The sequence below is a fragment of the Myotis daubentonii genome, chromosome 1, assembly GCF_963259705.1.
Source record: "Myotis daubentonii chromosome 1, mMyoDau2.1, whole genome shotgun sequence".
Lineage (NCBI taxonomy): Eukaryota > Metazoa > Chordata > Mammalia > Chiroptera > Vespertilionidae > Myotis > Myotis daubentonii.
In genome coordinates this window covers 8736456-8800298 of record NC_081840.1, presented here as the reverse complement: position 1 = coordinate 8800298, position 63843 = coordinate 8736456, and the positions used below count along the sequence as shown (strand labels likewise).

Genomic DNA, 63843 nt, shown 5'->3' with positions numbered 1-63843 from the left:
CTCCGTGAAGCTGCTTATTGGAGAAGCTAGCAGGAGCAGCTGGCCCGGAGCTTGATCATCATCATCATCATCATCATCATCATCATCATCCTTCAGGCACCTGGTGGGGAGCGAGGGTGGGAAGCAGAAATGAGGTGAAGAAGTCAGGGGAAGGATAATCCCAAATCCTATTCATTTGACTAGAAAACTAGCAAGTCCTCTGTTCTGAGGATTAGTTCCAGGGACTCTTCCAGAACAGGAATCTATTCAAGTCCCTTTAAATCAGGGGCCCTCACCCTTGACTGCTTGGGAGAACAAGAAGGGAGCTTTTAAGAAAAAAACTGACTTCCTGGGCAGCACTCTCAGAGGTTCTGATTAAGTTGGGCTGAGGCAGGGCCCAGGCATGGGGAATCTTAAAAACTCTAATAAGCGGTCGGAGTTGAGAGCACATGGTTAGAAACCCTGTAAAGAGAGGGAGACAAAGGTGGCCCCAGTCCCGGCCTCCTTGCCCTCAACGTCTTTTTCAGTTCCTTGTAGGGTTCATCATCCTTGTCCTGATCGAGGCTCTGCATTTCCTCCAAGCGTCAGACCCCAGGCAGAGGCAGAGAGTCGGCAGTGCCCGTCCCCGGTTAGGGAACAGGTGGGGCCGCTGCCCTGGTGTCCCACCTGCAAGCTGGCCTCAGCTTCAGAGGAGGAGGTGCACTCCCCGGTGGCCGAGGTTGCCTCTAGAGCAGCGGTTCTCAACCTGTGGGTCGCGACCCCTTTGGGGGTTGAACGACCCTTTCACAGGGGTCACCTAAGACCATCGGAAAACACATATATAATTACATACTGTTTTTGTGATGAATCACTATGCTTTCATGATGTTCAATTTGTAACAATGAAATTGGGGGTCACCACAACACGAGGAACTGCATTAAAGGGTCGCGGCATTAGGAAGGCTGAGAACCACTGCGCTAGAGGGTGGACCTGTGGATACTCCCGTTCTACCCATTAGGATATATTTATTAAACCCCACTGCATGCCGGGAACTGGGCCCTGGGTTCTTAGGGTTGAGAGGGGTTTCGTAGAGCCTTAGAGCTGGTTCTTCAGTGGAAGGAATGGCCTGTTGGGCCTCCTTACCCAGAGAGCATTTCTCATTTCTCACACCTAGCTTTGTTTTATTCTCCAAATCAAATCCCATCCGAACCGTTTCCCACTGTGCTCCCTCAGCAGGTTCAGGTGATGTTAACAATAACATTCACAGCAAATGGCTCAGCACGCCCGTTCCTCAGCTGAAGAGAGCGGACGGTTTCCTGCAGACTTGCCGGCTCAGGGGCCCCGCTTAGCTCTCCGCTGAGCAAAGACCAGAAGGGGGCCCTGAGCCGGGGCTGCGCTTGCCCGCTGGGTCGGAGGCTGAGGCCTCCGGAGTGGGCGTGGAGTCAGGGCTGCTGAAGGTTGATGTGAGCTCTGCATGGAGCAGCTCTGAATTACCGGTCCAGGTTCAACCCCGCACACGGGTAAGGCTGCCTTGAACTTCTGGAAGAGAGGGAAGGGAAGCTTTGTCCTGGTTTCAGAGGTGCCACACTGGGAACTAGGCCCGAGTCTCTAGTCCAGAGCTTGCATTTTATTTGTGCGAAAAGGTGGCTTCCTGCTCCTAAGGGGAAAAAGAGCCCAGAGACTCATAGAAGCCGGCTCCTCGGGCCCCAGGTCGCTCTTTCCCAGCGTGACCTGATGAATTCAGTGCCAGTGAATCAGAAGCGTGTGGGACCCATTTACCTTAAAATACACTTGGGCCTAAAATTCAAGGGGGAAACACTCGGGGGCGAAACATGTACCAGAAGCGAAGCAGCTCCAGAGGCTCCCAGAACCCGAAAGGCTGTTTACTTTGCAGCCCTCTCCCCTCGAGAAGAGACAGGTGTTACTCTTTTTGCAAGATTGCGGCTAAGCCTGCCCTTTGAATCACACAGCATCCTGCGCCCTCCACCAGAGTCGGTGCGGCTGGCTGTTCGATGGACGCTTGAAATATCTGGGCATTCGGCACCTGTCCCTTCTCAGCTGGGCGAGGGCTTGTCCTAGACCCCGGCTCCGTGCTGCTCCAGCAGGTCCTGCAGGGTGAAGGGGTCTGTGGTGGAAGGGGCGCCGGATTAAGAGCGGGGACATCTGCAAACGTCCTTGTGTGACTGTCTCATCCGGGTTCACTAAGGACCCAAACTTCCACTCAGTGGCCTCTGATTCTCAAGTTTTGTGATTCCTTGAAATGTGCTCTGGGGACGACAGCCAGCATTTCCTTTAAACAGCCCCTGGAGAGTTTCACGGGGGTTTGCCAACCGTAGCACTTTCTGATTGGTGTGGGAGCTGCACACCTGTGGCCTCTCCGGCCTGGGTTAAGTTTTCCGAGGTAACTGGCTTGGCCCTTGCGACGTTGTTTTCCCAGGTGGTGGAAACTTTTCAATAGGTGGGACGACTTCATTTTCAGTGGTGTCAATGTATTTTTGTGGGCTGAATGTTTATTGCAAGGTGCACAAGTTCTTCCTGAACCGAGAGAGAGAGAGAGAGAGAGAGAGAGAGAGAGAGAGAGAGAGAGCGCGATAGAGAGAACATTACAAAGGAGCAACTATTCTTTACTCCCCTCTCAGCTCATGCAATCCTGTTGTTAAAGGTTTCTGTCCTGAGGGGAGAACACGCCTTGGTTGAACGCCCTCCCACCCACCCAACTTTGGCTGAGCCAGTTTCTGGATTCAGAGAAATAACCAAGATGGCTTCCAGTTCATGGATAAGAACATGTATCCAGGGTTTATCAGCCAGTGAGACCAAACTAGGAGACAGTGTGATAGGAGCATTTTAGCAGCGCGAAGAAATGATTTGGGTTAGATTTTAATAGTCATTGGCATTGATTTCACACTACAAAATCCTTATGAACCTCCACAGACACATCTTTAAAATTTAGAATGAGCGGCCTCTTGCTTAGAACTATTACATGCATTGAAGGGAAACACAAAATCAACGTGAGGTGAAAAGTTTCATTCTTTTTGATACAGTTTGTATGTACTGTAATGCAGTCTTTTCTAGAAAAAGAAAAAAAGAGTCAACATTTTAAAAACTCTTCATTATTTTGGAATTGGCCGGTGCTCATCACCTACAAACAAATATACAAATCGTTCCTTCTTGTTGATATTTTTGTTTTCATATCTTTGTATCTTTACTCAGCAGATGACTATCTGCATTAGAACTCCAGAAAACTAAAATATGTTTAAAAAATAACAAAGAGGCTTCAGGACAAAGGGAATGAATGCATAGAAGCGAGCTTTATCACTTGGGCAGCTTTTATTGCCATGACAGCCCTGAGTTAGAATCTTTGACTTGCTAATGCTTTCTAATAATGAATCTTCCCGAGTAGCCATCAGTGAAGTATGCATTAGGGAGAGAAAAGAGTTGTCAACCTAGGAATGATCTGTTAATTTGTCATTGACGTGTTCTCTCACAGTGGTGGTGACATGTATATTACATGGTGATTATAGGCAGTGACAAACAGGCCGTGACAAACTGTCATTCAGGAATTTGGAATATTCAGGAACAATAATGTAAGATAAAGGCAGGGTAAATTGTACGTCTATATAAACACCAAGGTCATGAGGATACTCATTTATCAAGGTCTGGTAGATTATTAATTAACACCGATTTAGGGCCAAAGAGTCACTGGATAGCTTGATGCCACTGAAGTGTAGGTTTTGTTTGGGGAGAATTGTTCTGGTTTCAACCTAGCCTTTTTTTCAAATTCTTACCATCTGCCCTTCTTTGTGAAAGGCATTCGACGTTGCAGAACTGGCTTGTATCACACGGTAGTGACTGTCCCTTAAAACAGGTGCCGTGGGTTCTTCTGAGGTTTTTTCTTTCTTTTTAAATTAAATTTGTTGGGCCCGGCCAGTGTGGCTCAGTGGTTGAGTATCGACCTATGAAGCAGGAGGTCAGGGTTTGATTCCTGGTCAGGGCACATGCCTGGGTTGCGGGCTCGATCCTCAGTGTGGAGCGTGCAGGAGGCAGCTGATCCATGATTCTCTCTCATCATTGATGTTTCTCTCTCTCCCTCTCCCTTCCTCTCTGAAATCAATAAAAAACATTTTTAAAAAATTAATTACATTTGTTGGGGTGAGGTTGGTTAATAAGGTTATACAGGGTGAATCACGAGTTTCCTTCCAGCTGAGCACCTATGCACATTTAGGGAGAGCGAGTCCCCCTTGCCTCCTGCTTGTTTTCCTGTCGGAACACTGGAATTTACCGGGGCAACTGTAGAGAGCGGGCAGCACCTGGAGGAGCAGGAGTTGCTCCTTCCAGCTAATACTCAGCCGATACTCCGCTATGCCGCAGCTCATAAATACTCGGCTCTTCGCGCTCATTCCCTTCAACCCCGCGCTTCCATCTTGGGGGAATCCCCTCAACGCTGCCCTTCTTAGTTTTCACCAGATCTCACTCAGCCCCACGCCTCTCCTTTGCTGGTTCTTCAACAACCTGCGGAGGGCTGAGGAGGGAGGGGAGGGGGGAGGCTTGGGGCTGGAGCTGGTGCTCTTGTTGCCCGCCCCCCAACTCCCCCACCCCGCCAAGGTTGAACTCTGCTTCCTCACTCACTTCTGAGCAAGGTCGTGGGCTTGAGAGAATCCTTCACCCTCTCCTCTTCCTCTTCTCATGTCTTCCCTTTCTTCTCTCCTCTTGCCTCTTCCCTTCTCTGCACTGTCTCCCCAGCCCCACCTGATCTCCATCCCGAGAGTGGAAGCCGGTGGCAGGGATGGGACCCGGCCAGTGAAGGCGGAGCTGGGAGCTGGATCCGTGGGACAAAGTACAAGCTGTGGGTGAGCTTTGCCCACTTCTCCCTCCGGCTCCTCTTCTCTCCCAAGCACACGGAACCTCTCCCCGCTCGCCAGAACACCCCTTCCTCGGCAAAGCCAGGCCTTCCTTCTTCTCATTCCTCTCCTGTTGTCCCGGCTCAAAAAGAAAGCCTCTCTGTTCAGTCAGCTGACGCCGGGCCCTCCTTGTGGCTGTTCATGAGGCCTCTCTCAGGGCTCCTCCCGATCTCCTCTCTCCGTTCCAGGCCGGCTTCTATCATTCCAACACCCCGACTCCCCGGGCCAGGCCACCCCCGCTCATTCCCAAAATGCACTTTAAAAAAATCTGTCCAGCCCTCCCTTTGTCCCTCGTCCATCATGGTATCTAGTGGCTTGACGTGGTGTCGACATCCTTCTCGTAATCTGCATCAGTCAGGCTGCCCCTTTAAATACGGACAGTGTTCGGTCTCTAGAGACCAGACTCTCTTTGGCAGTAAATCCTTGCCCTTCTTTGTAAAATGTGGCCTTGCACGCTTCACAGATTACAGAGTTATTCATCCAAATGAGTCCCAGACAGTACGTGGACTGTAGCCTTCATTCAGCTTCACCTTTAGCTTTGCAGCTTCCACCCGTACCCTTGATATCTGGCTCTGATTTCAAGGATGATTAGGAATTCCTCAAGCATGGGGAGGGAAGGGCAGCGAGAAGGCCAGCGTGGTGGGGCAGAGGATGCAGGCGTGCGTATGGCAGGGAGGGACAGACGTCAAGGCCGGGTTTTAGGGGAGGGTCATCTAACAGTTGGGACTGTATTGCAGAGGCCGTCAGTTTACAGAACACCGGCCCCTGGAGATGCTGACCATGCTCCAAGGGCAAAGAGCTCACTTGCTTCATAGATTGGGGAATCTGAATTCGGAATCCCCTTTTTAAAAGATTCACAATTGACATTAGAAAAATGAAAGCCTCGGAGAAGTCCTGCAATGAAAAGGAAACCTGTTTAACTTTGAATAAATGTTCATCAAACTTATTTGCAAGGGAAATTACCCCTCCCCCTCCCTGCCCAAGAACAATCAAGTCCTTCAGGAACAGTTTTCTTCAGAGCCTGGGAATTGCTCCAGTCTACTCAGAGGAGTTATGGTAGGGTTGTTATTTTGTTGTGTTTTGTTTTTTAATTAAAGAAGAGACATGGCCTTATTTTTAGGAAGATCCCTTTGGAAGTGGTATATGAAAATGGGAGAGCCCTAACCAGTTTGGCTCAGTGGATAGAGCATCGGCCTGCGGGCTGAAAGGTCCCAGCTTCGATTCTGGTCAAGGGCATGTACCTTGGTTGCGGGCACATCCCCAGTAGTGGGTGTGCAGGAGGCAGCTGATTGATGTTTCTCTCTCATCGATGTTTCTAACTTTCTATCCCTCTCCCTTCCTCTCTGTAAAAAAAAAATCAAAAAAAAATCAATAACATATTTTTTTTTAAAGAAAGAAAATGGGAGAGATAGGAGTCAAGAAAAGTATTGCAGTTGTTCACATGAGAGATCATTATCTCTAAAGAGATAGCGTAAGGCTGACTAGCTCCCTGCTTAAAACTCTCCTAACATCCCCTCTGCCTACCGGTTAAGGTTCAAACTCCCAAACACGATTGACAAAGCTTCCATGGTCTGGTTCCTGTCTACTACTCCAGCCCCAGCTCCAACCCTTTCCCTCCTTTATAATGAATTCTCAAACAAACAAACAACTCTCCCAAACCTGGAAGGCTTATATATTCCCTTCAGGTGTTCTTGCTGGAGCTCTTCTCATTGGCAGTTCTTCTCTGTGCCCACTTGGCAAATGCCCATTCATCCGTCAGCATTCCCCCTTGGAGGGCAGCACCTCTGGGAGCCTTCCAGACCCACCCCTGACACCCTCCACCGCCTTGCCCACCCTGTTTCCCACTCCTGTGTACAGCGATGTGCTCCTTCTGTGGTACCTGTGCTTCTGTGGTTGTGGTGACCATGTGGAGTTCTGAAATGCTAACTCCTTCAAGACACTACATCTCTGTGGCTCATCACTGTAGACGTAAGGGCTAATACAGGGCCTGGCACAAAGGGCATGGTCATGTGAGCGACTGTGATGATGGGGAGTGACAAGAGAAAATGGAGAGAAGGGGAAAGAATCAAGAGAGCTGACAGAGATGGAATCAGCAGGTCTTGGGGATTTATAGGGCGTGGAGGCTTAGGGAGCTAAGGGACACCCTGACTTGAGCTGAAGAATACTTTAGATTACAGTGGTTCTCAATCTTCTGGCCCTTTAAATACAGTTCCTCATGTTGTGACCCAACCATAAAATTATTTTCGTTGCTACTTCATAACTGTAATGTTGCTACTGTTATGAATCGTAATGTAAATATCTGATATTCAGGATGGTCTTAGGCGACCCCTGTGAAAGGGTCGTTCGACCGCCAAAGGGGTCGCGACCCACAGGTTGAGAACAGCTGCTTTAGAAGGATGAGTTTTGGTAGTGGGGGAAGATGAATTTCTTTCTAAATGTGCATCTCTTAAGAAAACATTTTTGAGGTATAATTTACATGTAGTGAAATGCGTAGGTCTTCATCACACAGTTACATACTCTCGGGCAAATAGAATATCTGAATTGGAGTGACTGTGAGACATTGGGTGCAGGTAGTGGGGTTGGTCAGCAGCATGTGTTCAGTGGGAGAGTTTGGGGCCAGGGACTGAGCCCTGGGGATCCTTGTGAGAAGTGGTTCTGGGGAAGCAGATCGGGTGGCTTCTTGGGGCTGAGAAGCCGGAGGACGCAGTCTTTGATCTAAATGACCAAATGTACTCATGAGAGCTGCCCTCAGAGGGAGTCAGTAACTTGCTTCCTGAGTGACAGGGATCCTAGCCCCAGTGATTGTGATCAGCAAACACTACACATGAAGAAAAAATGCTAAGATAAACAAAAATGACTCAGAGCCTAATATGAAAACCAAAAATTGCATACTATCTATTAGCTTCCTGAAACAGCAAAGTCTTTTTCTAATTAACCCATTAGGCAAATAGATGTTCTTGGCTGGAGGTTAGCATTCATTCCCCTCCCAAGTCTACTGCGTTTACCTAAATGGATAGGAAAGTTTCTGATGGCCTTAGGAGGTATGGTGATACAGTGGGAAGATCTCTAGTCTGGGAGACCATGCATCTCTGGAAAAAGAGAGAGCTTTTTTCTCTCTTGACCTTGGGCGAGTGACTTGGCCTTGCTGAGCCTCGAGTCCTTCTTTTGTAACCTGAATCCGGTATTTACTCAACTCCTGAACAAGTGTTTTTCAAGTTTCTCCTCTGTTCCTGGCTCTGGGCTTGTTAAGAACCCCGGCTCTAACAATTCTTTGCTCTGGCCCTTGGCCAGGTAGCCATCACTCTCCATTCCAAAACATGCCCGTGTTCCCTGAGCTGGAGAACAGAAAAATGAGCTGCACACCCCCAGGTCCCTTACAGGAATTCTGTTCTGGCTCAGACAACGGGGGGTATTGGCGCCAATCTGGGGAGGCAGAGGGAACCTGGGTTTGGAGTTGATAGACCTGGATTTGGATCCCAATTCTGCCATTTACTAGTTTGTGACCTGGAATAAGTTGGTTAGGTCCTCTGAGCTCATTTTCCTCATCCATTAAATGGGATAAAGATACGTCTTCGTTGTTCTGAGAAATAAGATGTGTGTGGAAATGCTTTCCTCCCCTATTATCCTGGCAAGTAGCAATGGCCCCAGGCCTTCCTTAACCTCAAATGTTCCAAACAACAAAGCCATTCACCTGAGTCACAGCTCCATTTATAAATAGTTCCTGGAACTTGCAGGACCAAAGTGGCCCCACTTCCCTCAGCACATTCTCAGCAATTTCCTTCTCACTCCTTTTCATTTCATTGCGTTTGGTTTCACTGAGACTTGAAATTAGGTCATTTCCTCTCCACTTTCTACAAACTGGGAATGTGGTTCCTAGCAACATTTTCACTCTTCCCGCGAACTATGGATGTACCCGGGAGGTCACTGTGATGGAATTTTATTGATAATACCTCCATATAGACCATGACAGATCAAAGGATCTAGAAATTATGTCACAAGGTCCAATCACCTGTTTACAATGAGGAATCTGAGGCTGGGGACAGGGAGTGGACTAGCTGCAGGTCACCCGGTGGTAGACTGACATATAGGTTTCTTGATTCCTGGTCTAGCTCACTTTCCTCTAAACCACAGAATCTTTCCAGTCCTAAACCCTGTTAGCTGCTTGCGTCTCAAGTGGCCTGAGAGCTATTTGCTTAATCCTTGCCCTTTGGTGCCGAAGGACATTCCACCAATTTAGGCCACTTCCATGGGAGTTCAGTAAGGTCAACCCTGGCACTGTGCTGGACACCAGAAACCACTAAGAGGCCAGAAACCACAAAGTGGCAAGTCAAGTCAGAGTGGAGAGAGAATGTCCATCATTGGAAAAGGAAAGACTTCAGAGGCGTTAGGGGGAAATGAACTGCTGCCTGCAGTCTGAAGACCTGGGAGAGAAGCAGAAAGGGCTCCCACATGGTGCTCCAGTCTTGGAAGTTCATTAGGATCATGAGGAAGTACTCATAGGATGGACAGCTCTGGGTGACAGTGGGGGCAATTTTTGGTGACACTGCATGGGGTAGATACTGTTCACCCCACCCCTAGAATGCTCAGGGTATGGATTGTGGAGACTGAGAGGAATGTGTCCGTCTGTCAGTCAGTGGATGCTGCCTTGGACACTTTGGGGAGATACTAAAAGAGTACAAGAGGTCGTCCTACCCTTGAGGAACATTCCAGAAGACCACCCTTAGCTTTTCTTCTTTAAAAGCTTTCTTCGGGCTACCAATGAATGCATGAGTAAGTGGAACAGCTTATCTCTCTCCCTTCCTCTCCTTCTTTTCCTTCTTCTCTGTCTCTAAAATCAATTGAAAAACAGCAACAACAAAACTTTGTTCGTACCCTGGCCGGGTAGCTCAGTTGGTAAGAGCGTTGTCCCCATATGCCAAGGTTGTGACTTCTGTCTTTGGTTAGAGCACATACAAGAAGCAACCAATGAATGCATAAATAAGTGGAACAGCAAATCAATGTCTCTCTCTCTCTCTCTCTCTCTCTCTCTCTCTCTCTCTCTCTCTCTCTTCAATCAATAAAAAGAATTTAAAAAATTTAAAAGCCTTACTCGGCTTGTTTGGTCTTTCCCGTCTTCCAACAACAATCTCTTACATTCCAATCCTTCTCCCTCCTGGTATTTCCTCCTCTTCTATGTGTCTATAGGTACAGAGTTTTTAAACACTCTGCCACCTTATTTCTATTTTCTATGCTTGTAAACTCCTAAGACCTGGGGAGCAATACTGTTCTTTCCACCTTTTATAGGAAAAAAGCAAATCAAACCCAGAGATACATGGAATTGCTGAAGGCCACCTGCCCTTCAGGGGCAGAGCTTGCCCTAAACTGCAGGCACAGCCCTTCCTGCAAACCCAGGCCCTTTCTCGGCGGGGTTGGCAGCGTCAGCCCGTAGCCTGGAAAAATCCACCCCGTTTGGACTAGCCGTCCTGTCAGAGCTCGTGCTCTGACCACTTAAGTCCATTCCATGTAGATACATGTTGTGTTTTAGGACCCGATTTCGAGCCAGGTCTTAAATTGTTTACTAACTGGTTTGAAGAGCTCTGGACTTTTACTCTGGCCTCAGAGAAATGTTCTTACTAGGTTACACGACTATTTTGAAACTCAGTCCTTACTCTTTTTTTTTTTTTTTTTTTTTTTACTCAATAAAAGTTTGCGCAAACAATGCATCCCACAGGAGAAACTTGCACCAGATTCCAGATGTTTAACACGTTTGCTTCAGATATTGGAGTTCATGGCCTCTTGTGTTTCTTAGACCAAAAAATGTACGACCATAGAAATAATCTTTCATATTGAGGAGCGCTGCAAGGTCAGGCTGGATTCTGGGCACCTGTGGCATTTCAACAAGCTTCTTGATCACAGGGTTTTCCGTGTGTGTGTGTGTGTGTGTGTGTGTGTGTGTGGTGGTGTGTGTGTGTGTGTGTGTGTGTGGTGGTGGTGGTGTGTGTGTGTGTGTCTGTGTGTGGTGGTGGTGTGTGGGGTGTGTGAGGTGTGTCTGTGTGTGTGTGTAATTTTTAAAAATAGCCCAAACAGAGAGTTCAATGAGGGGGAGCATGAACTCTCTTGTTTTGCCTCAATTCCAGTTCATTTTGTTTGATCTATGCCAAATGCTCAGAAAGTTTCTTTTCTAATCCTGACGTTGACTCTCCTACCTGTCTTCACTCACCTGGGTCTGCCATCCCACCAACCAGTCAATTCTTGGTGAGTCTTGGGATTCAGAATGCCGTAACTCCGCTATGAGCCAGCATCTACTGGGAATAACTGTTTCTTTACATACGTTATACCATTGAACCTGTCACCTTCACTACCACCGCCTTGGTCCCAGCCACCCTCCTCTCTGCCTCCACTATGGGCAGTGGCAGTCTCTCTGCTCCACATTTGCAGTTTCTTCTCAATGCAACAGCTGAGCACCAATGTTTAATTGGTTCATGCCATTCCTCTACTCCGTACCCTCCAACGGCTTCTCAGCCTATTTGGAGTAAACGCAAATAACAATGGCCTACACTATCTCCTTCACCCTGACCCCCGTCCGGTGCCCTCTGTCCTCCATTTCTACCCCTCTCCCTCTCTTCCTTTTGCTCCCGTCATTCTGACCCTCTCACCATTTCTCAAGCGTGCCGGGCAGCCTGACCCACGTGGCTCAGTGGTTGAGCGTTGACCTATGAACCAGGAGGTCATGGTTTGATTCCCGGTCAGGGCACATGCGCTGGGTTGTGGGCTCGATCCCCAGTAGGTGGTGTGCCGGAGGCAGCCGACCAGTGATTCTCTCTCATCACTGATGTTTCTCTCTCTCTCTCTCTCTCTCTCTCTCTCTCTCTCTCTCTCTCTCTCTCTCTCTTTCTCTCTTTCCCTTCCTCTCTCTGAAATAAAGAAAAGCATTCAAAAACAAACATGACAGGCAGGTTTCTTCTGTAGGGTTTGCTGATCCGGCATAGATGTCAGCACACATGTTACATTATGTGTATTAAGGTAGGAAAGTGGGAGATATTTGTTTCAAACAATTGACAACAAATTAAGGATCTAAGGGGTGGGGTTAAAAAAAACCCAAAGCCTATGGATTCATTGTCTTCAACAATCTCTCTTGTAGGAAATTTGCCCAGAAACAGGTTTCCCTTATAAATGAAAAAACTCAAGGTTAGTGAGGCAAAGATAGCATGACAGAATATACTTATTATTGGGGGACTGCTCATTTTCACTTTTATAAAATGTTAAGGGTTGGGAATTTTTCCACTATGGGGATCTAGTACCTGCAATTAACTTACTGAACCATTGAATGGACAGCAATACCCCCAAATTAAGGCTCTCTTGAATAGTTGGAAAAAAAATGAATCATTTTGGAAAATGTGTTTCAGCTAATTAGGGATATACTTTTTGAAGCACTAAGCTTTAAAATAATTTTAGTCATTTTGATGGATATTAGAAATAAAGTATTGACCATTTTCCTGTCTTGAAAGCCAAACTACCATGTGTAGAGTTTTACACATGCCTTTTAAAAATATATATATTTTTATTGATTTCAGAGAAGAAAGGAGAGGGAGAGAGAGAATGAAATATCAATGATGAGAGAGAATCATTCATTGGCTGCCTCCTGCAAGCCTCCTACTGGGGATCAAGCCCACAATCTGGGCATGTGCTCTGACCAGGAATTGAACTGTGACCTCCTGGTTCATGGGTTTGATGCTCAGCCACTGAGCCACACCAGCAAGGCTAGTCAGATGCCTTTTCATGAACCAACCCACTCTGACTAGGGGAATAAAATTATGGGAAAATATCGCAGCCACAGATAGAAGTACAAATTTGGAGTGGAGAAAGCAGTGGTACTCATGATCTTCTTTCTCATGCTGTAAAGAGATGTCTACTTGGAAAATCCCTAAATTTAATATACAAAAATATCTCTTCAAGAAATATCCCACTCAATTTTTGGAAATTAAATATTTGCAGAAATCCATCAGAACACTTCTCTGTGTTTAAAGGAGTCAGCACAGTGCCAAAGGGAATGAGGAGAAATCCATGTAGAAAAGCTGAGGAGCCCTCATTACTTTTAGCCAGCCCAGGAAGTAAAGAAGGAAGGTGGACTTGGGAGATGGCCCAGAGCAGTGAAAACAAACCGGTAAAGGAGGGGGTGGGGGAGTCACTGTGACTAAGAAGACTAAGCACAGAATAGCATGACCACCATACAATGACATCGATTTTCAGGCCCGGCTATATCTTGGAGATATAAGGAGAAAAAAAGGAGGCAGAAACTCCTAGAATTAGAAAGGTTATTCATCTTCTGGTCTATTCCTTCTATTTTTCATATGAGTAGATAGATTGAAGAAGCCATCTTCCCAGACCATAAAGCCTTAATTATTTCATTGGCACAAATGGGAAAAATAATGACCCCAACCCTTGCCTATGTCAGGGGGTTATTCTTCCGAGGGAAATTGGAAGAAAGTCACCAGAAGTTGAACAGTGCGTTTTTCACTGAGAGGCTGACCTTTGCCAGATAGCAGGTATAGATACGCAGATGGCTGAGGAAGATGAGACAGATGATAAAAATAGGACAAGGGGATAAGGGAACGGTCCTGAGTCAATGGGTTATGAAGGCAGACTTTACCTCCTTCATGATCGATACAAAGTTAGATCCTGTACAGCTTACGCAGGACAGTCCCAATCTTGTGAATCTTCTCCTAATTATTAAATGCCAGGGCTGGTCACAGCCTGAGGGTTTTTCCATTCACCTGACTTTCTTTTCAAATGTCTTACACCGGTGAAGTGTCTTTTCCAATATCCATTCTATCCCATAAGCAGTAATATCGTTTGGTAAGTTAATTTCAACGTAAGGGTTAGTGAGGCCCAATTAGTCAAAACATGATCTAATCCTCTTTGCCAGTTATTTGTTCAAGAATAAGCCTGTGACCCAGTTCTGGCCAAAGAGATACGAGGAGAGGTGTGCCGGCTTCTGGAAAAGTTTCTCTCTTGAGAGTGGTCCAGGGGAATTCATTCTAACCCCTCACCTGAATTGAAAGAGGAAGTTCTGACGGCCCCTGGCCACCATTCTACAAACACAAGGCAACTAGATTTAGGACAAAGCTTACATAACCTGGGACAGGGCAAAAGGAAGGAAAACATTCCATGATAAAGTGGTTGACCTGCTGGATCAATGACTCTGGAGTCTGATCTACCTGGGACTTCCTTTTAGGCTAGTCATGTCAATTATCAGTTGCTGTATAACAAGCCTTCCCCAAAACTAGTAGCTTAAAACAACATGTTATCATTACTTAGTTCAGGAATCTGCAATATGGGCAGGACTCAGTGGGGAAGGCTTGTCTCTGTTGCACAAGGTGTCATCTGGGGGCTGGAGGATCCACTTCCCAGATGGCTCACCGCATAACGGGAAAGTTGGCACGGAAGGGCTCAGTCAGATCTGAGAGTCATAACCCTTGGTTCCTTTTCACGTGGGCCTCTCCACAGACTGCTTAGGCTTCCTCAAGGCATGGGGGCTGGATTCCAAGGGCAAGCATCCAGAGTTAACCGAGCAGAAATGGTATTGCTTTTTATGACCTGGCCTTGGATGTCATATTCCAATATTTCCACACTAGAAGCCCGGTGCATGGATTCGTGCACTGGTGGGGGGGGGGCGTGGCCTGAGGGTATCAGCCCTCTGTGGGAGCGCTGCTCATCCTGGTCAGCTGAGCTGCACTCCCACTGTAGGAGTGCACTGACCACCAGGGGGCAGCTCCTGCGTTAAGCATTTGCCCCCTGGTGGTCAGTGCACGTCATAGTGACTGGTCGACTAGTCGTTCGGTCGTGCCGCCGTTTGGTCGCTGGGCTTTTCTGCCATTTCCACAGCACTCTCCTGGTCAACCAGGCACTATGGTTAGCCTACATACAGGAGAGAGGACATCCCAGTCTTTGAAGAGAGGAAATTCCAAGAATTATGAACATGATTGAAACCACCACACTTGCTAATACATTTCCTTATTTTTATGACCGTTTGAGTTGGGCATTTTATTTGTGGCTGAAGACACCCTTATTGATGTAGTTAGTGTCATCTCGGCTGTGGGCAGCAGAATGTCATAAATTAACAGTTTTCAATACCAATGCCAATAGTAACAGGGTTGCTAGTAATTTCCTAGTGATTTAATATCAAGGTTTTGAAACTCTTTACTTTTTTTTCTCTTGAAAATTGAAACAGAATCAAGCTTGCCACTATCATAGCATACAAGTCATTTATCTTAATTCTAGTAGACTTCTCTAAATGGGTAATAAGGGATGGGATCAGAGCAAGAATATGGTGTCTAAAAATATTAGTCCAGATTAGGAACTTTTGGCCAGATGTCTCTTTCAGTAAGAGCTGGAGGGTACTTCAGAGTTCATGTGCTCAGGGTCAAATTCTTTTCCTTCTCCACATATACTCCAGTTAAGCCACTGAGTTTAAAGACTTGTGGGCCGCATGTGATATTCTCTTTATAGTTCTGCTGGTCTTTCTGTGGGCAAAGGAAAGAATCAAGAAAGTCTTCTTGATCATCTGCATTGTCCTGCTCCATGATGAACTCTGTGTAGTAAAACAAACCATTTGTAAATGTCCACTGTGTTCTTAGCACTCGGCTAAGCATTGCCGATATAATGACCTGAAGGTGTGGTTCTCTGGGAACCTAGAAAATAAATGAAATGCAGTTGAAGAGCAGTGGGGGCTACTTGAAATGAAGGGCTACCCGAGGTATATAAACCAGCCCTCTAGAGGAAAGGGGAGTGAATGAGAGCTGAGGATTTACTGAACTTCAAGGTGCTTCCCCACCCACAGGGACAGCAGCAGATCACTTGGTCCCCTCCTTCCCAGCTCCCTCTGTCTGGCCCAGGGTGGACTTAGGGGTGCCCAACCATAGACCAGCCAGCAACCTGTGCCTCTTGTGGTTCAGCTGAAAAATATAAGCTGAGCCCATCGGATTCTGCCCCCAGGAATCTGGAAAGTGACCGCAGTTATTACTCTTAGGTGGTGGGCCCTGAGCTCAAAGGTCCAGTAGATTTGCAGTAAAGGAAGTCATTGCAGAATTGGGGGCAGACTGCTGCTCTGAGGGACCAGAGACTCAGAGAAGCTGGTTGAGATGTGCAGGGTGTGCAGAGAAAAGTGGCCTCTCTGAGCTGAGAGGCTGGGAGGTGCCTGGGCTGCCCCAGGTGCTGCCCTTCCTAACGCCCACTTGTTCAGATTCCTGGATGTCCTGACTGTTTCCTCTCCCATGTCAGGGCTGGGATGAGAATGCCATGCTGTGCCTTTTACTTGAACTACTTTTGGTGGGTTTCTGTGACTTGTAACCATCAGAGTTCTGTTCAGAACAAGTCAAGAATTCACACGAGAGATGATGATTTCAATCAGCCTTGAGAAATGAATTGAGTTTATGTAGAAACAACTGCTGTGATTCAATGAAAGAAGCTTGACCTTTGGAGTCACACGCGGCCTTGGGTTCAAATCCTGGCTCCTCGATCGCTTCTTTGTGATCTTGGAAAAGTTACTCCTCTGTAAAGTTTAGATAATAATATCTACTAGGATTAAACTAAGTATGTATGTATGGACCATTAACACAGTGTTTGGCATGTGATAGGCCATTGAGGGATGAATGCTATTATCACACCAAGCAAGGAAGTAATTCTCAACCCTGTTCCCAGGAAAGTGAAATGGTTTTGATTGAGGCCTTTTGTATTTCTCAACACTTTAAAAGTGGCTTTGTATGTTTGGGGTATGGGGAGTGTGGGGGTGTGCGCATGCGTGTTGTTTGGCGAGGGTATTGTTTGCCTCTCCTTGTCCCCTTTCCTCTTGAAGCTGTATTCACTATGTTCTTGGACTCGCTGTTGTTATTAATCAGGCATTCAGTGTGAGATGAACAGGGGTGATGAGTTGGTCAGACTGCCAAGCAAGTTCATGTTTTGCAGGAAAAGCCAAATTGTTTCCTGAGGGGATGTTTTTCAGAAATGGAAGGGTGTGCTTCGCTGGCCCTCACAGACCGGGAGTGCTGTCACCTTGTAGGGTGACGCGATGGCTCATTCAGCGCCAGTGCATGGGGTACTGTGGAGTGGAGCTGGAAGTGTTGCATTGTTGTTGTTGGTTTGTTCTTCTCGTAAATGAAGCCCACATCAAGTAGGAAATGGATTGCAGACCTCCCACATTTCCTGAAAAAAAATATCCCAACATCATCAGTCCCTCGCAAACTGGAAGGGTCGGGGAAGCCGGTGAAAGGCAGGGGCGGTGGGGAAAGAAGGAATGTCTAAACAAATAGATTATACCATGTTTTGAGGACCCCCACCCCCAACAATGCTTCTAATTCATAGAAAGACCAATGCATACTTCAAACTAACAAATTAAGATACAATTGTCATTAAAATATGTCTTTGGACATTTGGTTCATCTGCCAACCACATTTATTCGTGACTTCTCCTTATGGGCTTGGAGCAGATTTGAAGAGAGGGGAAGAACGTCTTGGCATCCTAAGCTGCCTGGGGATTTTGTTGGGTGTATTAGTTTTCCTAAAACTCCGATAAAAGCAAAAATCACAAATGATAGATTTCAGATTTGTGTGTGTATGTTTTTTCAGATGGTGATTTAGAGTTGTATTTGCAAATGGCCCTTAATACTCAGAAGTAGCCTTCTGAAGAGGTTTTTTTAAAAATCTTTCTCTCCTCTGATGCAGCAATATTTAGATTTTACATTGAACTAAAAGGATAGGAAATGTCAAACAGAATTTGACTGAGGGCCCAAAGATGACCCTCTAGCTTCCCATCGGCCCAAACTGGTGCCTCCTAGTGATTTGGCGGGAGAATCCTGGGCATGCTGCCCTAGAACTCTGGGGCCACAATGGGGTAAGAGCACCTCTCCCATCATCCCAGAAAATCATAATTGGAGAGTATCTCAGGTAACTACCACTGTGTATCAAACAGTCCCAAAATACCATGGCATAAAACAATAATCAGCTATTCCTTCTCAGCTGTCTGCTGGTCAGCTGGGGTCACGCTGATCTAGTCTGGGCTTACCTGGGATGACTCTGCTCCATGCCCCTCATCCTTCTTGGGCCAGCTGGCTGGCCCAGGCAAACTCCTCTGATGGCGTTGGGAAAGCACAAGAGGGCAAGCAGAAATATGTGAGGCCTCCTCTGGCCTGATCTCAGAACTTTAACACTGTTACTTCTATCTCATTCTATTGGCCAAAGCAAGTCACATGTCTGAAGTCATAATCAAGGGGTAGAGGAATATATTCCACTCCTGGAGTGAAAGGAATTTCAAAGTCATGGCAAAGGGTATGGATACAGTAGGAGATGAAGCACTGGGCTAACACTGTAATCGACTACAGAGAAGGCCTATGGCTACGACTGTAGCCTTGATGAGTGGAGCCACACACTTGTCTACAGCTGTGACAGGCCAGTGTGTTCTGTGGGGTTGATATGTCTATCATAACTGGATGCTATTCATCACTCAGTATTCTTCTTCACTCTTCTAATTTTGGTAACATATCCCTCCTCAGCAACCTGATTATCATTTAGCTTCCTGTATGGCTATTTCTGCAAGTGCAGGGCTTTGACCATAAGAGACAACTGTCTGGGCCTGCAATAATTCTATTTCTCACGCTATATTAATAGGCCCTGTTAATAGGCCTTATTGTCTACTTCAGTGTCTAGTGAGCCTGACTGAGTCTTCGTCAATAGAGTTTAACCTAGTATGCTAAGTGGTGGTGGGTGGGGGGAGAAGCAAGTTTCTAAGCTTGAAAAGCTGAAAGTCAGTTTTCATTCTACAGTAAATTCACAGTAGGAAGCCACCCTCTCTTGGGGAGACCTCTGTCAAGTAGTACTTCTCCCTCAGATTTCTGTAGTTCTTACAGATAACCTTTTCCTTTAATAGTAGAAGGGAAGAGAGGTACAAGTCACATAGCCTTCCTTTTGGCATCCAAGCACATGCAAGGTGAATCGGAGGGCTTTGATCAGAGAAGATGGACCATTAGAGTAATACTGACATAAGAATGTAAAAACTGTGGTAGAAACTGGGGAAGTCAAGTCCTGGAAGTCGGACTGACGGACCAGAGAACAGTCACTAACCAGCTCCCATCAAGCCCTGGTAGATGGATCTACAGGGTCAGAACTTGGGATGAATCTAGGAAGCCGGGCACCTGGAGCTGCTAGAGTGGCATCCAGGAGAGCTGTGGGAAGTCTGTGGCTAGCTCACCGCTGTAGGTCTTCAGTCAGCTCAGGATGTAGGCCTGGTGGTCTAGTGCTCTGCCGGGCCAGCGATTAGGAGGAAGAGCTAAGGAGCAAGGACAAGCTAGAACCTGGCAGTGTCTCTGTGTTTGTACGCCACTGTGTGTAATTATGAGGATTTTCAGAGAGTAATAGCTCTGTTTCACGCCTACCTTCCAAGTCTTGTCCAAATTGCACTTTTTGGTCAATTCAACATAGAACCCCATAGGGAAAGAAATCTTAGGAAGGGTAGTTCCCGCTTAAGCAAGTTGACTCGTATTAAACTCTTGTAAAATGAGTCCAGAAAAACGCACTTGTTTATTTCAGATTTGAATCATTTCTTCCAATCCAGGAATTTAGATGTTTCTGTGCTTTATTCAATGAGTCTGGGGGCCTTTGTTCTAAAATCCTGAGACAGTTTTACACCACGTGCTCCATGTATGTCTCATCCTCTTTGGACCAGCTTCCTAGCCTGGAGGAGTTGATTTTGTATTTGGTAGAAAACTTTCTTTCTTTTCTTTCTTCCTTTCTTTCTTCCTTTCTTTCTTTCTTTCTTTCTTTCTTTCTTTCTTTCTTTCTTTCTTTCTTTCTTTCTTTCTTTCTTTCTTTCTTTCTTTCTCTCTTTCTTTCTTTCTTTTTTTCTTTCTTTCTTTCTTTCTTTCTTTCTTTCTTTCTTTCTTTCTTTCTTTCTTTCTTTCTTCCTTCCTTCCTTCCTTCCTTCCTTCCTTCCTTCCTTCCTTCCTTCCTTTCTTTCTTTCTTTCTTTTTTTCTGGATTCGCTCTTCCTCCTTTTCCTCCTTTACAACCTTCCTTTGATGCCACTGGTGCTATTGTCTCCTGTCCTAAGGGCTGAATGTTTTCCGTTTAGATAGATATCCAGGAAGCTATCAGCCGTTTGGTGTTATGAAATTTCATTGATTAATGGGGTTTGGAGCAGGGAAGGTATTGTGGGGTGAGGGCATTGAGAAAAGAGGCCCTTGGTGAAGTATCTATAACCAACCATTTTCCCATTGTTACCTTAGCTTTAGTGGGTACTAGTCACTTAGGAAAGAATATGATGAAGAAGGGGGGCGGGGAGAGAAAAAACTCATCCCACCACAAATAGTCTCTAGTTTATTCAACTTCTGTGTCCTGTAGATTAATATATAAACTTCTTAGCAAGACATTCAAGAACCTATAGGGCCTCTCTTCTCACTCCTAACACTTTAGTTTTGTGCCCAGAAAGAGGAATCAAGGTTTGGTGAGCATTCATGATTCTGCTGAAATGTCACTTTCGCTCTGAAGCAAGTGCTTAGGACTGTACCTGGTATACTATGGACACTCAGAAATGTTTGTTGAACAAGTAAATGAATGAATGAATAAATACCTATGCATAAGTTTGTGATGCTGTTTTCCTAAGACAGAAAATGGGAAGGGGATCATTTGAGGGGACTCTGTCTCTCCCCCAATCCCTGCATTGTATTCACGTAAACATTTATATTTGCGAAATTATCCCCATATTACAAGTACTCTAGGAATTCATATCCTTTTTCCTTCATTCAACAAATATTTTAGTGGTTTCTATGTGTTAGGTGCTAAGCTATGTGTCCAGGAAACAGGTGGAAATTTTGATTCCTGTGTATTGGTAACTCTCATGGAATGAGTTTAGTAGCAAGAGGAGAAAGAAGGCAATCACCACTGTTATTGTACAGGTGGCGTGATTGAGATACGGAGGGGTTGTGGCGGGAACACTGAGAAGGACACTTAATTCACCCTGGGATGAGTGTTGTGGAGATTCATCTTCAGAAGAGGAGATACTTCAGCTGAATAAACATGAATTTGCCAGTTGGTCCCCATAAAATAGAGTTAAGGGGAACAGTAGTACAAATTTGGAATGTAGGGAACTACAGTTGATTAAAAAATGTGTGGTGGGGGGTAGTGGCAGGGCTGGACTGAGTCACAAATCATTTACAAGCTGCACTGAGTGAAGGAAGAAAGAAAAGGGATTCGGACAGGGATTCAGTGATTTGTTCCTACCAAATGAAAGAATCGATTTGCACAACAAAATCTAAGCAGCCCCGTTACCCACAGCAACCCAAATCTTTTTTCTTTTTTTTGCCTCAGATCTGCCTCAAATAATATGACATTACTATTAACACATTAATGTTTAACATTAAAAATCTAACAGACAAAAACCCAAAACCTATTCAGAATGTTGCACAACCGCCTCTTTGTGGGAAGAGGTTAAACGCGGGGACACAAAGAAAGGTGTATATACAAAATCACCATTTCTACCAACGTAGCTCCGCCTCTGAAGGCGGAACAGGAAGGAGGCCCATTTCAAGGAAAATAAAGGAAGTGGCTCCAATGTTTTCAAAGAACTATTTCTGCCAACAGAGTGGATTCTTCTAAGGAATCCTTTTTAGATGGAAGATGGAAGAAAACTAAGAACAATTGGGGAGCTCTTGCTCTTGGAGCTTCTGCTGCAGTGAAGAGGTTGTGAAGGTTGTCTGGTTAGGGCACCAAGGACTCAGTGCCATTCAGTAAGCATCATTAAGCATTCATGCATGCATTCATTCTTCATTCACTCAGCACATTTCTGTGACACCTTTAGGTGAACTATGGTGTCAGGTGCTGTTGGGAGTGAAAGCCCATCGTACACCTTTCAAAGGCCTTCGAGTCTGAGGTCCAGAGTCAATCTTGACTCTATACGTGGGCAACCACTGTTTGACCCTCAATACCTACAACTGTAAAATGAAGATAATTACAGTTACAGTACATCATCACTGTGAGGATTAAATGAGATGACTCATGTGAAAGCTTTATGTAAACAATACAGAACCTTGCAAATATTTGTAATAGGGTGAAAATTTATTCAAAGTGAATGTCCTTGGACATTAAAGCAGAATTGATCAAAGTGTGTTCGTTGAAACACTAATGCCCTGGGATTGTAACTGGCATTTCACAAGAAGAGATTTGTATGGTCTCTAGAGAAGGTAAAACTCAACCCTCTTAGGGTTTCTGACTAGAAATTAGAATTAAATTGACATAAACAAATGAACAAGAGCAAGGCAAACAGATCTTTACATGTACAGGGGAGCAGCCATAGGAAATTGAAGGCCCAAAGAAGCAGTTAGAGCTGGCCATTTATATACTAAGGTGGACAAAGAGTAGTAAGTAGTGACAATGCGACAAGACAAGGGGACTTGAGTTCTGGTAGTTAACACATTGCGGACCAGTATTTTTCTTGCTAGCTTTACCAGTGGCCAGATAAGTTTCTATTGAAGGAGCACAAAAAAATGTTTTACAGAAATGTTAAAGGCATGCTTCAAAATTAATACCCATTGCATTTTGAAGTTATTTATTAGATGTTCTTACAAGCTAATATCTTTTTAAAGTCTGATACTTTGTAAAACACTGTGTAATATGAAGCGAGAATTCTCATGGTCCATCCGCAATGTGTTAATTGTGAAGTGACGAGGAAGACGGGTCAGTTTAACAAGGTTTGTATAGATTTCCCTCATCCTTGACTTCCTTCTCTGGTGATCAGAATGTTTCCCTCCTTCTGGTACATGGAGGGCATCTTCCACACTGGAGTTTCATTTGCCTTCAGGAAGAAAAAGGAAGACGAGCCTGCCCTTCTTGCACATGCAGTTTTTCAAGTGCTTTTAACTCGAAGTAATTCTTGTGCCCAAGTGGCATGTTTTGGGTTGGCATAGTCTGCCACCCTTCAGGTCAAATACATTTGGGAAATGCAGGGTGATACAAAGTAAAACACAGTTTTTAGTCCTGTAAATGCTTCATCCGTTTCAAGGAGAGCGACGATACTGTGTTTCTTCCCCTAGCCCAGTGGTCGGCAAACTCATTAGTCAACAGAGCCAAATATCAACAGTACAACGATTAAAATTTCTTTTGAGAGCCAAATTTTTTAAACTTAAACTATATAGGTAGGTACATTGTTATTAACTTATTTAGGGTACTCCTAAGGCTTAGGAAGAGCCACACTCAAGGGGCCAAAGAGCCGCATGTCCGCATGTGGCTCGTGAGCCGCAGTTTGCCGACCACGGCCCTAGGTCAATCCGACCTTGGATTCTATACCCACCCCACCCCACCACCCACCCCACCACCAGCATCTCTAGGGCCTAGAGATGAACAGAACCCACTTTGGAAAAGACTGCTCTCCAGGGAGAAAAGTATTACCTTTATTTCAAGTTATAATCCACCGGCCTCTCGAAAAGCTGAGCTTTTCGACAACAGATAATCTAGGAATTCACTCAACAACCTTACAGTAGCTTAAGATCCCCACCATGGGAGGCAAAAAGGACACGGGCCAGTCAGCTCCTCGCCAGGGCCCTGGACTCCCGCACAGGATGGGGACAGGGCCCTGGTAGGGGAGACCCTTAGTATGCCTTTCAGCGTGCCTCCTGCTGGCAAGGTACTGGTAGATGCAAAACCACAAAAGCGAAGAGATGCGGCTGATGCTCAAGGCTTTATAGTTGGGAATAAACACTCAGTCTAGTAACTAAGCAAAGGTTCTCCGCTTCCAAGAAAAGGTGCAGAAACATCTCTGACAAGAGAGACTGCTCCTTCCTTCACTATTCAAAGAGGCTCATCCGGCCAGTGCGGTCCCTCTAGTCCCCGTCTGCCCTTTATCTCTGTTCTGATCCCTCAAAACACTCCAAACTCAGATGCCTGGCTTCATCTCAGACCTTTCCAAAGGGAGTAGCCGAGAGTTGGGAGAGGAAAAAAAATAAATAAAATGAATGAGTGGACGGCGCAGGCGCAGTGCGCTCAGGTGCCCTGGCCTGCAGCCCCGCCGCCCCGCCCACCCCGCCCCGGCGCGCACCTCCCGAGGGGACGGGCGGGGAGGACACCGCTGCGGCGCGCGGTGACCCGAGTCACATTCCCCCGGGGCGGCGACGGCAGGGCGCCCACTGGCCGGAGCAGGTAACCCGCCGGGGCGCCGGGAGCGCGGAGTGGAGCGGGCGCCCCAGAGCCTCGCGGAGACGCCGGGCCCCGGCGGGGAGGGAGCCGGGGCTCAGGTGCGCTGTCCGGGCGCTTCCCGGGCGCGCGGGGCGCGGGGTCCAGCCGCCGCTGCCCTGGCCTCCGGGGTCTGGCTCGCGGGTTTGGGGGGTTGGGGGGCGGGGGTGAGAGCGTCCCGGGCCCGGGGCCCAGCGAGCAGACCCCTCGCCCGGTGTCCCGTGGGCTGAGTTTTCTTTTTCGTCTGCTCTGCACGTTTTCTTTTTCGTCTCCAACTTTTTTTTTCTTTCAATGTCGCCTTCTTTGGGGCCCTGGGTGACTGTTCCCGAGTCTCCTCAGCGTCGCTTGCTCCCCGGAGGCCGGGGTTGGGGGGGGGGGGGGAGCTTAGGGTCCCGGACAGCCGGGATCACGTGGCCGGGAGGGCACTGGCGCCCCTGCGAGCTGGGTGGGCTGTGGGGATCCCCGGCCAGAGGGAGGGAGACCCCTGCCCGGCCCTTCCTGAAGCCGCGAAGGGGTGTTAAAATGCCGCTTTCCTATGGTTTTTGTAGAACACGAGTTATCTGTCCAGCTAGGTTTTAGATTTGTCATCTATTTCTTCCACCTTTTTTTCCCCCTTTGCTAACACTATGGGTGGATTGTGGGGTGTGTTGCACACAGAAGTCAGGTATAGGTAAGATAGATGCCAAGTCAAAAAAGTTTAGAATATTTAAAATACAGCATGAGAAAGGATTGCTTTTGTATTTAAAATATTACACTGATTCTATCTCCAGGTGGGCGGTTAATAGAGTTGGGGGCCGGGGGGGGGGGGGGGCTTGAAAATATTGAGAGTTAATAACAACACCCCTATTTACCAATTTACTATTTTGTGATGTAACGTTATCGTGGTTAAAAAATGTACTTTTTAGGCGGAAATGTTGATTTTACTTGCTTTTGAGAGCTGGATTTCGAAATTTGCTTTTAAAATTATCTTTTGTATTTTGTAGTTTTTGCTAATGACAATGAGTTACCTTTGTAACTGAAGAAAAGACATCATAAAAACTTTGCTCCTTTTTAACCCTTTACGAAAAAATATTTTAAGTGTCTTGTATTTTTTTTTTTGGCTCCTCTTGAGTTATAATAAATAATTCATTTCATGAATTTAATTTACAAATAAAACTAACACATTGATAGACTAATTCAGGTTGAGAGAAAATGAGTTTGAGGTTCTCACAAGACATCTGGCATTGCTGTCCAGCGGGCATCCTATCCTCTGTAATAAAGAGCTAATATGCTAATTAGACTGAACAGGCTGGATGACCCTGGGAGGACTCCCCAGGTCGAAGCCGGGGCTGTGAGGGCCGAGCCCCTTGCACGAATTATGTGCACCGGGCCTCTAGTTTTAATATATTGGTGTGGGGGTTTTCTGCAGTCAGGAGCAGAGTTGTAGATGTTGGAAGCATCTGGATTGTGGATGTTAATTCTGTGAGAGCGGAAGAAACCATTCAAGTAAGCAGAGTAAGAAGAGAGGGAGATCGAGGATGGGACGTACGGATATTTAAGTGACAGGTAGGCACAGTGAAGGAAAGGAGGAGCCATCAGGGAAGGGGCGAAACTAGAGACAGGGGCGTCATAGAAACCGGGAGAGGGAAGAGGCTTCATGAGAGGAATCTCAGAGTCAAATGAGTCAGAAGAATCAGGAAGATAGGAGCTGATAAAGTGCCCATTGGCTTTGCTGAGAAGGAGGGGGTCATCGATCTCAGCAAACATAGTTTAAGTGAAATGATTTGGATGGAAGCCAAATTTGAATGAATTTGAGGAGTAAATAGAAGATGAAGAAATAAAGATAGAGGGTATTGAGTCCTTACTTTGAGAAACAAAGATTAGAAGTGACAGAGTGGGAGAAGGCAGTTTATAGTCAGATTGGAAAGAATAGAAGGAAAATACCTTTATGTTAAAGTGTATCTCACAGCCTTGTTCCTCTCTCATGGCCAAGTAGCAAAAGCTGAGAACAAGTAGCTGAGCACATTGATAGAACTACAGTGTTTATAAGAACCTGTTTTATTTCAAATGCTGAGCACTATGTTGGTGGTATTTTGGTCTGTTGGGTTCAAGTGCTGTTATCAGTGTTCACGTCATATTGTAGCCAACTATTGGGTAGTATTTCACCTGAGTACATGGATACTCCCAACTTACTTTTTAAAAAATATTACTGATTTCATAGAGGAAGGGAGAGGGGAGAGAGGGATAGAAACATCAATGATGAGAGAGAATCATTGATCAGCTGCCTCCTGCACGCCCCCTACTGGGGATGGAGCCCACAACTCGGACATGTGCCCTGACCAGGAATCTAACTGTAACCTTTCGGTTCACAGATCAACACTCAACCACTGAGCCATGCCAGCCGGGCTGCCCAACTTACTTTTAACTCATGCGACTCTTTCATGTATATCTCAGTGACTCTTCTAAAATTCTTATGGAGAAATCATGGTTTTACTAAATCAGAATCCATGAGGTATACATCAGTTAGGGCCTTCGCTTCAATAATTATTATGCATTCAAGAGAAAATGCTCTTTGATTAAAATTTCTTTGTAATGACTTAAATCTTCATTGAACGTTTAATGTTTTTGTTATTCAGACAAGTAGTTTTCTATGTATCTTACTTAGGAATATGCAAAAAATGGTTAAAATGGAAAAGGCCAATAATCAAGGGTCTACAACAGTAATCTCAACTTTCTGGCCCTTTAAATACAGTTCCTCATGTTGTGACCCAACCATAAAATTTTTTTCGTTGCTACTTCATAACTGTAATGTTGCTACTGTTATGAATCGTCATGTAAATATCTGATATGCAGGATGGTCTTAGGCGACCCCTGTGAAAGGGTCGTTCCACCGCCAAAGGGGTCGCGACCCACAGGTTGAGAACCGCTGGTCTACAAGGTTGTAGAGCAACTGGAACTCTCATACTCTGCTGGTAGTAGTGTGAATTGGTACAGTCATTTTACAGAACTTCCTGGTAGTATCTACTAAAGTGAAATATATGCATAAATTATGCCCAAAATATACCTGATAAATTCTACAAAATGCCAATTAGTGTAAAGTACAGAAAACAGATCAGTGGTTACTTGGGGAGAGGGACAAGGGAAAGTGAGGGGGAATGGGCTAAAAAGGGGCCTGAGGAAACATTGGGGGGTGGTGGATGTATTCATTTTCTTGATTGTGAAGATGCTTTCATCCATGTATACATAATGTCTGACTCATTTAATTGTCCATTTTAAATATGTGCAATTTACTGTAAGTCCATTGTACCTCAATAAAGCTATAAAGAAGAGTAAATAAAAAAAAGAGAGTGGAAGAAAACACATCATTTAAAAAGAAATATACAGTTGACCCATGAACAAAGTGGGGCTTAGCAGTGCCCACCTCTCATGCAGTTACAAATCCAGATATAAATTTGACCCCTCCAAAACTTAACTGTGAGTAGCCTACTGTTGCCTTATTGATAACATAAACAGTAAATTAACAAACACATGTATGTTATGTGTATTAGATACTGTATTCTTATACTAAAGTAAGCTAGAAAAAAATGTTATGAAGGAAATCACAGGGCAAATACATTACAGTGTTATTGAAAAAAGTCCATGTATAAGTGAACTCATGCCATTCAAAACTGGTGTTGTTCAAGGGTCAATTGTCTTTATTTCTTTTAAATATTGTAGTCATTTCAGAATGATGGAATTATTGATATTTTTATTTTCTTCATATAATCCTCTATATTTTTCATATTTTCTACCACAGCCATGTATCTACTTAATTTTTTTAAAAGATATTTTATTGATTTTTTTACAGAGAGGAAGGGAGAGGGATAGAGAGTTAGAAACATCGATCAGCTGCCTCCTGCACACTCCCTACTGGGTATGTGCTGCAACCAAGGTACATGCCCTTGACCAGAATTGAACCTGGGACCCTTGAGTCCGCAGGCCGATGCTCTGTCCACTGAGCCAAACCAGTTATGGCTCTGCTTAATTTTTAAATGAGAAATTTCACCCACAGGTTTAGAGAATACAAATAAAATAAAATTCCCTGTACCATATTATACTTTAGAAATAATACATAGTCAATATTTTTGAAGAACTGATTGTATCTTTATCCCTGACTAGGGGCCCGGTGCACGAAATTCGTGCACTGGGTGTGTGTGGGGGGGGAGTGTTCCTCAGCCCAGCCTGCCCCTTCTCACATACTGGGAGCCCTCAGGCGTTGACCCCCATCACCCTCCAATCGCAGGATCGGCCCCTTGCCCAGGGACGTCAGGCCTGGCCAGGGGACCCTCATTTCCCCCCATCACTGGTTCTGCCCCCAGCCCAGGCCTGATGCCTCTGGCCCAGGCGTCAGGCCTGGGCAGGGGACCCCCAAACCCCTCCGATTACTGGCTCTGCCCCTTGCCCAAGCCTGATGCCTCGGCCAGAGGTGTAGACCCCCATCACCCTCCGATCGCCTGATCGGCCCCTTGCCCAGGCCTAACGCCTCTGGCCTAGGCGTCCGGCCTGGGCAGCGGGGGGCGCCGCGATGACGCGGGCTCCGCCCCTGCCCCTGCAGGACGCCTCTGGCTGAGGCGTCCGGTCCCAGCAACGGGGACCCACAGCTGCAGCGGCCCCGCGATCGTGGGCTCCGCTTTAGGCCCAGGCAAGGGACCCCTAGCTCCCGGGACTGCCAGCTTTGACCGTGCCCTGCTCCCATCGCTGGCTCCACCCCTACTTCCTGCTATCACTGGCCAGGGCGGCAAAGGCGTCTGATTCTCTGATCATGGCTGGGGGGCAGGGCAAAGGCGGCCCCAGGGCCGCCTTTGCCCTGCCCCCCAGCTCTTAGCTCCCCCCTGGGTTTCCGATCACTGTCAGTGGCAGGGGGCTTCTTCCTGATTTCCCTTTCGCCTCCCTGCATTGTGCCTACATATGCAAATTAACCACCATCTTTGTTGGCAGTTAACTGCCATCTTAGTTGGCAGTTAATTTGCATATAGCCCTGATTAGCCAATGAAAAGGGTAGTGTCGTACGCCAATTACCATGTTTCTCTTTTATTAGTGTAGATTTTCTCTCTCTTTCCACGCTCCCTGATGTATTATTTAGTTGTCTATTCTGTCACTTTTGAGGAGCACACATTTGTGAGATTCATCTATGTTGATGTGTTTGTTTACTTTTTATTGCTGTATGTCATTCATTGTATGACCCTACCACTGTTTTATCCGTCCTCCTGTTAATGGAGATTTGGGGTACTTTTCAGGGGTCTTTTTTAAATTTAATTTTTATTTTTTTGTCATTAAAAGCTGACTTGTTATTACCGTTCTAATTCATGTCTCTGTGTCCACCCACAAGAATTTCCCTAGCTTTTTGCCTAGGAGTGGAGCTGTGGCTCTTCAGTTTTGCTAGATAATACTGAATTGTTTTATGAAGTGGCTGTACCAGTTTACACTCCCACAGTGTGTTAAGTGTTTGCTCTGTTCCCTTTCTCAACCACATTGAGACAATGTACAGTTTGTACAGTATTTGTACTTACCTGATTTTTTCTTTTCTTTTCAACAATCTGGTGGGTGAGAAATGGTACCCCATTGGGAGTTTAATTTCTGTTTCCTTAATTACTAATGATGTTGATCCTTTTATAATTCCTCTTCTACGGGAAACCCATATAGGTCTTTTGCCTAGTTTGTGTTGTTTTTAAAAATCTTTAAAAAATTGATTTCTAGAAGTCTCTTTATATGTATATTCTTTATATACATACTAGAGGCCCGATGCATGAAATTCGTGCAAGAATAGGCCTTCCTTCCCCTGGCTGCCAGCACCAGCTTCCCTCTGGCATCTGGGACCTGGGCTTCCCTCGCAGCCCAGGCTTTGTCCTGTCTAATTAGCATATTATGCTTTTATTATTATAGATTCTGGGTACTAATCCCTTGTCATTATACATGTGGCAAATATCTTTTTCCCAGTAAGTAACCTGTCTTCCTACTTTCTTTATAGTGGTTTTTGATGGACATATTCAATAGTTTAATGCAGTTGAATATGTCATCTTTCTCCTTATGATTAGTGCTTTTGGCATCTTGTTTAACACATCTTTTCTTTCTCTGAGGTCATAAAGATATAGTCTGATATTTTCTTCTAAAAGCTTTAAAATGTTGCTGTTCATATTTATGTCCTTAATCGTGTGCACATGATTTTTGTATGATGTGAAGTGGGGGAATCTAGTTTACTTATTTTTTATTTTTTGCCATATGGCTAATCTTTTGACCAGTATTTTTTAATTGAATATTCTGCTTTTCCTTTTATTGATCTGTGCCCTATGTCAAGTTTCCATATGTGTGTATGTTTCGGCTGTTTTTTTCCCTTTAGGTTTCTTTGTGTATCTTTGCTGCAATCTTATTTACTTTAGTTTTATAAAGAGCCTCAATACCTAGGAGAACAAATCACCCACCCATGCTTCTTTTAAAACTTTTTATTGTAGTATGATGTGTTATTTAAGCCTTAACTATCTCTACAGTAATCCCCCAACCTCACAAGTAATACTGAAGTTAGACTATCAGACTGTCTTTAGTTTTTGCAAATCCTGTCCTAACTCATTAGAATTAGCTTTTAACTTGAAAAGCAAATACAGGATTTTCACTTTGGGGGACATATTTAAGATATTTGCAAAAAACATTCTTACTAGAAATAGCCAAGAATGCTGTATTTTTTTAAAAAAGTAAATGGTAGTTAGGAATTGATATGTCAAAATCTAAGAGAAAGCTGAAACTCTGAGAGACTAAAGAGGGTGTTTGCTGAACTCCGGGGGGGGGGGGGGGGGGGGGCAGGGGAGGGGCGAGAGGGCGGGACAACTTGATTGGCTTTGAGTAAGAACTTGGTGGATTTGCAGGATGGGAGGCATACTTAGAAGTCAGCACAGGGCTCAATCAAGGTTCGCTAACCAGAGACTGTCTGCCCATAATTCTGGGATCCCAAATGTCAGTGCTATCATGTAAAGTATGAAAACTCACCTCCTTGAAGGATCTGCAGTGAAAGTTGCCTTGATGCCAAGTAAATCAGAGGGGTAAGAAGCCTGTCCTTAGGAAATGCAACCACCAGACCATGGGAGAAATTTCCATCCCAGTGGTGGTCATAAAAAATGTCAAAACGTGAATTTTTAAAATTCATGTTTTTGGGAGATAAAATGTCCATAGCATAAAATTCAGGCCAGAAAAGTGTACAATTTAGTGGGTTTTCTACCCACAAAGTTGTGCAACCATCATCACTATCTAATTGCAAAACATTTTCATCACTGTGGTAAGAAACCATGTACCCATTAGCAGTCACTCATTGCTTCCCTTCCGCTAAGCCCCAGGCAGTCACTAATCTACATTCTGTCTCTGGATTTGCTTATTCTGGGCATCTCATATGAATGAAATCATACAATATGTGGTCTTTGTTTCTTGCTTTGTTCACTTAGTGCAATGTTTTTGAGGTTTATTCATGTTGTAGCATGAATCTGTACTGTATTCCTTTTTATACCTGAATAATATTCCATTGTATAAATATACTACATTTTGTTTTTCTACTCATTAATAATGGACAGTTGAGTTGTATCTACTTTTTGGCTATTATGAGTAATGTGCTATGAACATTACTCATAATGTGTGGAAATAAATTTTTCAATCTCATAGGTATATTTAGGAGTGGAATTCCTGGGTCATATGGTAACTCTGTGTTTAAGTTTTAGAGGCACTACCAAACTCTTTTTCTTTTATTAATTACTTAAAATTTCCACTTAATTTTATTTCAAACCTTGAATTTCTTCCAATTCCTCAAAATTGCTTTTTTCCTTTTAATTGAATTTATTGGGGTTTGGGGTGACACTGGTTAACAAAAGTATACAGGTTTCAGGTGCACAATTCTACAGCACTTCATCTGTACACTGTATTGTGTGTTCAGCACTCCAGGTCAAGTCTCCATCCGTCACCAGCTACCAAATTGTTTTTCCAGAGCAGCTGCACCATTTTTCATTCCCACCAACAACGTATGAGGGTTCCAGTTTCCGCACACCCTTGCCAGCACTGTATCTGTCCTTTTTACTAGATCCATCCTAGTGTGTGTCAAGTGCTACCTCACTGTGTTTCTGGTTTGCATTTCCCTAATGACTAATAATGTTGAGACCTTCTCATGTGTTTATTGGCCATTTGTCCATCTTCTTTGAAGAAATGTCTATTCACATCCTTTGCCTATTTAAAAATTGGGTTATTGGTGAAAGCATGAAGTTAAAATCATCTGTAAGCAAATGCAAATATTCTCTGTAGGAGTATCCTGTCATCTTTGATTTAAAGTTTTGAAGTCAGTGAATAATTTATTGTCAAAGATAACCCAAGTACACAAGGAAATAAGACAACCTGAGCAAGAATCAGCAGAAACAATAGGCAATTAGAAGTAAACTTATAAAAGCCTTATGTATTGGAATTACCAGTCACAGATTATTAAAGCAACTACAATGGGCTATTTTACATATATAACAGACAAGTTTAAAAAATAGATGCAGGGAGCAGAAGGCTTAAAAGTGACAGAGATACAGAGCTGGTTAACAAAGAACAGTGTAATTGCTATTCATGAAAAATGCAGTAATAAAAAAAATCAAAATTCATTTATTGAGTTTAACCACTGATTAGGCAATTAGGCAAACCCCAAGAATCAGTGAACTAGAATATAGGTCAGAATAAATCATTCAGACTACAGCTCAAAAAGACAAATGGAAAAGAGAAAAATTAAGAGGCATGGAAATTAGAATGATCCGAATGAGAAATTATAGTGAGAAAGTCTAATAAATTGAGAATAGGCAAAGCAATATTTAAAAAGAGAATAAAGATTCCCAGATGGGTTATTCCCTGATTGCGGAGTAGTATTTCATTGTATAGATTTTATATAATGTGTTTACTCACCTGATGATGGAGATGGGATAGCTTTTTACTATATCAGATAGAGCTGCTATGAACAGCAGTGTACACGTCTTTATGTGGATATATGATTTCTTTTTCCCTGAGTATATTTACTCAAGGAATTGAATGTCTAGTTCATATGGTAGGTGTATGTTTAAGTTAAGAAACTGTCAAACCATTTTATATTGCCATGATTTGAATATGAGAGTTCTACTTGTTCTGCACACTTGCAAGCACTTGAATAGCTAGACTTTGCCATTTTATCGTTTTTAATAAGTGTATAGTACTATCTCATTGTAGTTTTAATTTGCATTTTCCTAATGACTAAGAGTGTTGAACATACTTTCATGTGCTATTTTGTGCTATTTTGTCCACTTGTATATTTCTTTGGAGAAGTGTCTATTCAAATTCTTTGCCTATTTTAAAATTGTGATGTTTTTCTTTTGTCATTGAGTTGTAATAGGCCTTTATATATTCTGGATATAAGCTCGTTCTTGGATTTATGATTTGCAAATATTTTCTCCCAGTCTCTGAGTTGCTTTTCACTTTCTTGATGGTGTCGTTTGAAGCACAAAGTTGTAAATTTTGATTACATTTAATATATCAAATTCTTTTTATTGCAGTGCTTTTGGGGTCATGTCTAAGAAATCAGTGCCTTATCCATGTTTACAAAGAACTAATTACTTCTGTGTTTTCTTCTAGGAGTTTCGTGATTTTAGCTCATATATATAGGCAATGAGTTTTGAGCTAATTTTTATGTGCAGTATGTGGTAGTCATCCAGTTTCTTTACTTTTTGTTGTTGTTGTTTGCAAGTGGATATCCGGTTGTCCCAGCACCATCTGCTGTAAAGACTATTCTTTTTAAAATTTCTTGGCACCTTGTTAAAGATTGATTGGCCATAAACATATGGGCTTATTTTTAGGCTCTCGTTTGTATTTCATTGATACATATGTCTTCCTTATGCCAATATCACAGCCTTAATTATTTTAGCTTTGTCGTAAGTTTTGAGAAGTATATTTTTCAACTTTGTTCTTGTTTTTCAAGATTGTTATGGCTGCTCTGTGTCTTTGGCATTTCCGTATGAATTTTAGGATCTCTTTCTAGAAAGAAGCTGGAAGGGATCATGTTAAATCTGTAGAAAATTCAGGGAGTGTTGCCGTCTTAATAATAATATATCTTCCAACCCATGAACATGGGATATCTTTTCATTTATTGAAAGCTTCGTTAATATCTTTCGATGGTATTTTATAGTTTTCAGTGTACAAGTTTTTCACTTCTCTTTTTAAGGTATTCCTAAATATTTTAGGGTTTGTTTTAGATGTTTTTATGAATGGAATAGATTTCTTAATTTGTTTTAGATTGTTCATTTTTAGTATATAGAAATACAGGCTGGGACAAAAATAGGTTTACAGTTCATATGGGCAATAACACAATAAATAATAATACAAGAATAAACTCTGTATTTCACATACTTACAACTGTAAGCCTACTTTTGCCTCACCCTGTACAATTAATTTTTGTATATCAACCTTATGCTTTGAACACTGCATGCAACTTGTTTATTGCATCTACTAGTTTTTAGTGGATTCCTTTGCTCTTTTTATTTGCAGGGTCAAATTTGTCTTTAAATAAAGAATTTTATTTCTTTATTTCCAGGATGTATGCCCTTTATAGCTTTCTAGCCTAATTGTGCTGGCTGGAATCTACAGGACAGCGTTGAACGGGAGTTGTTGAGCAGACATCCTTGTCTTTTGCCTGGGCTTAGAGGGAGAGCGTTCAGTCTTTCAGCAGCTACATAGATGCTCTGTATTTTGTTGAGAAGATTCTCTCCTATTCCTTGTTTGATCAGCTTTCTTTTAGCATGAAAGAGTATTGGAATTTTCAGATTTTTTTAAATCTATTGAGATGATCACGTAGTTGTTGTTGATTATTTTATTATGTAATGTATTACATGCATTGATATTCAGATGTTAAACCAGCCTTGCCATCCTAGGATAAATCTCACTTGGTTATGATGTATAATCCTACTTAAACGTTTCTGGGTTCAGTTTGCTAGTATTTTGTTGAGGATCTTTGTGTCTATATTCATGAGGGATATCCATCCTTTGACTATAAAATTATTTGTGTCTATACTTAAAGTACATTTCTTACAGCCAGCATATACTTGGGTCATGCTTTTTTATCCAGTCTTAACAATCTCTGCCTTTTAATTGGCATATTTAAAGCATTTATACTTAATGTGATTATTGACATAGTTAGGTTTAAATGTATCATTTTGCTATTTCCTATTCATCCCACCTGTTTTTGTGTCCCACCTGCTGTGTAATCTTGCTATTTGTTTACTGTTCATCTCAGTTCTTCTTTGCCCCTCCCTTTTTCTGCTTTCTGTTACATTAAGAATCTTTTCCTATAATTCCATCTGATCAACTTTTTAGCTTATTAGTTAAACCCCTGTTTTCTTATTTAGTGGTTGCTTTACGGTTTACAATGCATATCTTCAGCTTTGAAGACTGTTGTAGACACATTGCTGTGCACAGATGCTGGCTGAGGTCGCCCACCAGTGTGGCAGGCTTTGGAGAGGTTGTCAGGGAAATGCTAGGGGGCTGAACAGTATTCGCAATGTTAATGGAGAGTCAGAAATGGCGCCTGCCAGCAACAGACCAGTTAGGTGGAAAGAGAGTAAAGCAGTGGGGGGAATGTGGTGCCCAGCAGCACTCTGGACTCTGAAGAAAGATCCCTGCCCCTCCAGCACATGCCCTAAAGTTGGTCCATGTATCTATCACCTTCATATATGACACAGGTGCTTTTCAAACTGCTGCCTGCATGCCGGAACTCAGAAAGAGCACAACCTGGGTTTCCCACAGCCCTTTGGCTCTCCAGGAATAAGTCTTGCTGGTTTTCAAAGCCAGATGCTACAGAGCAGCGGTTCTCAACCTGTGGGTCGTGACCCCTTTGGGGGTCAAACGACCCTTCCACAGGGGTCGCCTAAGACCATCGGAAAACACATATATAATTACATATTGTTTTTGTGGTTAATCACTATGCTTTCATTATATTCAATTTATAACATGCCGGGGTCCAGCCCCAGCAGGTCCAGGGGTCCCCAAAGGTGTAGACGGAGTCGGCGAAGAAGGAAGGACACGGAGACAGCGTTCAGTTGATCAGCAGCCTAGCCAGGATCTCTAGCCCGGATCTCCAGCCAAGTTCTGGTCTGGATCTCCAGAGAGGTTCTGCTTTGGATCTCCAGCGAGGTTCTGTAGCCATGTTCCCTCGCTAGGTTCTCCAGCCAGGTTCTGTCCAGGCTCTCCAGTCAGGTTCAGTGTCCAGGTTCCAGTCAGGTTCTCCTGCCAATCTCTGCAGTCAGGTTCAGTCCAGGATCCCTTGCCATGTTCTCCCGCTAGGCTCTGTCTCTAGGCTCCGATGCCAGTCCCTGTCCAGGATCCTTCGGCATGCTCTCGCCAGCGAAGTTCTTCTGTCTCTAGAGAACGTTCTGTGTAGGTTCTGTGCCTAGGCTCTGTCTCTCTTGGTCCTGTCTTCCAAGCCCTGTGTCCTTAGTTCTGTGTTCTGAGTTCTGAGTGTTTCTGTCTTGTTACAACTGTATTTATACCAGTTGATTCAATCCTATCAATCTCTATTACAAAGGTTAGGGCGTTTCTTATCTCCATTCCAGGGAGAAAAGATTATGTAGTTTAAGCATGATTGTTCGTAGTTAAAGGGATTAATTACCCGCCTGGCACTTAGTTGAGGGGTTTTATTCCCTCCCTAACTTCAGGGGAAAATCCCTACCTGGGGATTCAACCTTTCTCTGAGAGGTGACCTTGGTTAAAACACAGCGCCAAGAAGGTGAGCAAACATATTAAGAACCGTATGCCATATATGCCAGGTCCCTTGAAACAGCAAGGATGGACCGGCTCCCGGCAATAACACTGAAAATACATCCTGCATATCAGATATTTACATGACAATTCATAACAGTAGCAAATCACAGTTATGAAGTAGCAACAAAAATAATTTTATGGTTGGGGGTCACCACAACATGAGGAACTGTATTAAAGGGTCGCGGGACTAGGAAGGTTGAGAACCACTGCTCTAGAGGCTCCTCCTCCTGCTGCAGATCCCCCAGGCTGAGGCTTGGACCCCTCACTCTTGGTGGGGGACCTCTGTAGTTGCGATATCCCTCCCACTTGTGAGCCACCACACAGGGAATGGGGGTTAGGGTGGGTCCTGCCTAGGCTGAGTCTGCCCCTCTTACCCGTCTCAGTGTGGCCTTTTCTTTACATCCGTAGTTGTGGGAAACCTTTTCTGCTAGACCTCAGGTCGCTGCTCTCCGAGATGGCTGTTCTGTGTGTAGTTGTAGTTTTGGTGTCAATGAGAGAAGGTGAACTCAGGATCTTCCTAGTTTGCCATCTCGAACCCAAAAGCCAGGGGCAGTCTTGTTCTTGAATGCCAGGTTAGCTTGACCATGAAATGTGTCTTGTGATTGGTGCACTGTTCCTACAACAAATATATCTCCTTATACAGTCTTACATTTCTGGTAAACTTAACAGACCCCCCCCTTTATTTTCAACATCTCTTATTTGTGACTTAGATAGCATTGCATGTATGTGTTACAGTGTTTAAGGTATATTTTTCTGCTAGTGTAATTCTAAGCACTAAGCTAACTCATAAAGTATGAAATTATTTGTTTATTCGCCCCCATTATAAGGTCTTCGGGTTACCAAAAGAATTGATTTGGCGCAAGTGAATTTTTTTCACACTTTTTTATGAGGGCCATTTTATGTTTCAAATTTTTCTTGGACATCAATTTAGATATATGAGGCTAAAGAGAAAATGGAGAGTGGGGATTTTTTTTTTCACATTTAACATTGAGGTTGTTAAATTCCATTTTTATTAACTTATAAGGAGCCCAGGTTATAAAAATTACAAATAGGAACAAAAAAATCTACCTTCCTCTGAATATTTGAACATCTTAGAAAGACAGATAATTTGATTTATTTGGTGATACCTAATGACATTAAGCATGATTATTTTAACTTGTTTTCTTTTCTACCAACAGATTAATATTAAAGTTGGAAGCGTTCATCTTTTGCTGGATATTGGAAATTGAATGTAATGGCAACAGAATTTATAAAGAGTTGCTGTAGGGGATGTTTCTATGGTGAAACAGAAAAGCACAATGGTGAGTTTCGTTTTATGACTTCAACAAACATTTATTTAATGTCCCCTTACTTGTGGCATTTTGTAATAGAAAAATAAATGAGACATATTTCCTAACTGCATGAGGGAGGCAGAAACATAAATATAAGGCATGCTAGGTAAGTATTAAAATAGCCGGGGCACAGTGGGGAGAGATGAATTCAACCCAGGAGGCACCCTGAGACAATCCCACAAAGAAGGTGGCATTTGTTGTGGAAATATGAGGAGGATGTTAGCAAACTGAGTGGGAAGAAGGAAGTAAGGGAAGAGGAGGATTGGACATGAGTATTACAGGTGGATTAACTCTGGGTGTCCCGTACCTCCCCATCCTAACTCCCTCATTTTAGGAATTATATATCAGTCTATCGAACAAAGTAGGTCAGAGAAGCTAGCACAAGGAGAGTTGCTGTCATGTTAGGGTCAGTGTATATTTTATTTTGTGATTTGGTGAAGATTTTTATAGACTTAGAGACCTAAAAGTAGGCTTTTCAGAATTGCTTTATGTATTTAAGACTGATGTAACCATTAGTATTGACAAGAAGAATTGCTTTGTTGAGAGTAGTTTTAAATGACTAGATTTCACTTGAAAGTATTGTGCAATTAACTTCAAAATAAACTTGTTTTTCCTTGTATGAACTCTTGTGGGAATGAGTCTTTAAAGCCTCCTTTCACCATTATGCTGTTATTATACTTTGGCAGTAGTGTATTAATTGCTCGAGTATTGGCTGGACGGAATTAATGTAGAGGCCAGAAGTGCTTGATAGGACCCAAGAGTAGTTTATGGATCAGCCGTTTCTTCTGAAATGATTGGATAAATACCAAAGCATGCTAGGTTTAGATTTTTATATATAAATCTGAGTACGTATTTGTGATTTTTTTCTTTTCTTTCCCCTTCTCTTCCATGCAGTTTCTGTGGAAGCTAAAACAGCAGTCTCAAGTAGTCAGAAGACTGCCGTCTGTGTCCCTCCATTGACTTCCGTTTGTGTAAAGCCTCAGGTTGGCTGTACTGAGGATTACTTACTCTCCAAGTTACCATCTGATGGCCAACAAGTACCATTTGTGGTGCCCAAGTTTACGTTATCTTATATTCAGCCCAGGACGCAAGGAACTCCTTCACATCTAGAAGAACTTGAAGGTAAACAAGAAAAATGCCGGGGTTTAAAAATCAGCATGTAGCCTTTCAATGCTGTTATCGCTCTATTTAACATAAAGGTATATCTTTTATACACAAATTTTACATTTCGCTTCTGGTGTTTTGCTCTTTCTGTAGAGGAACTTAATGTATAGTATTTTTGAAAGCTCTCATTATGAAATCTGACCATAATACAACACATTTGTATCTAGATTTGGCCTTTTTTAAAGGAATAATCTCTCTATATAAAAGGCTGAGTGACCAACTGTACGTACGTCTGACCGTCCGACCAACCGACTCGCACATGCGCTATACATATAAAGCTCTCGCTGGCACCAATTGCGTGTGACCGACCGCCTGGTACATATGATGCGCACCGGCAATTTAAAAATAAACGTTGACTCGCACATGGGTGATACATATTAAAATATTTTGTATTTTAACTTTATAATACTATATTATATATACTATTTTGACATGTAATTTTTTGCAGTAATGTAATTTCCGCACGAATCTTCCTTCTAATTAATTTCCTTTCAATGTTCACAAATCTGTGCACCGGGCCACTATTATAATTATAATCAGTTATCCTTCATACGTGAGGAAAGAAAAAAATAGAGGAATTACTCTGGATTTGATCAGTAAATAGAGGAAACATTCTGTCTACTGTTTTCTAAAGTCTGGTGTAAAGAGAAATAAAGAAGCAATGAAGTAGTCTTTCTTCCTTCCCATCTTTCTTCACCACTATGCTCCCCAGTCTGTAAGTACACTTGCCAGTCTAAATAGCTGCTTGAATGAGGTAGGTTCATTGGCTTGAATTTGGCTGATATTGTAGAGGTCAATGGACTAATGAAGAGGAAACAACATGTAACTCTTGTATTTTAAAAATAATTTGTTCTAGTGGATTGAAACAGTTACAATGATTATTTTTTCTCAAAATTTTATTATGAAAAGTTTCAAACATACAGAAAGAATTTGAAAGAAAAATTGAAAGAATTTAGTGGTAAATACCTCTACATATCTGTCATTTAGATTTTTAAATTTTTAGTATACTTCCTATCACATATATTCATCTATTCATTTCTCTGTGCGTTATTAATACTTTCTTGTGGAGGAGGATGCATGTAGGAGTAAATTATGGACATTAGCAGACTTTCCTATAAACATTGAAGCATTTATATAATTTACTGGAGTTCAGCATCTGTTTAGTCGTCTTCTTTCAACATAAACTTTACATGCAGTGAGCTGCCCAAGTTTTAAGTGTGTAATTTTTGAGTTTGACAAATGCATGCATATACTAGTGTAATAAAAACTATCAAGACCTAGAATATTTCTTCAAATATTTTTTTCTGTCCCTTTTTCTCTTCTTCTGGGTTTCCAATTACACATATGTAGGACTCTCTGATATTGTTTTATGTGTTTCTGAGACTGCTTCCCCCCCCCCCATCTTTTTTTTCTTTTTCTGGTCTTAAGATTGGATAATATTGATCTATCTTCAAGTTATTTGTCTCTTTCCTTTGTTATCGCCATTCAGTTGTTAAGCCTATCCACTGAATTTTCTGTTTTAGACATATACTTTTCATTATTTTGAGCCATTTTCCTTTATATTTTTGAACTTCACCATTTTTGTCCAAAAATTCTGACATTGAGTTCACCTAGGTTTGAATTCGGTGTATTGTCTTTTTCCTTGAGAATGGGTCATATTCTCCCGTTTCTTTGTGTTTGGTAACTTTGGGTTGTATTCCGGATGTTAGATATTATATTTGAAGGATTCAAATCTGTTATATTACTCAGAGGGTTATTTTTTTCCCTTTCTTTTCTTTTTTTTCAGCAGGCAATTAACTTGGTTGGATTCTGCAACTTGGTAGTGGCAGCTCTTACCTCAGCTTAGCTTTATTATCCTTGGCTGGAGTCCGTCCCACCCATGTGTGGTTCAGGGATCAGCCAGGTATTTGAGCAGACTCTATTCACATAATCTGGGGTTTTCTCCTTTCCAAGATTCCCACTTACTTTCTAGCTGCTGCAATTGCTCTGCACGTTGCCTTCTGGTTCTTCAGGCCAGAAAGACTGAATTTTCTATTGGGGTTTTACCGGCCCTGCTCAGTGCCAACTTTGGCCTGCCCTTCGGCTAAAAGTTATTAAAAACAGGTAACTAATTTTGTACTGTTCTCTTTTTTCCCAACAGTCAAATTCTGTCCAGAGTCTGCATTGCTTTTATTTATGCCTTTGGGTTTTGGTGTAGAGTTTACTGTTATCTATAAGCGAATAAGGTCTAGTAGGAGTGATTTTTTTTTTTGTTTTAAGAAACAAGGAAAGATGAACCTTATGTCTTATTTTTCATATATCTCTAAAAAAATAGTTTTTAAAAGCTCTGGCTCACAGGATACCATGATTAATTGACTTTTCTCTTTCTCTCGTACCTGTTTAACAACATTGGGATTAAGCCATGTAAACAGTCTTGCAATTTATTTTATTCACATCATCTGTTATGAACATGTTTTCATATTCATTACTTTTTAATGGCTTTATAGTATTAAATTACATGGATGTACCACAATTTATAAATTATCTATTCTTAGACATTTAAAGTATTTTATGGGGGGGTGCGGTTTCGTAATCAGAAAATAAGTAAGAAATACCTACCTGGCAATATCTGGTCGTTTTTCTTTTACTTCTTTTTCATTGTATCGTTAATAAATATTACTTTTTTAGCTGACTGAGTCAGAAATTGGCTTATACTTAAATTATAGGCTCACGGAGGATGTGGTGAAGCCATCTGATTTTTAGCATATTGGAGAGAGAATTACTTTATGTAACTAAAGTCGGGAAAGTCTTCTTGGTACCTAATTATAGAAGTAAAATATGTGTAAGCTGTATGTGCAAATGCATTGTGAGTGATGGGCGGATATGGAGATTTTGAGAAGATAGAGCAGACCAGTATCAATTGTGACTTAAATTATGTTTCAAATATTTGAAATTTGTTTTGTCGCATTACTTGCGAATGAGTCTGATCACAGCTGTAGACTCCTGCTTTGATAGCAGACAGATCTATCATTAAAGTTTTACTGTGCTGGCTTTATCACCTACCTACCTACCCATCCAGAGGGTACATTTTGAATTAATATTGAAATTTCAAATAGGGCTTTTGAGATGTGTTGGCAACTATGCAACTTTACAACAGTGTGGTTCTGTAAATTGAGAGAAATTCCTCTTGAACTTAAAAACTGCTATCACTGTGTACTGTTTGAGGGGAAAATTGGAATTCTGTAGTGGCTTACTTATAAAGGAAAAATGAAATCAGAATATTCCTTTTTAGGTATAGCCTATAAAGGCAGTGAGTCATACTCTTGACAGTGCTATTCTTGTTACCATAGACGTTTGTAGTTGTTTATGTGTTGAATGAGTCAAGTGTTAGCTCATAGGGGTGCCCACTCTTTAGGCTCTCTGGCATCATAGCTCCCTCGTGGCACCCCTCTGACCATGGGCTGTGCTTGGATTGTATACATAGTTTTTTTGAAACAGGATGAAGATAGAATCTCACCTCATAACCTCATATTTTATTTTTCTTTTCTGAACTCAATGTGAAGCTACCTGCTTTATTGTTTAGCTTACTTCAGAAAATGCTACTTTATACTGTGGGTTCTGTTTTAAATGGAACAAAAAGAATGAAAACATGGTGATGATTTAAACATTTAAAAAACTTTATGTGTATATATTATTTCCAATGTGATTATAAGCTTTGAAGAAAATCTGATCTAAATACAAAACACATGTAGAAAAAAGGAACAAAGAAATCTATCGCGCAGTGATTTATTACAAAGCGAATCATGTGTATAGTCACCACTCAAGTAAAGAGAGTAAAGCCAGCAACCCCAAAGCTTCCATCTTTCCCTTTTCAGTCACTTCAGAGTAATCAGTATCGCTTTTTTGCTTTTCTTACTTTTTACCACCTAAGTACATATTCCTAAATGTTATGGCTTCGTTTTTTTATTGTTTTCTGACCTTTATGTAAATGAAATAACATATTCAGTGTATATTCTTTTGTTTGTGGGTTCTTTCAGTCAGCATTATATTTGTGAAATTTACTCAGATTGTTGCTAGTAAGCTTCAGTTTGTTTTTATATCTGTACAGCGAGTGTATTTATCTATTGTTGTCTAATGGTGAGATACAGAAGTGTTTCTGTATAGCATTCTATAAGGCAACGGTCGCCAACCTTTTGGACCTCCCAGGCCACCAGTGGTCCACAGATCACCGATTGGCGACCATTGCATAAGATATTTTTATGTATCAAGTATATACTGCAGTTCATCTATTTTTACTGTTGATGGGCATTTGAGTTTTTTTCCAGTTTTCGACTATTGTGTATAATGATGCTTATGAACATTCTTGTACTTGTCTCTTGGTGCACATGCACAAGCATTTCAGTTGTGTATATGTCCCAGAATGGCATGTTGGGGTTGTAGGTTAGAAATATTTTTAGCTTTAGTAGAAGTTAGCAAACTTTTCCATAGTGATTATATCAATTTACATTTTCATCAGTAGAGTATGATCATTCACATTGCTCTGCTTTCTTGTCAACACTTGCTATTATCAGCTTTTTAATTTTAACCATTCTGGTGAGCATGTAGTGGTATCTTATTAGAGTTTTAATTTCCCTCATGATCAGTGAGATTGAGCACCAGATCATGTTTATTGGCTATTTGAATAGATTCTCTTCTGAAGCGTCTGCTTAAGTCTTAAGCTAATTTACATATAGGCTTGCTTATCTTTTTCTTACTGATTTGTGGGAGTTCCTCATAAATTCTAGATATAAGCACTTTGTTAGTTATATTTTTGCACATATTTTCTCCCCTCTGTGGGAGAAACTCTCTTTACTCTCTTAAATAGTCTTTGGAAATGGAAGATTTGGAAAATTTCAAATTTAATATAGTTGAGTTTATTAAAAACTTGTAATGATTAAGGCTATGTTCCCTTTAAGAAGTGCTTCTCTGCCCTAAGGCTAGGAAGACTTTCTGATAATTGTACTTAACGTAGAGGTTTTATTGGTTTGCCTTTAACATTATTTTAGAGCCACAATCCACAAGGAATTAATTTTTGTGAATATATTTAGTTGGGATGAAGGTTGTTGTTTCCTCTATATCAATATTCAGTTGTCTTATCCCTTTTAGTGAAAAGTGCCAGTGCCACACTGATTATAAATCAAGTTTCCATAAAATGGGTGTCTCTTTTGGGGCCTTCTATTCCGTTCCATTGATCTTATCATTGGTGCCAGTATTCCTTTCTTAATACCCAGTAGAGCTAATCTTTCAATCTTGTTGTTTTTCAAGATTACCTTTTTTATTATTTTTGTTCCTTTATGTTTCAATATAAATATTTCCTATCCGTTTTGCTATTTGATTTCTAACTTTATTGCATTGGTGTTAGAGAACATACTCTTTATGATTTCAGTTCTTTATAATTTGTTGAGACTGGCTCTGTGTATCCCAGCCTATGGTCAGTTTCTTTTTTTTATTTAATAACGTTTTATTTTTCAAAATGTACAGTTTGTTCGTGCCTCTTCTCCAGCGGTTGGGGCATCCCACCCATGGTGTTTGCAGTGTAAATTACTTGAGCTCTGTGCTTTGAAGCCAGTTTAATAAGTCCCTGGCCAAGGAAGCTCTCTCTACCTTCAGTCTCTCGGCGACAACAGCTGGGCTTATAAGCTTCTCGTTGGGAACTTCCTTACAGTTTGTCATATGGTGCTTTGTCAGGCAAGACCAGGTTATTGAGCGTGTTCCAGACTGTGCCTTTGGACCACGACTTCTTTTGGGCTTGCCCCCAGATTTGTTCGCTGGGGGCAAAGGTCTTTCTCAGCTGACTTTCTGGCATCGTTCTTCTTGTCATTCTTGGGCCGTATAGCGAACTCGAAGAGCAGCTGCTACCACTGATGTCCTGATAAGATGTCAGACAAAGCCCTGACTGGTGGCCTCAGTGGTTAGAGCATCGGCCTGCACACTGAATAGTCAATTCCTGGTCAAGGGAGTGAACCTGGGTTGCAGAGTCAGTTCCCCGCCCCCATCAGGGTGGGTGGGGGAGGCAGTCAATTGATGTGTCTCTTTCACATTGATGTTTATCTCTCTCTCTCTCTCTCTCTCTCTCTCTCTCTCTCTATATATATATATATATATATATATATATATATATATATATATATATATATATATCTCCCCTCCGTTCCACTCTCTCTAAAAAACAATGGAAAAACAATGAGGATTAATAACAACAACAAAAAGATGCCAGACAGAAATGAGCTTGTGGTCCGTTTTTATAAATGTTGTGGTCTTCGTGAAAAGAGCACATTTCTAAAAAGAGATAATCTTTTTACTGAAAAGATGTGCTTTGTGTAAGTAGAAAAATAAAAGTAAACTCCAATCACAAAATACAGAATTGTCCACAACATTTTGTAATAGTGTGCTTAGGGGCAAAGAAAAATGTCAAAAATTTACCAGACTGTCTTGAGAGCAGGGTTCATGGCTGGTCCCTGGCAGAATACTCCACAAACTTAGAGCTCAGTAAAAGTGTGCTTATTTTTTAGATATCAAACACATGCGAGTTAATATTACTCAAAACAAATTTTTTTCCTTTTGCCTTGAATGCACCAGCTGTTGGCTAGTAACTCCCAAGAAAAGGACGTCATAAAACTTTTGAAACATTTGCTTTCAGGATCGGCCAGAGCATCTTTTGGGGATCGAAAGGCAGAACTTTCCGGCTCCTCCCACCCTGGATCCAGCTATGATGTGTACAACCCGTTCTATATGTATCAGCACATTTCCCCAGATCTGAGTCGGCGCTTTCCCCCTACTTCAGAAGTGACAAGACTGTATGGATCAGGTTTGAAATTTTGTGTGTGTTCTTTCCCCCTCCTTGTAGTTCTTTCTTTTTTCTCAGAGTTCAGCTTTTTATTGAATGTGTTACAAGAGAGGGTTAGTCAAAAAGACCAAAGCCCATCAGACTCCCAGATCCTTCTTTCTGTGCTCCCACTTTCTCCTCCTCAGCTGGGGCAGCCGTGCTGGCTCTCTGTGTTTCTCTTTTAGCAAAAAATGTCCAAGTCAGATTAAACCAGAGACCCTGGAAGAGATGATTCTTATTACGGAAAACAATTTACAAATAAGGGGAAAGCAGGCTTCAGAAGTGCCGGGATAAGCATCCTGATTCTTTGTGGCATTATATCTAATATACAAATGGAAAGACTAATAAGTTGTATGTGTTAGTGAGTTCTAAATTCCATTTTATTTGTCCTTTTTTGAAAAAAAAAAAGTTTTGTTTACAGATTATTTTGATATGTTACATATCATCTATCCGTTCATAAATGTTCCTTTTCTGCTCTATGTAATAAAAATGATATATTTAGAAACATGATAGGTTTACAAATATAAACAAAGAAAATAGGAAATGCCTAAGTGATATTTAGAACTTTCTTAGTTTCATATTTGAAACTGCATCAGTGATAGTCTATCTTGTACATATCTAATTCACAAATTTCTCACTGTTCTTCAGGTCACACATCTGTCTCAACATTGAATTCAGGCCCTAAAAATAAAGCAGAAATATTTATCTAAGTACTTATTTATTTCAGTACTGTGCTAGAATACACATTAGTATGCAGAGATCTATTCTTCCAGGATCTTACAGTCAGGAGGGAAACTAGCAATATAGGATCACCTAGGATTTGGTGTCGATTTTTTTTAAAGAAGTGCTCATTAAATAGTTGACTTGCATTTAGCGCAGAGGACTTACCTCTTTGATTATTCTCATGAGATGAAGAATTGAGGAATGTAGCGAAAATAACGAATTTTCCCTGCTTGATATTTGATGTGGATGTAAAAATGTATTGTTTGATTTTTATTGGTTTTTGTTTCAAACATGGTAAAATAATTGAAATTTTTTTTTAAATTTTGTTAGGTTTTATCTCGTAAGTAGATTTGCGCATAATATTCATGATATATTCCTAAAAAGATTTAATTCATTGTAATTAAATAGAATTTCTTCTTTTTTACTATAAGTAATTTACTTACGTCTTTTTGTAGTTTGTGATTTAAGGACCAACAAACTCCCTGGTTCCCCCGGGCTAAGCAAGTCTATGTTTGATCTTACAAGTTCATCTCAGAAGTTCATGCAGGTAAATTATTTATATAAATTTAATTATATCCAATAATTTATTTTCAAGCTAAAAATTCAAAAGGGTGTAAATTACATTAGGAACAACATGCTTTGCATCTTATGCAGATGTATCTATTCTTATACCTCTTATGATAAACACTTGATATTTCCCATGTGCATTATTTTAGCTTTCAAGTGAATAAAAAAGGCAGTAGTTTTTTTTTTTTTTATGAGTCTTATATCTCTCATTTGATATGCACTCAGATACTTGGAATTTAAAATGGTATATATTTTAAAGTGCTTATTGATTTTACTTTCTTTAATGAACAGAACTAGTTAATAAAAAGTAGTATTTCTATTGAGATGTAGAACTTTAATTATTCATTTATATTAAAATACTGTCCTATGTTTCAAATAGAACTGACAAATTTTTGACATTTAAAAAATGTTTCTTTTTTAAATACAAGTGAACTGTGATTATTATTTAAAACTTAGAAAGTAGACTTAAGCAAAGTAAAAAGACAAATCACCTATGTTCCTATAACTGAGTAAAAACACTGTGCAAATATTGTTTTTACATATTTGTGAACTTTTTTCACACGAACATATATACATATATTTTATTAAAATGAAGTGTATTCTAAATAATCTTTAATAATCCCAGTTGAATTAAATTTTTGCAAACTTAACTCTTTATAGCACCAGTTCTTTAGCATGCATTGGGAATTGTGTAGAGAGCTTGTTAAAATACAGAATGCCAGGCTTCACCCCCAGAGCTTTCGATTTAGTAGCTCTGCAGTGAGTTTGTATTTCTAATAGTTTCCCAGGTGATGCTGTACCTCTCGGTCCAGAGGGACCATGCTGGAATAACTGTTGCTTTACAGGTTGTTAAGTAGCAGGGCACTTGCAAATATATTCAGATTTTTATTAGTACCTTTAAATCTGAAACATAGCCATAATCTCTTCATCCTTATTACCAAACCAAACCAAACAGCAAAGGCTTTTCCATATATTATCTAGTAAGATATGTAAGATTTTCCTGATAGTGCACACAGAAATCTTTTCTATCTAAAAGTGGAAAATTCTGATTAGTAACTGTCAAAATGGTTAGCATGCATTTTGGTGGTAGGGTAGTTATTATTTCAGACGCCTTCAAGTTTGACATGCAGCTTCTGACTAAAGAATTCTATTTGTAGAGACATGATTCACTGTCCAGTGTGCCTAGCAGTTCTTCATCAAGGAAAAATTCTCAGGGGAGCAACAGAAGCTTGGGTAAGGAATAAAGTACCCTATTTTTATATTCTTAAGGGAATTATTTCTACCCAATAGTAATTTGAAAGTATATATGACACAGTAAGAGAAACTCTAGATAATCTATGTATATAAAAGCCTAAACGACTGTTAAGACCAAACAACTGGAACGACTGGTTGACCGGTCGCTATGACCCACACTGACCACCAGGGGGCAGATGCTCAATGCAGGAGCTGCCCCCTGGTGGTCAGTGCGCTCCTGCAGCGGGACCGTAGCTCAGCCAGAATCTGGGCTCATGGCTGGCGAGCGCAGCTGCGGCGTTGGGAGCCTCTCCTGCCTCCACGCTGCAGCAGGTGCAGCAGGGCCAGGATGAGAGGCCCCGGCTGGGGCTCCTTCCTGGCCGCCTGCCACTTTGGCACTGCTACATCCCCCGAGGATGGAGGCCAGGCTGAGGGACCCCATCCGTGCAAGAATCCATGCACCAGGCCTCCAGTTATATACAGGTAACACTATTGGCATTGTTACCTGTGTATGAATACGCACATCAGATGGACTCTGTTTTAGTGTTCAGACATGAATACATCTTTTTAAAAGTGGAGCAGTTAAATATCCATTGTTGGTTTGTTTTAAAGTATATTAGTAAGGAACTTGCTGAAGTATAGAGTATTAAGTCCATGTTAATATTATTTGGGGAAAGTTTTTGTTTTAACTTAAATTTCTCAGGTTATAATTGGGTTAAGTTTTTAAGCTATGCATTACTTTTTTGTGTGTTTGTTAATCCTCACCCAAGGGTATTTTTTCCTATGATTTTTAGAGAGAGTGGAAGGACAGGAGGAAAGGGAAGAGAGAGAGGGAGGGAGGGAGGATGGGAGAGAGGCATACAGAAAGAAAGAGAGAGAGACACACACTAGTTGGTTGCCTCCCACACTAGCCCCTGACTGGGGCCCAGGGATCAAACCTGCAACCCTCCAGGGCACGGTGACACTCTAACCACTAACCCACATGAGCCAGGGCCCATGTATTACTTGTTATCGTATATCCTCCCCCTAGCACTTCAGCAAAACACTAAAGGGTGGTGTTTGTTGTATTAAATTGTCAACTTTAAAAAGTAATTGTAGCATTTTTCTATTTTGTCTTTAAAATCAAATTGTATCAAAGCTTAATTGGGTCAGAAGGATTGTGTAGTATCTCAAACATCTTTGTCCTTTTACAATTCAGATACGATTACTCTGTCGGGAGATGAAAGAGAGCTGGGGAGACTGAACGTGAAGGTGTTTTATAATTCTTCAGCAGAGCAAATCTGGATCACAGTATTACAGGTACATTATTATAGTGCACACCAACTTTTCTTACAAAATGGAATATTTAGACGGTATAAGCATATATTATTGCTCTCTTCTGGGGAATGGGTCATTACCTCTCTGGAATTTAGAGTTTTATAATAATATTTTGCAGAAAATAGTATATAATAAAGAACCTAAAGAAAATAAATCAGTAGGTGTGGTAGAAGTATTGGATTTTTAATCTCAAAGAGATTGATGTGATATTGAGAACTTTAAATGTCAAATTATTTTAATGTAGATGAAACAGGAGGTTTCAGTAAGTTTACTTTTACAGTTTGTCTCTAAAGTCATTAACTTGAAAAATGCATAAAATAATTGTATTGTGTCCTTTGTAAAACTCAAGCCTGTGTTTTTAATTTTTTTAGTGCAAAGATCTAAGTTGGCCCTCTAGTTATGGCGACACTCCTGCTATCTCTATAAAGGGAGTCCTGACATTGCCCAAACCAGTGCATTTCAAATCTTCAGCCAAGGAAGGCTCCAATGTAAGTGGCTGTTTGTATTTGAATTTCTTTTTATGTTTTTCTCATGTTTGTCACTTTAACTCATGTAAGGAATTGGAATTACAAAAGTGTTTTATTTTAGGAAAACTACAAATTATGTACCCCCTGCTTTTTAATGACAATTTTGAGCCTTACTAGTAAAAGTACTTGATACTTCATTGTCCAATATTAAGGTGCATTTAAAAAGAAAGTTTTAGTCACTAAAATACACAGAAGATGAACAATATATAAGAAAACTCTTTATTGTTCTCTTATGAAAGGAAAATAAATGTCTAGTTTTTCATCCTCTCCCCCCATATGGCTTTGAGAAATAAGTTATTATTGCAATTGATTTCTTTTAAATACTTTCCTTTATTATCCTGAATTTGGTTTTATAGGCTCTAGATTTCACATTAACTTATCTTCATCTTTGTCTTTTGATATGGGTTGAAAGGTTAGTGTTTTCCATGCAAATGAAAGGTATCTTCTACAAAAACATCATTTAAAAATAAGGTAATTCAAATGTCTGATAAACATGAAATTACATATTGCTTTCTCTTTATTTTCTGTCCTTTTTGTTTATTAAAAGTAGAAAAAATTTTACAAGTACTCCAGAACATAAAACTTTCTGAAAGTTATTTTATTGACAATACACATCAAGACCTTAAGTTATGTATACTTCTTAATATAGTTATTCTACTTGGAATCTGTTCCATAGAAATAATCTAATGTATACGTAAAATACATATACAGGGTGAGGCAAAAGTAGGTTTACAGTTCATATGGAAAAAGACACGTGGGCTATGATTATTACAATAGCTTTATTAACTCAAAAGCATGTCACAATGGCACAGTGCACTTGAGTACAATCTTGCAAGTGCTCAAATTGCCAATCTTCATTATTTACACACTAGAGGCCTGGTGCACAAAAATTCGTGTACTCAGGGGGGTCCTTTATCCCAGCCTGCACCCTCTCACAGTCTGGGACCCCCTCGGGGGATGTCCACCTGCTAGCTTAGGCCCACTCCCCAAGGGTTCGGACCTAAGCTGGCAATCAGACATCCCTCTGGCAGCCTGGGAGTCCTCAGGCAATGTCCGGCTGACTACTTAGTCCCGCTCCCAGGGAGCGGGCCTAAGCTGCAATAGGATATCCTTAGCGCTGCTGAGGAGGCGGGAGAGACTCCCGCCACTGCCGCTGCACTCAAAGCTGTCAGCCCGGCTTGTGGCTGAGTGGGGCTCCTGCATTGAGCATCTGCCCCCTGATGGTCAGTGCACATCATAGTGACCTGTCGTTCCCAGTGGTTCTGCTGTTAGGGTCAATTTGCATATTATCCTTTTCTTATATAGGATTCTTGTAGTCTACTTGCTATACTCAAGCATACTTTGGCACAGAGTTCTTGATTGTCATCTATTTTTTTACATGCTTCTCCATCATTGCCTAAAAGATAAAGCATAATAAAAGATTTGAAATAATAAGAAAACAAATGATACAAATAAATAATAGAATAATAAAAGGGTAATATGCTAATTAGACTGGACGTCCTTTCAGATGAAGCCGGGGCCAGAGGGAAGCCCAGGTCCCGGGTACCTGCCAGTGGCCAGAGCAAAACCCAGGTCCCGGGTGCCAGAGGGAAGCCGGTGCCAGCAGCCGGGGGAAGGAAGGCCTACTCTTGCATGAATTTCGTGCATCGGGCCTCTAGTTAATAAATAATAGAATAAATTCTGTTTCATGTACTCACAACTGTAAACCTACTTTTGCCAATCCTGTGTGTGTGTGTGTGTGTGTGTGTGTGTGTGTGTGTGTGTGTGTGTAGTATCCATAGTGGAAAAGTTGGAAACAATCTAAATGTCTCATAAAGGGGAATGATTGAGGAAACTCATGGAATACCACATGTATTAGTTTCCTAGGGTTTTGGCTTAGAACAACAGAAATTGACCTCTCACAGTTTGGAGGAAGTCTGGTCTCAAGACTTCAGCAGCGTGGGTTCCTTTCCTGAGGGGAGATCTGTTCCATGTCTCTCCTAGTTCTGGGGCTGGCCAGCGATCCCTGGCAGTCCTGGCCTTCACTCTGATCTCAGCATCCACCTGCACACGGCGTTCTCCCTGTCTCTCTGTGTCGTCTCAGTGTCATAGGATACCAGTCTCTCTACTCCGATACGACCTCATCTTAACTTCACTAATTACATCCTCAGGGTCACATTCTGAGTCACATTCAGGGTTAGGACCTCAACATATTTTTTGGGGGGGACACAATTCAAACCATAGCACCATGTGATAGGATACTAGAAAGCTATGAGAAGTAATGTTTAGGAAAAGTTTTTAAGGACATGGGGAAATGTTCTTAATAAGTGAGAAGGCAGAAATCAAAAGTGATGTATATGTAGTAGGATGTTTCTTTATGAAAATATAGATTATAGGACGTCTAAATGGAAATGTCTTATACCTGGCTATAATCCTGACACTTAACTTGTTTCACTTTTTAATTTTCAAGTAAACGAAGTAAACTTAGCAAAAGTTAGGGGGGGGGGGGGGGAAGAAAGCTTAAGTGGTTCGGAGGTTCTCAAGAAACACAATTCTGACTACACAAACATAAAAATTACAATAAAAGAGAAAAATTGAGCACGATATATAAAATATATTGTTAGTTGCCCAGATACCTTGCCTTTTCAAAAGGAAAAAAAAAAAACCTCCTTTTTAAAAAGGACGCATTAAAAATGGAAAGAAGGGAGTGTGTAGTCTAGTGTCAAGAAAATGTTAGCCCACGGTAAGATAAGGTTTAAAAATATTGAAAGTAAGTGGGAGGCAATCAACCGAAGACCTTGTATGCATATATGCATAACCCACGGACAACAGTGCACTTGAGTACAATCTTGTATTTGAATTGGTGAAGGCCTGGGGTGAGGGTTGGGAATGGGCTGGATGGGGTAGATGGGGGACATATGTAATACTCTCAACAATAAACATTTAAAAACATATATTAAAAGTAACAAAAAGAACATTTGAAATTTTCTCAAGCATGGAAAACACGGGCTTGCGGCATAGGTAGATGCTCGTGTGAGAAGGTAGAACTTAATACTCGCGTTTTTCCTTGTCTTCTCTGTTAAGGAGATTGGTTTTCAGATTGGAAAGAGTGGAACAAACGTTACCAAAAGAGAAATTGGATCCCAATAGACGGGAGGAACATTAGACAAACAATCGCTCCCTTAAAGAAATAATTCAAGCCTTGTAATGTGAACAAGTTAGATTTTGGGTACCGAGAGAGCTCACCTGAGATTCTGACACCACTCTTAATTGCTGTGGAAGAATTGTAAATAGCTGAGAAGCTGCCCCAGAACCAAAGATGAAAAACAACCTCATTTTCAAAAAGGGGAAAAGCTATATATATATATATATTCTGGTATTCTTGGTGTTGGTAGTGACCTGAATTCCTGACTAAGTAATTAAAAGGATGACTTGGGAAAATGAAGAAAGGCAGCAGCTAGGATAAATTCTGGAAAAACAAGTCATGGTCATTCTCATTTTTGTTCACATTAAAAAGTATTTTTTCTATTGTTGTAACAAATCAAATCTACCTTTCCTAGATTAAAATATATTATTTTTATTTATTTTGTGTTGGCATATCACCCCTTTTTCAGTCCTTTTATTTATATACTTTCTGTTTTCTTTTTAGACAATTGAGTTTATGGAAACTTTTGTGTTTGCTATTAAACTCCAAAGTCTGCAAAGTGTAAGGCTTGTATTTAAGGTTCAAACCCAGACTCCCAGGAAGAAGACCATTGGTGAATGCTCGCTGTCACTCAGAACTCTTAGCACACAGGAAATGGATTACTCTTTGGATATAGCACCACCTTCAAAAATTCCTGTAAGTGATAATAATATATAAATAACCCTAAAGTATGAGTAACTTTAAATTATCAATTAATGTTATAAAAAGTTTTTTTAGTAGCTGATAAGAAAAGCAGGAAAGAATCATAAACTGTAAGCTCAGTTAGAGATTGCCTTCAGATCAATTGGGAAAGTTGTTTTTAATCCTGAGCAAGCTATATAGCTCTTCATAAATTGGGCAAAAACAAGGATTTTACAGCTGGTATTTTTTGTAAAGAACTTGATTATCTTTGAAACTTGACATTCGCTTCTCTCAACTAGCCAGCTGAACACTTGGAGCAGCGGTTCTTAACCTGTGGGTTGGGACCCCTTTGGGGGTCAAATGACCCTTTCACAGGGGTTGCCTAAGACCATCGGAAAACACATATATAATTACATATTGTTTTTGTGATTAACCACTATGCTTTAATTATGTTTCATTTGTAACAATGAAATTGGGCGTCACCACAACATGAGGAACTGTATTAAAGGGTCGCTGCATTAGGAAGGTTGAGAACCACTGACTTAGAGTGTTTAGAAATCCCTAAATATTTAATTATATAGTTTCTATGTCAGCATAACATTTATAGAAATCAGCCATAAGCTTTGATAAGGTCAAACCTTATACGATTTTTAAATTTATTTAAGTTTTATATTTCACCTACTTTTCAAAAATATTTATGTTGGCTTAAAGTGGTTCTGAACCCTGGGTACGCATTAGAATCACCTAGGGAGGTTTAAAAACATGCCCACACCTAAACCAACTAAATCAGAATATTTTGGGGTGGGGCCAGAGTCATCTGTATTTCTTTATCCCGTGTCTGTTATTTTCTGTTCCACCCCCAATGTGTTTTTTATAGCATTTATTACAACTAAGAATTATTTAACTTACTTGTTTTAAACAAAACAAGGCTTGAGTTTTCGTCTGTTTCCTTTATAATTTGCAGTGCTTTGCATTGAATATTTGTATGTAGATAGATATGAAAAAATAAATGATGAATGGAAGGGTGCACAATTAGATTATTGTGTTCAACTATGTTTAAATACATTTGTTTTATAGCTATGATAGGAGTTCATCGCTTGCATCTTTGAAACTAGCTTTGTAGACAGTAATCTGCAACCTTAGGTTATAGAAGGCACAGATACTCAACTGGACAATTCATATATTAAAACCTAAATTAGCCGAAACCGGTTTGGCTCAGTGGATAGAGCGTCGGCTTGAGGACTGAAAAGGTCCCGGGTTCGATTCCGGTCAAGGGCATGTACCTGGGTTGCGGGCACATCCCCAGTGGGAGATGTGCAGGAGGCAGCTGATCGATGTTTCTCTCTCATTGATGTTTCTAACTCTCTATCTCTCTCCCTTCCTCTCTGTAAAAAATCAATAAAATATATATTTTAAAAAAAACAAAACAAAAAAAACCTAAATTAGTGAGACGAGTAGAGTACACCAGACTCAGCAAAGATATTTTCTGGGGAGTTGAGACATTAGACTCTTACCTGCCTTGGAGAATCTGGATGAACGATTGTGGTTCAGTTTCTACCAAATGATACATCAGAGGTCATGTCAGCAAAGGTTTTATTTTTTGTGTGGCTACAGATTTAGTTCATGTGAAAAGGTTTTTTAACCCGATTTTATTCTGATTGAAAGCAAAAGCAGTACGTTCACTTATTTATGAAAATCAGTGTTTCTTTTTGCCAAAATAGAAAAGTTTTTTCATCACTTCAGTCATTTCACAGGGGAGTTTAACCTCTCAACAGTTGAGTTTATGCTTTTAAGTCAGGGGTGGGCAAACTTTTTGGCTCGAGGGCCACAATGGGTTCTTCAACTGGACCGGAGGGCCGGAACAAAAGCATGGATGGAGTGTTTGTGTGAACTAATATAAATTCAAAGTAAACATCATTACATAAAAGGGCACGGTCTTTTTTCTTTTTTAGTTTTATTCATTTCAAACGGGCGGATCCGGTCCACGGGCCGTAGTTTGCCCACGGCTGTTTTAAGTGATTCACATTTCACTGTTTATCTCTTGATTTCTTACGGCATGACCAGTTTCTTTTTATTTATTTTTCTTAATCCTCACCCGAGGATGTTTTTTCTGTTGATGTCTAGAGAGAAATGGGGGCTGGGAGGAGAAAGAGGAACATCAATATGAGAGAGACACACAGCGACTGGTTGCCTCCCGAGGCCTCCCAACCAGAGCCGGTGATAGAACCTGCAACCCAGGTAGATGCCCTTGCCTGGGAGTCAACCCCGTGGTCCTTTGGTGCGAGGGCTGAGCACCACCGGCCAGGGCGTGGCATGACCAATTTTTAAAACACAGAATCATGTTTCAAGAAAATGCCCAAGATTCAGCCCATGGAGTGTACATAGAAAGGTCCTTTTTAGTGAGCCAGGAGCCAATTATTGGGACTGCTGGGCGATGACCAAATAGAAATCTCATCATCAAGAGTCGTTCAGCCGTGCGGTAGCTTTGTCGGAATTAATATCAGCGAAGACTGTTGTGTCTGTCTGTGCTGAGCCCTGTGAGATCTCTTAACGTTATGTTCTCGCTTCATTTCCGTACTTACTTTTTTCAACATGTGAGGAGTAATGTTTCTGTGTTTGGACAACTTTATGTTTCTCTCTTTTCGCTCCAAGGATGTTGGAAGCCAGAGAAGTAGGCTGGGCCGTGTTCTGTTTCACAAACAAGTTACCAGCTTTATTCGGCTGTTAGTCAGCAATACTGAAGAGCACATTTTTTCTTTCCCCCTCTCCCCGTCTCCCTTTTATTGTTTGCCTCAGGTTTTCTTTGACCTTTTCCTTATTGTTTACTGCCTCGTAACTTTCACTGGCTCCCTTCCTGCCAGCGCTCTTCTCTGGCCCGTTTCCATACAGCAGAGTAATTCAGCTCCCAACCCACAAATCTTTTCAGTGTAGCAACCCGTTGTCTTCTGATTCTGCTCGCACCTACTCTGATTTCTACATGGAGAAAAAAAGAATGATGATTCTCATATATTACACTTGCAAATCATGTTTCGTATGTTCTCAGAAAACAATTCAAATGACTGCGTGTAAGTCTTTTGAACATATGCTTGCACTTGCGGTGTTTATTTCACTGACATTGTCTCTAGTAAAACTGCTTAGGGATTTAAGTTGCTTTTACTGTGAATTGCCTTTTGGTCTCCCTGACTTGGAAGAATCAGGATCTAGCTGTAACTTGCAGTTGCAGAATCCATGAAAGTGAATAGCTCATATGTACAGAACCCATGGCGCTTACTTCTAAACCTTCTCTTATGACATATAAAAAGCAGTGATTTCAAGATTACTCATCTTAGCTCTTTAATTTTGAATTTTTGAAATATCCCAAAACTTTATTCTTAATTACCAAATGACACTTTCGTGATATGCAGGTGTGCCATGCAGAACTTGAGCTGGGGACTTGTTTTCAAGCAGTGAACAGCAGGATCCAGTTACAAATTCTTGAGGCACAGTGCCTTCCAAGCTCATCAACCCCTCTGACTTTGAGTAAGTATATAGTGGTTCAAAGCAGAATCGGAAGACAATTATTAGTAAAAGATCGGTTTTTCCCTACATTTCCTACAGTGGAGATTAAAGTTCTAGTAACTTTTATTACTTAATGTGAATACTTATCTTTTAACTTAGAATCACTTTATTGGATTTCAAATTTTAACCCTTGTGTCTACCTGAACCCACTGGTCTCTTGATTCTTATCCAGTTGTGATCTCTGCATTTGAAGCTATTCCTTAGTTGGCTCATTAGTTACTGTAGCTTGAGTGTCCAGAGGACTGCCCGATGTTTCACCAGCCCAGATGATTTGTCCTATGCAACCTTTGTCGGATACTCTGCTAATGAGAAACTTAATTTTTAAAAAACAAAAATGTTAAACACAACCACTGAAACACATTTTCCTCCCTGCCCTTTGGGCACATCCAGGGATTCTGATACTTTGGGTGCATAGGCCTGGTTCACATGGCTGCCCCTAGAGCTGGAGGTTGAGGTCAGTCCCACCTAAAGGGCTAAGAGTGGGGTAAGAGCACTCCTTGTTCCTACTAGAAGAAGAGGAAATATCTGAAGCAGACAGAAGTAATGGATGTCCACTGTAACTAATGAGACTAAAATATACAGCCAAGCGCCCTAACCGGTTTGGCTCAGTGGATAGAGCGTCGGCCTGTGGACTGAGGGGTCCCGGGTTCGATTCCGGTCAAGGGCATGTACCTTGGTTTCGGGTACATCCCCAGTAGGGGGCGTGCGGGAGGCAGCTGATGGATGTTTCTGGCTCTCTGTCCCTCTCTCTCTCTCTGTAAAAAATCAATAAAATATATTAAAAAAAAAAATACAGCCAAGCACTCAACTCACGAACTAGAAAAACAGCAAACACAAAGGAAAGAAGTTAAGGAATTAGAGCCAAAGTTGAAGTTGATAAATATTGAGGCAACAACAAAAGACATAAGTAATAAAACTGAAAGCTTTTTCTTCGAAAAGGTCATTAAAATTGATAAGCCTATGGTAGGTTGGATCAAGCAACAAACAGAGAACGTAAACAAGGAGGAGAATATAACTTCAAATTCAGAACAGATCTACACTAATAAAAGAGAAAAATGGTAATTGGCATACGACCGATACCCTTTTCATTGGCTAATCAGCAAGATATGCAAATTAACTGCCAACTAAGATGGCAGTTAACCACCAACAAAGATGGCGGCTAATTTGCATATTGCAGGCAGGATGATACAGCGCCATCCGAGAGCGGGTTGGGGGTGTGAGTGCCAGCAGTCGCCCGAGACCCGATCCCGCCGGCAGATTCGGACGCGGGCCGGCGGGGCAGCTGCGGCATCCGCCCGCACTCATGCCCTCAACCCGCGAGGTTCAACTCCTCTGGCCGAGGCATCAGGCCTGGGTGGGGGGCGGAGCCGGGGACTGGGGGGATATGATGGTCCCCTTGCCCAGGCCTGAAGCATGGGTCAGAGGCATCAGGCTTGGGCAGGGGGGTGGAGCAAGCGATCAGAGGGAGATGGGGGTCCCCTGCCCAGGCCTGAATCCTGGGCCAGAGGCATCAGGCCTGGGCCAGGGGCAGAGCCAGCAATCGGAGGGGTCTGGGGGTCCCCTGTCCAGGCCTGACGCCTGGGCCAGAGGCATCAGGCCTGGGCTGGGGGCAGAACCAGTGATGGGGGGAAATGAGGGTCCCCTGCCCAGGCCTGACACCTCTGGCAGAGGTGTCAGGCCTGGGCAAGGGGCCGATCCTGCGATTGAAGGGTGATGGGGGTCAACGCCTGAGGGCTCCCAGTATGTGAGAGGGGGCAGGCTGGGCTGAGGGACACCCCCCCCCACACACCCAGTGCACGAATTTTGTGCACCGGGCCCCTAGTTCAATAATAATAAGACAGTACCATGTATAATTACCGATTCATTTGAACATCTCTGTGAATTAAATGATTTTCTAAGGAAAATTGTTCAAGACCCCCAAAGAAGAGTGAAAATCTGAATAAAACAATAACTACTAGTATGTAAAGGTAGTTAACGAACCTTTTCTAAAAGGTAGTTAAAGAACCAAGATGATTTTACTGGCAGATTCTACTAGAAGATGTTTTCTGTTATGGCAGTAGCTCATCAGACCTTGAAAAGTGGCTTCTTTATATTTTTTACAACAAAAGTATAGGTACGTATCTTTCTATGGTGTTTTAAATACAATTTTATATATCAAAATTTCTTATGTTTCAGGTTTTTTTGTGAAGGTGGCAATGTTCAGCTCAGGAGAGCTGGTTTATAAGAAGAAGACACGCCTGCTGAAGGCCTCCAACGGGAGAGTAAAGTGGGGAGAGACCATGATTTTCCCACTTATACAGAATGAAAGGGAAATTTTTTTTCTTGTTAAGCTTTACAGTCGAAGCTCTGTGAGAAGAAGACACTTCGTGGGGCAGGTTAGGAGGAGTGTTTGTCTTGAATTCTTGCCTTGCACTTTTCTATGCATTTAAACAGTTGGTTAACAAAAGGAAGATAGGATAAAATTGAAGTTTAATAGAGGACAGTTCTTTGGCATCATAAATTAAAATTCAGTGTTGCCACAAAAATTAAATTTTATCAGAATTTTTGCTTTAATACAGGTAGTTGGAATTTCTGAGCAATCAGACTTATCTTAATATAAGACTTTTTTTTTTTCTAAATGAACTTTACATTTCTCAAGGGGGGAATAAGTGTTTTTCTGAGCTTTTCAACTTTTGAAAGCATGAGAATGACGAGGTTTTCAGTAGTGCTCATTCCTTATGAAGAGAGAACACAGTAATTAAATTTCTTAAGGCTTCAGATATCCAACTTTATTCTGTTTCATGTTCAACTTAATGTTTGCTATTAACTGAATTATGTTAGATTTGAACTTGTAGAAAACATCAATTTTAATAGTGGTTGTGATATTATTTAGATAGTCAATATGGGTGTCTGGGTTAATCTACGTAAAAATTCTCAGTAACTTGTCTAAAACAACATAGCACTTGCCCGCTTGCCAATCCTATCGAAACTTGTCTTCTTTTACCCTTTTGTTCTTTACTCTGAGTGGATCAGTGGGAGCTGTCTATTGTGTTTTACCTTAATTTCAATCATGTGACTCACATTTAAATTCCAAAATCTATATTATTGGTTTAAAAGCTTCCATTTGACAAGATGTGACTAGCAGTCTACATGAAATCCTAAAATTATATGTAAATTTTCAAAGATTGATATTAGCTCTTTGATTTACTTCATATATTTTACCTACAATATTTGTTTAAAAATTATAGTTTTGTTCTTCACTTTTTCTTATTCAAAAAGCTTAAACTCAAGAATTCATACAACTAGCATACTTCTCAAAGCCATAAGACCCATGAAGTGAATACAGTTAAAGTTTTCCTATATCATCAAGCCTCAACTACCCTGTATGAAGGGAATAGGAGACTTACTTGACAGATGATTTTCAGAAAACTTTTTTGGTAATTCTACTTTCTCGGTTGAGATTCTAGTTAAGAATAATAATTCTGGAAAGGTTCTTGCTAGCCCTCTGTCACCTGTAGGTTCTCCGGTAGTTTTGGGAGCCACCATGATGGAGTAGCCAAATGTGGAGTCAAGATCACCCACTGCCATATCAACCAAACCACTCTTACATTATCTGTTTTTATGTCAGGGTTGTTTGTAAGATTTTATGTGAAGGAAAGTTCTTCAGATCATGAAATTAAAGGGGAACATTGAGAAACCAGTGGGTGACCTGCCCTAATTTCTTTATTTAAAAGAACTAGAAACTGAGTCTCAGAGAGATTAATTCCAAAGCAACAGCATTTGTTAGTGGCAGAGCTGTGGTGAGAATTCAGGTTTTTCTAACCTTGTCCACCTTACCTCCATGATAGGTAACCAGGGTGCTATCTTGACTTTGCATAATGCTTTCCAGTTTTCCCAAATTCATCACATCTATTTTCTGAGGTTACATAAGTGAAGAGTACTGTTTACTGTGGATTATTATGAAATTGTTTACGGTGGATCAAGAATGACTAATGATTAGATTTCAATTAAAATTAGTTTTATATAACATACACAGTGCTTGAAAATGCACATTCCTTATCCATCTAATTTAAATCCAGAATAGTCAGAGTTAACCTTTACAAAAAAATTTTTGAGAGTGATTGGGATAAGTTTTAAATTGAGCTTCTAGATTTATTGAATAAGAAAGGATACTCATTATTTTGGGGAAAATGATTATGTAATATCTCACATTGAACTTTTAAATTGCATTGGATCATACAAAATAGTCCTCAGAGTGACTAAATAGGTTAAATGTTTTCACATTTAAGTTTCAAAGAGAGAAATAAAACTTTTGGAAAAGTGGAAAGATGTTTAATTGAAAATATGTAAACTAAATTTCCAATTGTCTTTCATCAATAAGGGGAATTAACTGAACACATCGTTACTGTGTTAAGCAAACGGTTGTATTGTTCCTTTACAGATTTGGATAAGTGAAGACAGTAATAACGTTGAAGCAGCAAACCAGTGGAAAGAGACAATTACAAATCCAGAAAAGGTTGTTATCCAGTGGCACAGATTAAACCCATCCTGAAGACTTCACACGTTGCTTGGTGAAGAATTGGACATTCTTTTAGAAGACTTAAGATTTCAGTTTGCTACCAATGAGAAGAGGCAAATCAATATATTTCTCAAGTCTTTCATGGAGGTCATAATTATAGTATTGAATGGATCTGTTAGAAAATTAAACTTGATAAAACATGGTATGAATTACATCAGGTATCCAAAGTAAAGGAAATGTTTAAGAACTGTGCCGAAATAGACAATAAAATAAAAGGGTTGTATTAATAGGGCAACTAAATAAATTACAAAACCAGTGAGGCTATCAACCATGGATAGTTACAGCCATATTATGTTTATAGGGTCTTTTTTAAGCTTTACCTAGATATTCAAAATCTACCATGTCATCCTTGATAGGACTATTAGACATTTAGAAGACTTTACTACTGACTGTTTCAGTGCTAATCATTACTGGTTATATCTTGACTTTATTGTTTACTTTTAGCTACATATTTTCTCCCAGAAAGCAAAAATGAATTGATCTGCTTCAGCTCCTGGGGAAAGTTTGTGCCCTTTGTTTATCACTCCTTATCCATAAGGTATCACATTGCCAGTTTGTCTCCAAGAAATGTCAGATATAGACAACTACATTTTGAATAATGAAAACACCAGAGGTTAAAGATTAATTGGAAACCCAGTATACACACATTTTGCTGTCTTTTTCTCTCTCTCAGATATTTTACTCCTTGTTTTATTAGGAGTTGAAATAAGATTATCATGCATATGGCCTGTCCTAATCAGCAGAATTAAATGAACTTAAATAGCAAATTCAGTATTTTATGATAATCACATCCTTGTTTTTAGCTCTTTTAAATATAAATTATTTGTTCTATAATTCACAATGTTCGAGTATTTTCCCATTTTTGAAATTACCATACCTGATAACACCATGTAGCAAATATTTTCAATTGCAGTGTTTCTCAGGTACTCATTAAAACTCAGTATGTGGATAATTTCAGTTTAATTGGCCATACACACTGGCCCAAAAGAACAGCTCTTTGGAGAAATAAATAAGGCTGTCCTTGATCTTGGAAAATTTTATTTTATTTTTGCTAATGAGTAGACCAAGTGCTCTGTGTTCATGGTCTTTCATTTTTCTTTCTATCTTACTTTGTCTCACACGTGCCAAGAGATAGATGGTGATATTTTAGGCCAGAAGTATACTTTGCTATAGCTTAAGCATGCCCTCCCTCGTTATTCCAGTTCTTATGTTCTGTGTATCTTATTAAGATTTTCCCAAAGAAGCACTTACTCCCCTTATCCTAGGTATTACCTCGCCTCACACTGTAAGATGTACATACTTCACCTGCCCTAGCTCTTCCTGCTTAGAGTTTGCACAACAACAGTGGTGTTGTCAGGTCTCTCTGTGCATGT

At 41.4% G+C, this 63843-nt stretch overlaps 1 protein-coding gene across 3 annotated transcripts; it reads left to right on the top strand.

Annotated features, from left to right (window-relative positions):
* Positions 1-23924: 23924 nt before the first annotated feature.
* Positions 23925-63495, top strand: TC2N (tandem C2 domains, nuclear). Of its 3 annotated transcripts, none has more exons than XM_059687742.1 (13): positions 23925-24012; positions 34622-34695; positions 38022-38144; positions 39069-39296; positions 45997-46164; positions 47361-47452; positions 48630-48705; positions 49904-50004; positions 50394-50510; positions 54178-54369; positions 57759-57873; positions 60088-60287; positions 62333-63495. In XM_059687742.1, exons 3-13 carry the CDS (start codon positions 38078-38080, stop codon positions 62441-62443), a joined length of 1467 nt encoding a protein of 488 aa, XP_059543725.1. In that variant the 5' UTR covers positions 23925-24012; positions 34622-34695; positions 38022-38077; the 3' UTR covers positions 62444-63495. The 3 variants fall into 3 exon arrangements, with proteins under 3 accessions (XP_059543725.1, XP_059543733.1, XP_059543743.1); XM_059687750.1 differs by having other exon boundaries at positions 23979-24107; XM_059687760.1 differs by lacking the exon at positions 34622-34695 and having other exon boundaries at positions 23991-24012.
* The last annotated feature ends 348 nt before the right edge of the window (positions 63496-63843 follow it).

Coding starts and splice junctions, on each gene's coding strand:
- TC2N (XM_059687742.1), top strand. CDS start 38,078: ATGGCAACAGAATTTATAAAGAGTTGCTGTAGGGGATGTTTCTATGGT. Junction 50,511..54,177: donor CAGCCAAGGAAGGCTCCAAT/GTAAGTGGCTGT, acceptor TTTTCTTTTTAG/ACAATTGAGTTTATGGAAAC. Junction 54,370..57,758: donor CACCACCTTCAAAAATTCCT/GTAAGTGATAAT, acceptor CGTGATATGCAG/GTGTGCCATGCAGAACTTGA.